General features: G+C 41.9%; 1 protein-coding gene across 2 annotated transcripts; it reads right to left on the bottom strand.

Annotated features, from left to right (window-relative positions):
* Positions 1-26,016: 26,016 nt before the first annotated feature.
* PRH75 (DEAD box RNA helicase (PRH75)) lies at positions 26,017-45,882 on the bottom strand. Of its 2 annotated transcripts, none has more exons than XM_086800104.1 (15): positions 44,988-45,882; positions 43,987-44,121; positions 43,760-43,900; positions 43,566-43,677; positions 28,549-28,619; positions 28,311-28,465; positions 28,088-28,202; positions 27,910-28,011; positions 27,769-27,829; positions 27,412-27,583; positions 27,174-27,270; positions 26,937-27,031; positions 26,673-26,833; positions 26,476-26,581; positions 26,017-26,401 (listed from the first exon to the last, which is right to left on the bottom strand). In XM_086800104.1, exons 1-15 carry the CDS (start codon positions 45,516-45,518, stop codon positions 26,266-26,268), a joined length of 2,190 nt encoding a protein of 729 aa, XP_086656230.1. In that variant the 5' UTR covers positions 45,519-45,882; the 3' UTR covers positions 26,017-26,265. The 2 variants fall into 2 exon arrangements, with proteins under 2 accessions (XP_086656230.1, XP_086656231.1); XM_086800105.1 differs by having other exon boundaries at positions 26,700-26,833.
* Positions 45,883-72,089: the final 26,207 nt, after the last annotated feature.

Here is a 72,089-nt window from a genome sequence, read left to right as displayed (position 1 = left end):
GGGGGGAGATATATGCTAATTACTCCATTGACGACGGGTACTTACTCTACCAGGGTAGAGTATGTGTACCAACTATTGGTGACTTTCGGGCCCACATTCTTAAAGAAAGTCATGATAGTCCAAGTGCGGGTCATCCCGGGATTCAGAAGACCTATGCACTAGTAAAAAGACAGTTTTATTGGCCTAGTTTGTTTAAGGATGTCAGAACTTATGTGCTGAAATGCAATAAGTGCCAGGTCAATAAACATGAACGTCTTAAGGTTGGAGGACTACTCCATCCGCTGGAGATTCCTTAAGGGAAATGGGAAAGCATTTCCATGGATTTCATTACCAGTTTACCCAAGACGAGTCGAGGGAATGACTCGGTGTGGGTGGTAGTGGACAGGTTAACTAAAATGGCAAAGTTTATCGCCACGAAGAAAACTGTTAAAACGCCAGAGTTGGCAAAACTCTTTATTGAACATCTCTACAAGCTATATGGCATGCCCGCAGATATAGTGTCGGATAGAGATAGAAAGTTCAACAGTCATTTTTGGAGGGAAGTTTTCAAAAAGTTGGATACTACTCTGAGTATGAGTACGACGGATCATCCGGAGTCTGATGGTCAAACTGAAAGAGTTAACCAAATTCTAGAGGATATGTTGTGTTCTTATGTTAGTAAGAAGCAATCTAATTGGAAAGAGTACTTGCCCTTATTGGAGTTTGCCTATAACAGCTCCAAACACTCAGCGAGACTAGATTTACACCATTCATGTTAATGTATGGATTCCAGCCGAGATCTCCGATGGTTGTAGGCCTAGAAAAGGAGAAGATTCAATCTGTCAAGGATTTCCTTGAAGATATGAATGATATGCTCAGAGCCGCACGTGAGAGCATGCTCAGGATCGCGCTAAAACTTATGCGGATAAAGGACGTAGAAAGGTGACCTTTGCAGAAGGTGACTTTGTATTCCTCAAGGTTCCTGCGTAGTCAGAAACCCTGAAAACGGGAAAGTGTGATAAACTTTCTCCGAGATATTGTGGTCCTTTTAAAATCCTTAAGAAGATTGGGGACGTAGCATATAAACTTGAGTTACCAGAGAGTTCTCAAGTCCTTAAGAAGATTGGGGACGTAGCATATAAACTTGAGTTACCAGAGAGTTCTCAAGTCCATCCTGTCTTCCATGTCAGTAAACTGAAGAAATCAGTTCACGGGTTAGAGAACGTAGTTTCTCCAGAGATTTTGGTGGACTTGATAGAGCCACCAAAGATACCACATGAACCTGAAAAGATTCTATAGTATCGTGACAGACAAACCCGACATAAAGTGTACCATGAGGTACTTGTTAAATGGACAGATAGGGATGAGGATGTAGCTACCTGGGAATGCCGTAGTGCAATTTCCAAAAGGTTTCCCCAATTTGTTTTCGAGGACGAAAACTCTTCTTAAGGGGGGTAAATGTCACGTAGGCTGTAACGCTTATGAGACCGACGGCAGACCGGACGGCCATGTCTGGGGTTCAGTGGGAGAGGATGCCCATGCGGAGTCATGGGCGGCGGCCAAGCTAGTGTGGACGGTAGGCCACACACTATATAGCCTGGGGGATGAGGGGCAATCCTCATTCTTCCTCTATGGCTGGGTGGTGAGCCAGAGGCCGTCCCCTCCTGTGGTAATGCCCGTAGCGGCGTTACGAGTTTCTAACAGAGATGAAAGCATTGGACCCAAAAACTGGAGAGGAGAAAGCATTCTTCACATGAGGAGGTTGAGAGGAGGACGAGGATGAGGTTGAGGCAGGGGAGGAGGAAGGACATTCACTTGCCACAACTATGGGAAGCCATGACACTTGGCTAGAGGCTGCTTATAGCAAACCAAATGAAGAAGGATCCGCATCGGCAAACTTCATGGGGAGACTCCTAAGACAGAGGAGTCAGAAGCTCTTTTCTGAGAGAAAGAGAGAGAGAAACCCCACAACCCAATGTAACCTGCCCCAAAAGAGTAAAACCACCTCTAAGCCACCAATGATGTAGGCCATGTGGTAGATTTATGTGTATGAGTGAGCACTTTGGTCAAAGTTACGGGCACTTACAGTAGCCTTTGACATCACATAGAGAGAGTGTCAAGGACTATGAGTCAAGGACTTGAGGCACTAGTTGCAGACTCCCAAGTAAGAGGGAAACTTGGTATAGGGTCCAAGTGTACTAAGAAGTATTCACTTGAGGGGAGGTATTGAAATAGGCAAGTAAATAGGGTGTGTGTGGGAACTAGCTCTAAGCTAGAGATTGTAAAAGGGAGTCCGTAATTGAGTAGGTGTAGTAGCACAGTGAAAAGGTGAGAAGAATCTACTGGATGAGAGAATCAAGGGTAGCATGAGTGAATATAGGATTGTGGAGAGATTCTAGGGCCAAATGGAGTAAATCAAGGAAAAGGTGTCTCCCAGATGTAAGGGAGGTGGCACAAATCAAGGAGAAATCAGTGGTGGGGAGAGTGGGTGCTTGGCATCCACAAGGTGCTTGGCACCTTGTGGATGTAAAAGCTATAAATTGAAGCATTGGCCTAATGGTTATTATGCATCCAAGCCTACATTATGCTATTAGCTTAATCTTGCACTAATCTTATTTTAATCACTTGCTAATTACTTGCCTAATCATGATGATTCTTGCATTTGATCCACCGTAACCCATTACTTCTTACAAATTCAAGTATCAGAAGTGGAGAAAGAGGACGAAGAAGAAGAATGGTCTATCACCGTCACTACCTACCGCCAACCCAAATGTAAGCACAAACATTGATCCCACAATAATAGGCATTGAAGTGCATGAGAAAGTACCATAAGCCTCAATAGATGAAGAAAAAGAGCCACAAGGCGAGGTAACCATACAAATAGAACCACACATTCAAGAGTTGAAGATGCCTTAAGTTGAAGCAGCAGAGGCAACTAGAACACAAGAAATAAAGGACATAACAGTAAAACCACTACCACCACAACAAGATAGATAGTTCTTGAAGAGCAACCATTTTAACCTAAAAGTGAAGAAAGAATGGAGGAAGATAAAATAGAAGGATGGATTATAGATAACATTAAGGGTGTAACATCAAGGGAGATAGAGCCACTTCTTGTGCCATCTACCTCTGAAGCCAAAGCCAACACTTCCAGAAAGCATGTCAAGGAAGGAGATAAGGAGGAAGCTAAAAAAGAAAAAAGTGCAAAAGATAGCCTCCACAAGTAAGAAAACCCTCCACACATCATGCCCTATCTACCTCAAGGACTTACCCTCAACAATAGAACTACCTAAAATATGGATGTAATGATAAAGAATTACTAAAGGGTCCCATATGCAAAAAAGAGCAGGTGGCACCACACCGTCATACCCATCTGGCATTCGATGGAGCAAAAACTTGGCAACGGAGTGTTAGGTAACCCCATTGACTCACTTGCCAAGTTTCACCCCCATCCAATGCCATATGGGTGTTATGTCCCACCGAAACTCGCTCTCTTTGGCATATGGGACCCCATTGGCCATATGCAAAAAGGAGCGGGTGGCACCACACCGTCATACCCATTCGACATCCTATGGGGGTGAAACTTGGCAAGAGAGTGTAAAGAAACCACATGGACTCAATTGCCAAGACAAGACCCGATTTATTCAAAGTTTGGAACTTTCAACTAGTGAAAAATACACTGAAGGTTTGTTTTTCATGAACACTACCCTACAGACAAGACCTTGCAAGAAAAAGTCGGTGCCAGGATCTAGAGAGAAATATTGTGCTACACACAACCACTTGGACATTTTAGGGATCACAATGGTATGTTTTGGATCTCCATCATGGCCGCTTATGAAAAAAAAATTCTATTTTGAAATCTCAAAGAAAGAGAAAATCTCGGGAATCCCAATCAAAACTTGTCAAGTGCATTAAAGCAAAAAATATTTTACTTACCTGTATAGGTGGATTAAGTCCACATTACATAGACAATCGCATTATTATCCTGGCTTAGGAAAGGTCCTCTTTTGTTTTAATAAAAACTTTGTGGGCTTTAGGCACGCCCTCCTGCATTTTCCGTCCATCCTCTCAAGACCACTACCTCTACGGTCCCAAGAAATCGTGCAAAAATGGGGGCTAAAGGCTGTTGATATAGGCTGGGTGATTGCTAATAACGACCGAGAAATTGTGGCATGAATGGCCCTCAAATGTCCACTCTAACTACTGTGGACTAGTATACTAAGGGTGTTGGACATGGGCACTCTTTTACATAGAAAACACATGGACTACCTTTGAGATTTTTAATTATATCTCTTCTAGTCTATAGATATAGTTGATCTCTTCTAGTCTATAGAAAACACATGGACTACCTTTGAGATTTTTAATTATATCTCTTCTAGTTTATAGATACAGTTGATCTTATGCCTAGGAATCTTATTAGCTACCTTGGAAAAATGCACTCACTTTCTTCTCATTAAACTATAATTACATTTGGTTCAATGTTTGATTCGATGACATGATTCAATGTAAAGACTCATTTTTTCCAAAAATAAAAATGATTATGTACTTTCTTAATGAAAGTGATATTATTTCTTGATGATGTTCCCACTTTGTTCGCTACATTAACATTTATGCAAAATACAAAGGCTCAATACCTTTCCATGTGGAGCCTCTATCTCTTGAACTAACTTGGTGTTACTTAAGAGATTCTCTTAAAGAATTCTCAAAAACAAAAAGGATCATCTACTTTATTCATGAAAGTGATATTATTAGTAGCTTGATGATCACAAATGTTCCACCTTTTTTACTACATCACAAATTATGTAAACTACAAATGCCCAATACTGTTCCATGGAGCCTCTATCTCTTGAACTTGCTAAGATTGGGAGACTATCTTTGGAATAGTTACAAAAACAACCACAAAGCCTTGGAAGTTTAAAATTTTGCAAGCATGTAGCAATATTAAATTTGAAAACCTTGCATTTTCAAAATCAAAGGTGCATTTTAATGCCTACCTCCAAGCCTTGCTCAAAAAAGCAATGTGACAGCCTTTATTTTGACTCAGCTTCATCCCAATCTCTTTAGCTCTATGCTCACGGCATGTGAGGATTGGTGTTAGTGTGGTTTAAACCCAGTGGCCTCCATTGTCATGCTAATTCTCCTTGCCAATTGAACCAACAGTCATTGGATAGCCCTCCAGGTTGATGATCTAGATCATGTATAGAGAGAGGTTGGTGTGGACGTAAAAGATCATAACTTGCTTTGATGAGTGGTTATCTAACAAGTTATACAAACATTAAGTCCTAATGGTCAAGTGACTCACTTTAAGGAATCATTCAAAACATGGTAAAAAAGGCCAACATTCGGGAAGGGTGAAACATCATGTTCACATAGGCTAGTGGTAGGACCTCGTAAAAATTCAGATGTTCACATGATGTCAAACCTTGGTTCAGGTGAACATCACATTGTTTGGGGTTCTAAAACCTAGGAAATACACCATTTCTTGCACGTATGGATTTTTTGAGAGAGCATTATTGTGCTGTTTCACATGTGTGTGGTGCATATTTCTCTATTTTTGGTGCCACTAGATATAATTTATGGTAGACCATACCTGGTTTTCAAAAACCACACCAACGCAACATACAACTAGGAAGAATGCCAAAAAAAAATTGACGTGAGACCTTTACTTACATTACCTTGGAGATTAGTATGGGTCATGAACATGTAGCCCTCCACCATCTAAAACTGCCATAAGGCCTTGGCCTACCAACAATTTTTGAGAAAAGGAAGAAGAATATAACAAATCTCATGAACTGGTACATGTAAAGGAGTATTTTTATAGGAGGACTTCTCAAGTGATTAACTATTTTACAAAATTTAAAAGTAAGTAGGTACCTATTTCTAGAACCTTGTTCAACATCACAAGTCTGTCAAAATTTCCAAAGGCTCCAACAACCCTTCGAAAGTTGAGAACTGTATGAGCACCTCTTATGATTTTTAATGTTCCAATCGAGGATGATGCTTTTAATGACCTCACATTCCAAGTCTAGCCTTTCAATTTTGTTGTGTGGAGCAGTCACATTTTTTGCTACACATGCAATGCAATTCAAGGGGGGCCCCCTCAATTGACCAGCTTTTACTATGATGTCGTTTCTATCACCTCCCTAAATTGGCTAGACAGCTAGATTAATTAGGGCTAGTCCTCCTACTTCCATAGGTCTTCTTTCTTACATAGATGGTGGGGTAGCCCACCCTCTTGATTAAACACCCTTCCTACTTGTTCCAATCGCTGTAGTATGGCTAGTTTGATTTTTGGTGGTCTGATTTGGGTAGGAAGTATTCTCCTCAGATCTCCTCTAGGATATATGGACAATTGTTCATTCCAATACCTCTTTCATTACAATTATTGTAGCATACATATTCTTGTTTTTGCCCCCTAGTTGGTCTATTTGGTTCCCTTGGAATAGCTTGGCTTTGTCCTAAACCTTGCATCATATGCAGATTCAGATTTTCCAGAATTTGAGTAATCCTCTGAAAAGCAGGTGAGAGTCTATAGCACATCCTTGATTTGTCTAATTAGTAGCTCTCTGATCCTCTTCAAAAATCTAATCCTCTCTGTTATCTAAATTGAACATGCTTCCTTACACAAGAGAGAGAGAAAGGAGGAGAAACAAGACCATGCAAGGGTCATTTTGGGAACTAGTAATTGGCCAACCCTAATGAGGGTTAACTCCCCTATATGTGAGGCCGCTAGGGGCTCACTCCACCACCACTTGTGTCACTCAAGTGGAGCTTCCACAAGCTAGGTAATGAGCAAAGAGAAAGGGAGCCATGGAGAGCTCAACCCTTACTCCATTCCTTCATGTGTGCAAGAGTGAAGACGTGGGAGAAGACAAGAAGAGGGAGAAGAAGAAGCAAGTCAATGCACACACCAACAATCAAGTAATCAAGCATAAACCTACACAAGCTTACCACCATAGCCACACAAGAGAGTAGAGAGAGAGGGGGGGAGGGAGGGAGGGAGGGAACGCTCCAATGTGATAATGGGATTGTCCGTTTTCATATTTCATAAGTCACTTATATACATGAGCTCTGTTTTTACAATGGTCGGCTGCCCATTTAACAATTGGGGGCCCAAAATTAATTTCCTAGCTCTATGTACACCTAGGCTTATTCTTATGTCTGGCATTACACAAGTCGTAAGTTCGGTCATTCCATACATCTTTTACATGAAGCGCTTAGCGTGGTTACATAAAAATGAGTTTACATGAAGCGTAACCACGCTTTAAAAAAATGTTAGCAGTGTGGTCAACATTGCCCCCTCCCTAATTCAGATTTGTCCTCAGAGCTGGCAAGTATAATCAACTATAGTAGATGGAATATGTTCTGATGAGGTCGTACTGCGATTTGGGATGCGGAGGGTTGGTGCAAGAGTTTGTAGTAGCTGATCCAAAATGTTGTCTCCATCATGTCCTCAAAGGTCGGCAATTGCCACCATTAGATGCGCACATAGTATCCGTTAGATGCGCACATAGTATCCGAATAGCTGCTTCAAGGTAGGGCCTTTGTTGAGGTCAAGGCCTTGACTGCCCTCCTAGTAGTGGTCCCATTTTGGAAAGGTTTCCAGGAGCGTGATGATGAGATTGAAAAATCTGATTGTTGCCACAATGGCGGGGTCAGGAACTTGATCATATTGGTCGATGAAAGCATGCATCTTTGTGAGCATGATGGCCTTGGTGCATGGGTTCTAGGAAGTCGATGGGGTGAACCAAGGAAGTTGTATTGGAGTTTAGGGTTCGCTATCTACTCTTGCCGGAATAAGTCTCAGGCCTAACGTCCTGTAGATAGGTAGGTATGCGGGATTAATCCGCACAAGTGGCGGGGTGCCTTGTAGTATTCTGCCCAAATGTAGGGTTTGAGCAAAAAGGGTCAATGTGAAACGGGTTACTTGTCCTTGAGCTCAAAGGTGATGAGCCAAGTGTCAGAGGGGGGCAAATGTCGGCGCTTCCATGCGTTGTGTTTGGCATCGAGGTAAGGCTGGAGGACATGTATGTCCAAATGGTCCGTCAGCTTGGTGATGGGCGCTTATTGGAGTTGTCGACCAAGCTGGGTATTGATGGCCTGTGCGAACTCCGTGCAATCTAGTGGGTCACGCCAGTGAAGGGGGTTGAGGTGTGGGTCACACCAGTTAAGGGGGTTGAGGTGTGGGTCCACCTCTTCGTGTTCATGTGGGGGTGGCAGTGGAATCTCACCTTCCTCAAAGGGTGTGGGGGAAGGGAGGTCCGCAAGGAATCACGATGGAGGTAGCAGAGGGGCAACTGAAGAAGAAGGGTGAGGGCCCTGTTGATGTCGAGGGTAAATCGGTGAGATGCATGGGGAGGCCCAAGTGGAGATGGAGGGTTGGAGCTAGTGATGGAGAGGGAACAAGAGGGGGTGTTAAGGATGGTGAGGGTAAAAGGGGTAGGGTTGCAATGGAAGAGGTGGGGGGTGTCGAGGTACGGTGATGGGTACTAGGGTGGGGTGGGGGTTGAGAACTTGGCCCAAGGTGACATTGGTGATGTGGTGGGGGTGGGGGTGGGGGGTGATGAGGAGGAAACTGGGGGGCAAGGGGATCATTGGGGGGCTTACTGGTGCCTGCCCCACCATCATCATTGTTGTCGTCATTGTCGTCCATGCCACGGGTGGGATATTTGGGATCATTGGGGGGCTTACTGGTGCCTGCCCCACCATCATCATTGTCGTCCATGCCACGGGTGGGATATTTGGAGTAGAAGAAGGCTCGGGCTTCTTCTACCTCTTCGGGGGAGATGTCAAAAGGGTATGCCACATGGGAATCATCGAATTGTATGATACGAGTGGCAATGATGACCTACAGTCAGCTGAAGGTAGCATCAGTGGGGTAAAGAACGAGAAGTCTAGAGGGGGGATAGGGTGGGAGCTCCCATCAGCGGCGGAGAGATTTGTAGGCTCGATAGATGGTCTCCCAACCTTGGTGCTCAAGGACATGGAGGGCTACTAGAGGCGGGGTCAGGATATGGGCAAAGGCCATGGGGAACAGAAAGGTCTATGGTGGCGTCATCATCCATGGCATGCCCATACCGCATAAACTTGGCCCAGTTGATGAGGTTTGTGGGGTAAGTGGATGGATGGAAAGTGTGAAGAGGGATGTAGGGTCAAAGAAGGAGATTGGGTTTGGAATAAAAGGGTGACGAGAATGGACAGGGAGTCGGAGGGAAGTTTGGTGAGGAGGTAAGAGAGCTTGGTGGGGGAGATGGGGTTGTCAAGCAAAATATCATATTGCAGCAAATTGAGGTGGAGGGTGCGGTATTGGAGGTCGAGGAGCTGGTGGGGGTTTGTTGGGAGGGGGGGGGGCAAGGTGCGGCAACTCCATGGCCAAGTCCATGAGGGCATCGACCTTCCTTTCGAGACGGAGCCTAGAGAGTGGGGGTTGAGAGGCTAGAGTGCTTGGGCTTCCACAGCTTGCAGCTCAGCCTCTTTCTAAAGTAGGGTTGTCTCCGCCACCTATTGGTATTTTACTGAAAGAAAGACAAAGGCGGTTGCGGTCAGCCTCGCCATGTGTAGCTCGCCTCCGACGCTCTTGGGTTTCGTTGTGTGGGCGAGGGAAAGGGCTTGGGTGGCCTAGTGGGTAGCCTCTTGAGCAGCCTAGAGTTGTTTGTTGGAGTTCTATTACTATGGTGATGGTGGCTAGGGTGGCTCCTCAGTCTTCCAGGGGGGCGCATGCAATCATTGGTTGATAAGGGTGGCTTCGTGGAGGGTCTCCTAGGTTTGTTGTTGGTCTGCCTTTTCCAGGAGCATCTGCTAGGCAACTGTCACATGTTCATGTGTACGTTGCATGTAATCCATCATTGAGGTGACAAGCTCACACAAGCAGGTGAGGTTAGAAAAGCCTTGGGAAAAATCCGGTATGGCTAGATAAGTGGATCTAACGCCTTTGGAGTAAGCGGCGTGGGAGCTGAAGTGGGCCGCGTGGACCCAACACAGTGTATCCATTGTATGCCTTTGAGAGGAGGAGGGTGATGAGGTTCCTTCTTTTAGAAAAGTGCGGGGCACAGAGGGGAAGTAGTGGCCTCTGGGGCTGGGAGTTTTGATGAGGTTTTCATCGAAGAACTGGGTGGTCTGGCAAATGTCCTCTTCTTCCTTCGCTTTGCGTTGGGCTTCTTCCTCATGTTCAACTTTGAGCTGAGCTTCGACCATAGCAACAGCCTGCTGTCTGCGGGCTTCCTCTTGTTGTTGGGTCTCACGACATGATGACGTTTGGGGGTCGGAGAGGTTGGAGAGGGCCTGGGTTCCGAGACAAGGGGTAGAATGGTAGCCGGGCTTTGAATGCAAACCGGTTGTGATAGCTCCTCCCATCCCGTTGCGTGGTAAATCACCTTCGTTAAGAGAGAGGAGACGGCTAGCTTTCCGTGGGGGTTGGAGTTAACTAAATGAAGCTCCTTAGAGAGATACTCAGTATAATTTACCTACAGACCTGTTAAACCTATAGGTCCAGCGCAGGTGTTAAGGAGGAAGGTCACGGCCCTGGCCAGCATTACGAGATCGGGGTGAGAGACGTATTACCACTCCACTCCGTCCTTTGTGGTTGGCCCCTACTGGTAGGCATCGCGCACATAGTGCATGACATTGTTGAGTTGGACATAGGGTTGTTTGATGTGGGGAAGATGAAGAGCATCCCAAGAATGAGGTCCAAACTAAGGTGAACAATTTGTGTTTGCCCTCGTTATCAATGACCTGCCCTGTAGCTTGGTTGGCATCATATGTCTCCAGGAAATACAAGTAGTTTAGGAGATCAAGCCCCCATGGCTGAAGGGTGGGCAAACCGCCGAGCTAGGTGGGCCACATGGGCTGGGTCCGCAATAGCCTAATAACAAGGTTTGATGTAATAGAGCAGTTTATGCTCAACCTTGTGGGTATTCTTCATGAGGCTGTGTATTGTGTGGCCGTTGACCTATTTCATGAGAGTTTCACCCAGGTGGCATAGCTGAGTGGGATGCTTGCCATACTCCTCAAAGCAGTGTCCAGAAGGTCTCTTCTTCTTCTGCGAGGGTATGAGGAACTCATAGGAGGAGTCTGATGACCGGGTCTAGATTACCATGAGTTTGAGGATAAAAAGCTGGTAAGAAAGTGTAAGAGCTCGGGAGGAAAAATTACAAGAGTTTGGCTAGAGTGAAGGAAGAAAAGTGGGTGAAATGAAAGTGGTGGGCCCTTTATATAGATTTCCCAAGAAGGTACGAGCGTGGGTTCATAGGGAGGTACAACCGTGGCTTTCTAGAGCTACGGGCATGGCTTCTTGGAGTGAACAGCCATGGGTTCTCAAAGTGAACAACCGTGGCATGTAAGGTATGTGGCCGTGGGTAAGGAAAGTGAGAGTGAACGACCGTGGATTAGCAGATTGAAAGTGAATGGCCGTGGTATCTTGGAGGGTGAACAGCCATGGCTTTGGAGAGTGAATGGCCGTGGCTTCAGAGAGTGAACTGCCATGGATTTAGAGAGTGAACGATTGGGGCTTCAAAGAGTGAACGGTTGTGGCATAGCAGATTTAGAGTGAACGACCATGGCTTCTTGGAGTGAATGGTCGTGGCTTCTTGGAGTGAACAGCCGTGGCTCTTTCTTTTCTCTCTTTTTTAAGACAGGTTTTGTACCCTAAGGCTATATAGCCAGCACCCCATTCTGTTTTTACTGACTCCTTGCCCAATTTGTGAGAGTGAGAAGGTAGCTCCAATCAGGTTTGGGCCTTAGGAAGCTTAGATGCTTCATCAGAGGAAGCGACTGGGTGATGGGGGGTTGGAGAAACTAGTGGTTACATCGGCATGCATCGGGGGAGTTGGATGATAAGGGCCGGTGGAGTAGCTGAGGTTGAAGGTATATCACTATTGGAGACATTGGACGAGGGTTGTATAGCCCTAGCTTCCTCCTGAATCTTTGTTTTCCCTTTGTCCCTGCATATAGTAGTATTGGTGGGTGGCGACAACGAAGGCTATCTTGGGCCACCACCATTGGAATTTTTGCGATGCTAGGATTGCGGGAGTAGGAATGCTGCACGGCGGCCTCGTGTGGTAACCGGATGTGCTGATTGTCTTCATAGAGTTGTTGAGCTTTTAGGAGAGCTTTAGGGACCCACTTGGTGTAGGTAGTCACGGTGTGAGGACAAGGTTGGTTGACAGTTTAGCAACATTGAAGGTCTTCGCCTGAGTTTTTCCTATATCCTATGGGCTTGTGGCTGTCTTATTAGAGGGCAGGGCGAGGTACAAGTATTGGGTTTTACCACGGTTTGAGTGGGGGAATTGGATCTTCAGCAAGGAATCCAAAGAGTTGTAGCACCCTCATAATAACCTTGGGCTTTAAGGATCTTTTGGGGCACCTCACAATGAGGATTATTGGGTTGGGTGCAGTGGGTTCAAGTGTGTACTTACGGCCTGTTAGTTGTGTTAGTGAAATTAGACCTGTTAGTTGCCTCTTTGTTTGGTGGTAGAGTTACTTTGGAACTCGGTGCGAATGAGGTTGGATAAGGCGATGGAATATTTAGGTGAGGGAGAGGTCTCTTCTTGGGTGGCATAGTTTTATGTTGGTCGGGAAGCAGGGTGATTGAGGTTGGGGGAAGAGAGTGGTTAACTTTGGGTGGGTGATTGGGTGACAAGGGCTCTTCGTCTGTCATCAGGACTCTAACTTGCCTTGAGGCTAGTTGTTTGCAGGGTTGCAGACCTTGCATCCCAATCAATCTGACACCGGTTGTGTCCAATCCATCCGCATCCCAGAAGGATCTCTTCACACATTGTCCCTGCAAGTATAACATAAAACTTTTCTTCCAAAGGGTTATTTCCAATGTGAAACAAAATTGTAATAGTACCTACACATTGGACCGAATGTGAAGTGACAGTAGTGAGCGTGGTTGAGGTGTTTACCAATGTTGGCCCCCCGAGCGAGTGCCATGTGTCATAGCACGTTAGATTATGATTAGCTCCTATATTGATAATTTTGTGTGAAACTCATCGGGGTGGTCATTCCGAACCACAACTAAGTGGGTTTCACTTCTCCGAGTCCTCTTCTTCGAAGTCCACTACTTGGGCCGTATTTACACGATGTGTTTGCCCCTTAGTTTTGTTTGCCGTTCTTTGGCTTTGTGCTGTGCGCCAATTCCTTCATTTCTTCGTGTTGATCTTTTTGCTATTTTTGAGGGGAATGGCCTTTAAATGTATTTGCATGAGGGGGCCTTTAAATGTATTTGCATGAGGGGGCCGTAGTAGTGTTTCAGTTTGCTACCGATGCGATCTCAACACCATGGAGGGTTTCCATGCGCACTGTGCCTTGTGGGGTTATTTTAGTCAATAGGAAAGGTCCTAGCCCTCTGTATTTGAGTTTATTTTTGTGATTTTTAGTGTTGTAGAGAAGGACCATATCCCCCTCAGCCATTTCTTTGTCCTTAAGTCAGTCATCAAACCACTGTTTACGCCTTAGTTTTTCCACGATCATGCCGTACACAGCTGTGAGACGTGTTTCATCAAGTTTTCCAAGCTCCAAAAGGTGGTTGCTCAAGACATTGCCTGTGAGTTTCTCCTGTAATGTAACTCTTAAGCTAGGCACCAAGAATTCCATAGACATAATAGCCTTGGTACTACCATAGGTTAGACAAAAGGGTGTCGCATTTGTAGCTACTTTATATGCCATGCAATAGGCCCAAAGTGCTACCGGTAACTTTTTCTCCCAATCATTTCGGCTAGCCTCCATTGTTTTGGTCAGGATAGTGTATAGGAATTTATTCATGCTTTCGGCTTGACCGTTGTCTTGGGGGTAGTAGGGAGAGGATTTCCAGTGGTGGGTGACCAAGAATTCTTGTAGAGCAAGAATTGTATAACTTCATTGATGTGAAGTGTGTGCCATTGTTACTCACCAGGTCAAAAGGGCACCGAAAACGAGTGATGATGCACTCATAAAGGAATCTCCCCTAGCATTGCATCAGTTTTTTGGGTGGCCCTAGTTTCGACCCATTTCGTGCAATAGTTTATGGCTGCCATAATGTATCATGCCTGAGTATGTCGGCCAGTTAGACTAATGGGTCCCACAAAATCAATGCCCCACGTCTTAAATGGTTGTAAGGACACGACTGGATTCAAGGGCATTATGTCCCTACTTTGTGGAATTGCCACTCATTGGCATTCATCGCATCGTTTGATGTACTCTGTAGTGGCGTCTCCAAACAAACTGGGCCACCACAGTTCTGCTAGTAGGATTTTTCGAGCAATGATGTCTACTACGAAGTGTCTGCCTACGATCCCAAAGTGTCTCCCTGCAATTCCAGAGTGGGATTGCTCTAGAATAGAGACATATTCGTCCTCTCGGAGACCACAATTTTGCTAGTAGAATTTTTTGACTAATGATGTCTACTACGAAGTGTCCGCCTATTCTAAAGTAGGCTTGCTCTAGAACAGGGACGTATTCATTCTCTCGGACACAGTGTCTCATGATTCTGTCTTTGCCTTACTTGTAAAGTTACCCTACGATCAACTGATAGGGGGGAAACCTTTTTGATGAGGCGTCTCGCTCTCTTTGTTTTGTGATGAGTGGTTTGGTGGGTAGGCCATTAGCGAGGAAGCATGCAATTTCCTCTCCCCATTCAGGAATCAAGCATAGCTAAAACAAGGGGGCATCTGGCAGGTCATCACATCAACACCCACCGGTAGCTCACCATTGGGGATGTGCGACATATGGTTGGCCAAGACACGCTGTGAGCTTTTTTGTACCATGACAGTAAAGTCAAATTCTAGCAAAATTAGCAGTCATTTGGTGATTCTGCTAGTGGTACAGGGTTTATTCACTAGGTAAAAGAGAGCTTGATGGTCCACAAAGAAAATGAACTTGGTCGCCCCAAAAGATAATGGCGAAACTTTTTAACTGTGTAGACCATGGCTAACCCTTCTCTTTCCGTGGTGGTACAGTTTTGTTCTGCCTCGTTTAATTAGCAACTGGCAAAGTTAATAGAGAAATCCCTATTGTGTTTGTCGGGTTGAGCGAGTACGCACCCAATTGCAAAGGCATAGGCATCAATGTGAACATGAAATATGATCTCCCAATCTGGAGATTGCAAGATGGGGGCACTTGCCAAGGCTTTGTTCAGGGTATCACATGCATGTTGGCACTCCTCTGTCCGTTAAAATATTACCAGGAGTCCATAAAGGGGACGCGCAATGTCAGTATACATGAAGATGAAACATTAATAATATCCAACATGTCCCATGAATCGCTAGACTCTTTTAAAATTGGTCCGAGGTGGCAGCTCAAGAATGAGTCACACCTTGCTGTCACATACCGTAATTTGAGACAATGTGTCCCAAGATTACCCCATGCCAAACCCAGAATTGGCATTTGAGAGGGTTGAGAGAGATCCTAAAGAGTCGGCATCTCTCTAGCACTTTTCGTAGACACCACAAATGTACTTTCCACATAGAGTTGACACATAGGTCATCCATGAAGACTTCAAGGAATTTCTGGAGATATTCCTTATAGGCCGTGCACATTAGGCATTGGAAGGTGCCCTAGGGCATTGGTCAACACAAATGGCATGACTCGGTATGCATACGTGCCCCATTCAGTAGCAAAAGTTGTTTTATGTTAATCCTTTGGATCGATCTCAACACTTGATTGTAGCCAGAGAATCTATCAGGGAAATTGTGAGTTTCCTTTCATGTCTCTTTCGAGCACATGCTCTGTGAAAGGCAATGGATAGTGATCTCGTATTGTGGCGGCATTGACCTTTTTGAGGTCCACGTACACTTGCACTTTACTGTTCTTTTGGGGCACTATCACTATGGGTGAAACCCATTCTGTGTGCTCTATCTAGTAGATGAATCCAGTAGCTACTATGAGTCATTCGATTTCCTCCTGGACCATCTTGGAGTATGTGGGGTTCATAGGTGGGGTTCATAGGGTAGGCTCTTTGTTTCACTAGTCTTGCTCTCCCTCTACCATAGGGATGGTATGTTTTACCACTTCGGGAGGCACGCCCTTCATGTCCGTATACTTCCATGCAAATAAATCTTGAAATTCTGCAAGGAGAGCAACTAGGTCTTTTTCTTCTTCAGCCGAGAGCCGAGAGGTCTTCCCCTATGTAGATGGGTCTTGGATCTTCACATGGGCCTACTAGGTTAATTTCCTTGACTTTGGCCGGCGGACCATCATAAGATTTTTCTAGCTTCCTATCGTGGGTTCTTTGGGCCATGTCATATTGTACAAATCTTGCCCCCCCGTCCAGAGGATGGCAGTGATCTGAAGGCCATAAAAAGTTAGGGGTAGTGTTGTGTTGAGTTCGTCTCTTTCAAAGTATTGCCCTAATTTGTTGACTCGGATCATGGAGACACCGGTGATTCCTTGATTCTACGAATCTGTCCTCGTCGGTCTCATCGAAACTTCCTAGTTTTGTAGGCTCTTCCATTCCTGATCCAATCCTTCCAACCAATCTTTCCATAAGCTCGGGCTGCCTTAAAGTAAGGTGCCAATGGGGATTTGGATTTGAGAAGAAAGACCAGCAATGTCTCTTGGAACAGATGTGGTTCCTTGGGTGGGATCACCATTTTGTTAATTAGGCTTTTGCAGTAGGGTATCGGAACATGAGCTTTTGTGTTCGTTATTCTTAGGTGACCATCTCTCAAGTTCTTGAGATATTCCACAACATAATCTTCTTGGTGTGGGGTTGCCATGGCTGCTGGCTCTGTTTTCCAAGGACATCTCTCAGGGGGTACCTAGTCATCTCAAGACCTTTGTTACACCCTTGGGTTTCCTTAGTTGGTCGTATTTCTAGAATAGGGGGACATTCCGCAAGGTGTGCTGCTTGAGGTTCCTTATCTAAGTAAGCTTGACAGTCCTTGACCAATTCCTGAGCAACCTTCAACCTTTCCTTCTCTTCAACGGGGTTTGGGTATTCATCTATCTTTCGGGGTAGGTAATTGGGATCTATTCGCCCTCTGGCTAGAGGTACTGAGTGTAGCATCTTCCCCTCTCATCAGATGAGGAAGACGATGCATTGGTACCACACATCTATCTCCTTTACCTATCTTTGTGGCCTCTTTATTTTGTGAATGCCTTGTTACAAGTGTTTGTTCAGGGACTTCCTTAGGGGATAGAATCCTTGCATGTTATGGGTTTCTCTGGATTTGAGAGGTCGATGCCTCAGTGTGGCGGTACCATGAGCTGTAGCTCTTCTTCTACTTTGCATTTTGGGTAACTGCATTTAGAGGCACCGTATGGATGAAGCCATCTCATACACTCAACAAGTTAATGCTAGTGCTAGTTTTAGCCTCATGTGCCTTCCCCATTGTGCTTGTTCTCAATGGACAGTCCTTGTAAATATGGTCTATTCCACACCGTCGTGCTAGTAGTTTTAAAGGATGCCTCACACGTGCCCTCATGCAATTCTCGAGAATGCGTTCCCTTGAAATTTTCCTCAAAGTCCATGATGGCACTCCTACAACATTGCTTAAAGGATGTGTGGGCTAGGGCGTACAAGGAGTTGTGCAAGGGTACATCTAATAAGGGAACGACCATTTGCTAAGGGGAGGAACAGGCATACACTAGAGTTGGTATGGGTGTGGCTTATGAGGGCATACTCTTAAGAAGGAACAGGCATGCGCTAATAAGGGAACGACCATTCGCTAAGGTAAGGAACATGTGTACGCTAGAGTTGGTATGGGCGTTCACTTTCAAGGTCTGGAAGGTCTCCTGAATGCGCCAGGATGACGTGTCTCTTGATAGGTGCCCTTTGATATTCCCTTGATAGTATAGTTGTATCCTCTTTATACCCTCCCTCAATGCTCTTTATGCTCCTTTTAATGCACTTTATTCCTTTTTAATGCTCCTTGCTCTCATTGATGAGGCAGATTTAAGAGGATGTGGCTAGGAGGAGTGAACACAGTCATGGCTAAGAAGTGTAATGTCGTACGTTTAACAAGTGAACAGTCAGTCATTCACTTCTCAGGGGGAGACTGGCTAAAACGCAATGCGCCCAGTTTTCCTCCTAAAATCTTGTGATTTTCTTAATGGTTTTCTTTTTGTGTATGGCTTGGGCTAGTCCCAAGCCATCTAATGATGCCTAGAATGCTTGACTAAACCTAATATTCTAAGATTAATTATAAGATTAAACTACTTATGTAGTTTTTTTAAGCTAATTTTGAAGGAAACAAGAAATTAATGAACTTCAAGAGCAAGATTAGGCACTTACTTGTAGCTCCTACTTTTGATGAAGATTCATATGTTCCTCATGCTCCATTGAACTCCATTAGTTGAAAGAAAACAAGATCAAATCAAACAAACATGTATATCAAAACATACTCCTACCGGTGTATTTGCATTCCAGTCGAGAAAATCAAGACTCTAGCAAGTGATAGGATGTGGAGGACCCTAAGCTAAATGCATTCCCTAGAAGCGACGCCAAAGATGTTCACCAAATTGAACATGCTTCCTTGTACGAGAGAGAGAGAGAGAGAGAGAGAGAGAGAGAGAGAGAGAGAGAGAGGAGAAGAGAAAGAAGAGCATGTAAGGATCAGTTCGGTAACTAGTAATTAGCCAACCCTAATAAGGGGTGACTCCCCTATTTGAGGCTGCTAGGGGCTCTCTCCACCACCACTTGTGTCACTCAAGTGGGTCTTCCACAAGCTCGGTAATGAGAGAAGAGAAAGGAAGCTATGGAGAGGTCAACCCTTACTCCATGCCTTCATGTGTGCAAGGGTGAAGAAGTGGGAGAAGACAAGAAGAGGGAGAAGAAGAAGCAAGCCAAGAAGCCATCACCTACATGCACACACCAAAAATCAAGTAAGCAAGCATAAACCTACACAAGCTTACCACCATAGCCACACACGAGAGAGAGACAGAGAGAGAGAGAGGGAAAGCTCCAATGTGATAATGGATTGTCCTTTTTCCTATTTCATAAGTCACTTATATACATGAGCTCTCTTTTTACAATGGTCGGCTGCCCATTTAACAATTGGGGACCCAAAACTTATTTCCTAGCTCTATGTACACCTGGGCTTATTCTTATGGCTAGCATTACACACAAGTTGGAAGCTCGGTCATTCCACACATTTTTTACATGAAGCGCTTAGCGCGGTTACATAAAAATGAGTTAGATGAAGTGTAACCAAGCTTAAAAACAAGGTTAACCAGTGTGGTTAACACTCTCCCCCCACCCCTAAGTCATTACCTATCAAATCTCATTTTTCTCTCCCTTTACCTAGCTACAGTATAATACGTTTATCAAAATTCTGAGAAAATTTACCCTTACTTTTCAAAATCAGATGTAGTCCTTTATAAATCTATCTTTTTTCAGAAACTTAGTTGCAACTCCTTGTAGTGATACTTCCCACTTTCCCCATAGGTCCCAAAATGGAGCTTCATTTGTGTAATAGTCTTCTAAAGCCCTTTGTTTGAGTTGTTGGAGATGAGTCCAAATAGCTTCAGAAGTTTTCCCTCTCCCATACTTTGTCATGAAGGCTTCCAAAAACAGAGGCTAGCTATTCCGAGTATGAGCTAGCAAGGCTTTACACCATGCTTGGGCTTCATCCTTCATAAATAAGTGTATAGGCCTCAGCTTCTCTTCAACTGTATCCCTTATTGACTAAAAATAGAAGAGCTCTAGCGCATCCAAAAAGTCCTACACACTCTCACTTGAGCCTCCATGAAAGATTGGTGAAGATCCCATTGTTCTCCTCTTTGTAATAGAAAATATAAGATCAAATGTTAACAGCCTTGGATCAAGATATAAAGTTTTTCCTCAGTGGGGGCACCAAACTAATCGCTGAGTTTTTTCTAGAGATGGCCTATACACCCCTAGTAAACAGCAACCATCAACTAACTAGGCTACTAGCCCAAGCCCTAAACCCAACACCTCCCTAGTTATCAATATCATAGTCACCCAAGCCACTCAAACCACAAGCAAAGTGGTGATAGCTCTCCCAAAGTGGTGATAGCTCTCCCAAAGTGCCAGCAACAAACCCTAGTAGTAATCACTACTAGGTGGCTTGGATCAAAACAAATTGAAAACCATTTTCAAAACTGAAAACTAACTCCTATCTAGGGTGTCTCCTCTCTCTTCATCACTTACGAAGCCCATATAATATCACATGAAAAGGAATGGCCAAATAAGAAACTGATTCAGACACTTAGATCAGAGAGAAATTTAGAAAGCCAGAACAGATGATATACCTATATAATCTGATTTCCAAGATTGAGACTATAGACTCATGAAAACAACTCAAAAGGAAGCTCTATCCCCAACAAAACTCTCCAACTCACATCAGCAGTGTAAATTCTTATTCTAAAACCTAGAAATTCATGAATTATTACACAATCACCTGTATCATCTATTCTCAACATACCAAAAGCTCAATTAGCTTCCTCCAAGGAAGCATTAGGAGAGATTGGATATCTCACACTTCATGGATCATCTTCAGATCAAAGATCAAAATTTTGGAAAAAAAAAAAAAGAGGATACCTCTTCCAATAGTATATATCGATGTGTTCCCCTATCAGGATATGGCTTCCTCTCTTTATTAATTGCCCTATTGCCCTCCTCGACCTGTAAGTACATGCGAATTTGCTATCCACACATGGCTATTGTACACAAGTCAGGTGTTATGCCCATGTTGCCAAAATGATCTGAACTTGTGTTCCCCCCTTCTAGTACTTGTCTTAAGCTATTTCTCTTCAAAAGACTCTCAAAAGGGCAAAAAACGGGTGCCTCCTAGTATCTCTCCTTCTTGCCTCCATGATTTTAGCTACCTGTCTATATGGAATCCAACTCGGCATCTAATGTGGATTTGTAGGTGTCTATGGTCTCGATGTATCAAAGCCAATGATCTTCAGTTCCTCCCTAGGAAGAGATATAAGTCTTTACTTTTTTATCGTTTTTGGGCTCACGCCACTACTCTTGGCTGTGGTGGATATTCCCTTCAAATTTTGGTGTATGTTACATTGTTGCACTGTTCAACATATATACCAAACAATTTCCTTGCCATCCTCCCTATCATGGAATATCTTGTGCATATTCTAGTTGGGAGGATATCTATGGTTACAAGGATATGTATCCGATTCTCAAAGTCTTTTTGTTCTATAAGCAAGGAAAACTCTAAGCTCTCACCTTCCTTGTCCAACATTTTATGACATGTGAGGCACATGTTTAGTTAGTGGTGATATTTGTGGTTATTAAGTCTTTGGCAAAAGGTCCACCACTCATGGGATGTTTTTAAAGTTCGCAGGTTTGCCTTGAGGGTTTCATTCCTTTTTTGGTGTAGTCTATGTCCCAATCACTCATAAACCATTCTAGTTTCTCTCATAAATGTGGTTTACATCCGAGTCACTCACATAAATCATTCTAGTTTCTCTCATGAAGGGTCTGCCAAGGAAGTAATCATAGGAATTAGACTGCTAAGAAAGTTCATAACCACAAAAGAGTGGTAGAAACTTAGTCTAAAGGTCCTAATTCCTAGATTTCGCAAAATCCCCATGGGTTTCACAGTTGCCCCATCAGCAAGCTTGACTATTAGACTAGTAGTGTTCAGTGGAGGTTGCCCCCACTTCTCCTAACACTGCTTTTGGTAATGAAGGTGACTCCAGCCCCTCCATCTAGGATGGTTATGACCTAATTGTCCTTGTATTTACGAGTAGGTTCACTCTCAAAATAGTGACCTAATTTATTCACTGGCACTTTTGAAGAAGCTTGGTAAACTACAGGTTCATTGTCATCACGTCAGACTCATCCAAGGAGTCTTGAGGAGGTTGCTTTTCCATACCCGCTACCCGTAATCTTCCATCCATCCAATCCTTTAGGTCCTTCCATAGGTTTGGGCTTCCTTGTTGTTGCTAGCAAGGAGCCAAGAACCAAAATCTGGACTTGAGAGGAAAGGAAGGAAGTGAGTCCTTCTATGTCTCTTAGGGTATGTCCATCATCACTCACATAGCTATCAGGGCAGATAATGGTATATGGAATGTGTATTACCACTTTTGCTCATTCAAGTGCAATACTCTTTAGTTTAGAGGCAATGGCCTTAAACCCTCATGCTCATCACCTAATCCATGTTCCAAGTTTCTTATGGAATGAACTAGTTTTTTTCTGTGTCTTGTCTTGAGGAAAGTGAAACGAGCATTTGCGTTGACATCTGCTCCGATAATAAGAACCAGTGGAGGTTCAACATCCATTTGCACTTGGCATGCCCTTATTAAACTCTCCTAGCCTGCTTTTTTCGTCGATAGGATTGGGGTACTCTGCTAGCTTTTCAGGCAGGTTGCGAGGTGTATAATAATTGGTTCTTGTTGGTCCATGGTGGGCTGAGTATTCAAATCCTTCTCAAAAGAGGATGAATAGACGTTAGTAGTTGCGCCTAAACCCTCTTGAACTATCACGCATCTTCCCTTGTCCTATCTTCGTGGTCCTTTGTATTCTGGATTTAGGGGTGACTCTAACATTGAGACTTCGTCGGTGGTGGGTAGGACTCGGGCTGGTCTCCACATCATTTGCGTTTGGGGAGTTGAAGCTTGTCCAACTTCGTGAGTGGTGGCTCTCCTCTGACTTTACATTCTAGTCACAGCATTGAGAGAAATCGTTTATATCATCCCATCCCTGACCTGTAATGTTGTCACCAAGAAAATTTAGTTGCTCATGCATTGGTGTTCTAGCAACTACCTCTCCCACTAATTTAAAAGTTGTGGCTAGACTTCGGGCTTTAGATCGTGAGTATGCAAACATGAGCCAGGAGAAATGAGTCTCGAGGTAGGTATACCTAATACGATACTACGAACCAATTGTTACTGCCATAAAGGCTCGTACAAACACGCCTACCCATGTTCTTGGAAGATTTTCTTGTCATAAAATCTGAATGAGCTACAAATTTCAAGAGAAATTCTTGTCCTTCACAATTATTCAAGGAATCAAATAAACCAACCATGCATAGACTGAGTTTCTAGATTTTCATACCCCAACTATTTCATTTAAGGAAAGTAAGTGAGCCAAGTTTATACAAAAAAAATGTAAGCCTCGAGACATGTGAACATGCTGCATACATGAAGCTGGACACATAAGCCGCAATAAGTGAGCCTCGAGACATGAGTCCAAGGATGTAAACTTGGACACCTCAGCCAAGCAATATGAGCCCAAAAACGTGCACGTACATACGTGACCCTAAAGATATGAGTTTAGAGGCGTGAACCTAGAGACGTGAACCTAGCTAGACACATGAGACTAGTAGACCCCCCCAAAAAAAAAACTTTTTAAAAAAAAGACTTATTTGAAACCATTTTCAAATCTAATCTCGAAACATGAAGTACCTTTGAAAATAACAATACACACAACTACAGTGCTTCAAACCACACCTCCTCAAACCCACCTAGCCTTTGATTCTAGCAATGACTAGCACTCAGCAAAAGTGGTCCCCATTTAAGAAAGCTAGACTCTTTCGAATCCACCTCAAAAAAAGAGTTTTGGGAAGAAATGAGCCAACAGAACACGAACGTTGAGTGGAGAAACAAAGGAACCCCTAAAAACAAGAGTAGCCATAGTCCTCTGAGCTCTAAATTCACCAATTGGCTTTGTAAACTAGGTGGATCCTATAGTAGAACAAGCTTTCTATATTAACAACAAACATAAGAGCATTGGGAGAGAAGTTATATTTGTTTAAAACATTTGAGTGCTTCCTCACCATGCCCATGTTTGATATATCCTATAACTGGTGCAATCTATGAGAGAGAGAGTCTAGAACTCAATGACGTCAAAACACTTCTTGCGCTTTCGCAAGTGTGGCACATTTGGAATGCATATTAAGCCAAGTGCTACCAACGTCTCTTTTCAACAAACCCTTTCAATCTAAGCACGTATTTGTTGGCCTTGTTTGTGTCTATTATGCTACCGCAAGCTTTCACGGTGCAAACAAGCGTGAATTTTTGGCGACACACCCTCCAATTTCATATATTCAAATGCTTGAGAGCCTAAACCTCAATGCCACGGTACCTTCCACGCCCAAACAGGAAAGATAAGCGTGAGATGAGGCCAAACAGGAAAGATAAGCGTGAGATGAGGACAGGGTGGGTGTGCAAGGGACCAATACGCCATCAACTTTGAACCTAGCATTCCTATCTGCTAGCAAGCAAAACATTGCGTAGCCACACTAATGTCAATTTAATAGCTCAACCATCTTCTGCAACAACATCCGATCTTCTAACGACATGATTTTGAATGATCAATGTGATCTGGCGATTAATAAAAGCACACTTTCCCCGGTATAAAATAGGGAGGCCACAATTTTTGCCCAAAAAGTAGTAAGGCTATTTTAGACACACACACACACACACACACACACACACACACACACATATATATATATATATATATAAAAGATTCCACAGAATTCCTCTATTCCTCTATACTTTCTAGTTCATATTGCAAAAATATTCGCCAACCTATTCCCAAGTTTACCATGAATTTGACCTCTTATTTTTTACCTTGGTTTTTTGGCTCAATTCACACAAGTGGTCTTTTGTCGACATTGGTCTTGTACACTTGCAAAATGGAGTTGTGATAAATATTGATTGCACGCACAGTAGCTAGCTCCAACTAAGATAGTTCTTGACTAATCCAGTAAACCAAATGGTGCGTTGGACCACAAGATTATTGCAATTACATTTGTCATTGTCATTAAGAGAAGCCAATATATCAACGATAAGCAGCTACGTGCGAAATTTTCATGAACTGGGAGCACTGAGAAAACACGGAGTGTGCATGAACCTCCTCACAAGCAATTCGAGAAGTAGTTCCCTGTGAGGAGCCGCTTTTTTTTGGGGGGGGCGGGGGGAGGGGGGGGGGGAACAAATCCTATGGTTACCCTCTCTTTGGGGGCAAGATTTGTTCTAGCATGGCATGAAGAGAAGCTACTCTCAACTGGCATCAGCCACTAAGCCATAGCCATGGGCGCATAAAATCGAGAAACGTGTACTTTGCTTGTAACCGAAAGATGCACTTCCTAAATGCCAGCCTACAAGTAGAGTAGGCCCTATAAGAACACAAAAACACGCATCCCACATGAAATGGACTTCATGAACTAAAAATTGAAAGCTCTCCATTTCCTAGCGATATTGGTGATGGATAAATCATACAAGTGTGGGAAAAGAAGAAATTTTTATCTCGAGTGGAAACTGGGCTCACACCATTCCGCCCCCAAAATTTCCACCTGTGGAATTGGCATCAGCATCTCTTACAAATCCTATGGCTACACTCTTTTGGGGCAAGACCTGTTCTAGCATGGCATGAAGAGAAGCTACTCTCAATTGTTGGCATCATATCCTAGGAAGCATAAAGTAAACAAACCTGTACTTTGCTTGCAGCCAAAAGATGCACTTCCTAAATGCCAGCCTACTAGTACAGTAGGCCTTATAAGACCATAAAAACACACATCCCAAGTGAAATGGACATCATCATATCATCATGAAGTAAATTGAAAGCTCTCCATTTCCTAGTGATATTGCTGATGGGTAATCATACATACAAGTGTGGGAAAAGAATAAAATCTTATATTACGATCTCGGGGTGGAAAATTGCATGTCACACCAAAAACTAAACCATTTCAGCATGTCCAAAGTAGCACTAAAACTGGGTTCACATCTTTCCACCCCAAAATTTCCACCTGTGGAATTGGCAGCAGCTTATTGGGCATCTCTTATGTCTGGAAGCTTGAGGGCATTCACAAAGAAAGCAATGTGACCCACTAACAGACCACATGATGGAGGGAGTGGATCTAAAACACAGGCTAACACTACAACTGGCTTCACTTCCTTCCTTCAATGATAATTGAAGCGCTTATGTTAACCGGATTTGTACAACATCCACCCCTTCTGAGTGTGAGGCTATGAACATGCCCTGAGGCCTACCGATTGTGCCCACGCCAATAAGCTTTTTGGCCTGTCCTATGAGAGGCTATGGCCTTTGTTCAATTTAATCCTCAGGTCAACAAGCAGCCTCGACTCCTGTCAGACTTGTAGAGGCGTACATGTTTACTATGAACTTCACACTTGAAAAAGAATCAGCATGCGATATATTGGTGATAGATGCATATAACTCGTAAGTTGATTCCCCAAAATTTCAAGCAACCATGTACCAGTGAGCTGCTGCTTTACTGCACTGCATAATAGGTACAAATTTCAAAAAAAAAGGTTTGAATATATTGCATATGGCAAAAGAATAATCAGTATATTCCTTGATTCTTTTTTTGGCAACCCATCCACATTCGCAAACACAGGAGGCCGGCTACAGACGAAATATTAACGACCCCTTCCAGAACCACCTCCACTGAAGCTACCCCTCCTGCTCTGCCTCCCTCGATTATAATTACCGCTACTGCCACCACGGCCAAACCTACTATGAGGACCGTTTCCTCTGCTTCCACCATAACCACCCCTGCAAGATGTACACAAATTCTTAAAACATTCTGGGTTCAAGACAAAAATCGAATTGTGAATCAAAAAAAATACCCTCTTCCAAAGTTGTTGCGCTCCGACCGAGCTTGAAGTTCTGGGAGGCTATCAAGCTGAGTTATACTGAGGCTGTCCTGAGGCCCAAAGCCCTCATGTGCTTGTGCTGGAGGGACGAGAAATAAACAGCACTAAGTTAACTCAATGCAGCCTGATTAGTGGAGTCCACAACACAAGTAAAGTTGTTCAAACTATACATGAAGTGCCGAGATTCGGGAATGCACCAGTGAGAAATGTCTTCAACAAGTTGGATGGAACATCGAACACAGCACCCAATCCATCCACTGTTATAGACATGCCTTTAACCTTCTCGGCAGTGTCCTCTGGTACAAGCCTTTTCAGGCAACTCAAGGCATAGCTGCGGTTACAAACAACAGCTGTTATGAAGACTTTACCATACAACAACTTCGCTCAAATAAACTTATCATCCCAACTCCAAATAACATGGGAGTGAAACATACGTTGGTGTATAGAAGGGTTTGCCAGACTTAAGTTCCACAGTGACATAATCAGTATGACTCGTTAACAGTGACCGTCTCTTCACATCGGTATGACCCTGCCCATGGGTCAAAAAGGAGTAAAAGCATCAGTATCGGCCCTTATGTACATTGCACTGTTACGAACATCCTGAGATAATGATCGAAACCACCATCCGTCCCCAAAGGACAGGAGAGATCACTGTTCTGCAATGTACTCACTGCAATCCTGGCAAGAGCTTTGGCCAGAAGATCGGCAGGGGAGAGATCACTCTTCTGCAAAAGCTCATCTGCTGCTGGTCTGAAGATGGGGAGCACACTGAAGCCAAGGAAGTAGCATTAGCCCGTTAATCATTCATGAAAATGCATAGTGCAACATGGTTCATGTCATGCTAACTAAATAAGCCCTGCACTAGCTTGGAATGCTAGAAAGGCTGAAGAGATTCACTGCAGAACACACCTGTCTGACACCTCAACAACTTTCTCTAAAGCACTTGCACAGGATGATTTTGCAAGTTCAGCAGGGTGTGGTGCAGAAATCCTCTCAAATTTAAATCCAGCCTTGCGCTCAATGTTGGGTATCATATATTCCTTCATGCGATCATTGAAGAGCACAGATATGCCAGTCTTACCTGTGAAAGAGTATTAAATCATCATAAGAAACTTCATAGGGCTATGCCCACCCTGCCATCAGGATGGACAAGCAATCTTGCTTGCCATCCAACTAGCCACCGCAGGCAGGGACTATTCTATATCCAGACTAGCCTAATTCATTGTGCTAACCCATTTGATTGACAAGGGGAGCCAAGAATGTTACCAGCTCTTCCCGTTCGCCCAGAGCGATGTATGTAGGTCTCAACATCCCTTGGAGGCTCACACTGTGGATAGACCAAAGGGTTTATACAGCATACCAGCAAAGGGTCAGGCTTGACTTCTAGCTAATCCAAACAGCATTTACCTGAATGATAAGTTGCACATCATTTATATCCAGACCTCGAGCAGCTACGTCAGTTGCCACAAGCACTGAAAACTTCCCGGAGCGAAAACCAGCAAGAGTGACCTAAAAGGAGCAGTGATCAGAATGGATTTTTGAAAACAAGAAAAAAATGATGGAATACGTTGAAAACAGGCTTTACCTCGCGTTTTGCCTGTGCTATGTCTCCGTGCAAAACACGAGAAGATCCAGGCAATAAACTGGCCAGCTCAGATGCATCATTCTTTGTCTCTGTAAAAATGATGGTGCGACCACCACTGCAAATGCAAATCATGTGTAAACCCTCCGATATATTGTTGGAAAAACTTAAACAAGGTCACCATCCCATACAAAGTTAGGCCTCATTTCAACCAACTAGAACAAACCTGCTGTAGCATGATATTACATCTGGAATAAGCTGAGACCGTGCTGATTTCACACATGGAAGGAGGAGGTGCTGGACACTTGCGCTGGCCTTCATTTTCTCCTCACCTACCAGATCCACAGTTTCTTTCCCTTCTTTTAAGAACCTTGATGCAATCTGCAAAATCATCCATACCACAGTTACAGAAATAACAGGCAAAACTGTGCAGCCCAAGCATTCTTGTGTCTTATAGAGCTTGCCTTTTTCACCCAATCAGGCATCGTTGCACTAAACAATAGAGTTTGAACAGTTGAAGCATCTTCCACATGGCCTGTTAAGCAGCACAATTATTTTTAAGAAACAAATAGACTATACAAAAACATACTCCCACAAAATAAACCACATGGGAGCTTACAAATTAAGAGAGATCAACCCAGCACGTAATAGCATAGACCCTTTTTCAACTATATTTCTATTATTGAATGCTTTATTGTTCTACTGTCTCCTAATGTCTCCATGAATCTAAGATCTAAACTTAAACGTTTGAACCCAAGACTTGCATGTTCATAGCTAGAAATGTTGCACCTCATTTTATTTTCATGATACACTTCTTATTATGGTAAAGTTGACCAATATATGTTCTGGAGACATTGCATTAATGAGTGATCTTTTTGAGGATGAAGTAAGTAGAATCAAATAAAGTAGTGTACACAAGAGTAGTAAATCTTTTGAAAAGGAATAACTTTGATTTGTAGGTATATGATCACTTATAGTAGTGCTACGTGTGAACAAGGCTTAACCAAGGGCACTTTTTCCCATGTGGTTTTTCCCCTTGGATATCAAAAGGACACTCTATCCATATAACTTTTGTACTTCTATATCATATCAATGTGTCTCACACGCAAGGGTTGACTTGCATTTGTGATCACCACTCTCTCTCTCTCTCTCTCTCTCTCACCTTGTTTCTGCAGCTAACCCTAATCTGAAGGAAACCCTGATCTGTGAGTGAGTCCCAACAGTGGTATCAGAACACGGTTCATATTCCCAGAGGTTCCATCCGTTGACTAGTTCTACAGATCCGAGCCCCTACTCAATCTCGCCCCTGCAGCCTCGTCATCCGACTCTGACACCTTCTGTACCTGATTGCCCTGCACCTCTGATGCCTTCTGTACCTGGTCGCCCGTCAGCACCTGCAGCTTCCCCTCTGCTCCTAGCAGCAGTACAGCTCCACCTCCAAGTGACTTGCAGGTGAATTTTAAAAAAAAATCTTTTGATTTTACAATTCAGACACTTGTAGGTGCAAGCGTTTGGGGATTTCTGTGAGCTGCCCTATGGAATTTGGGGGATTCCTCAATTTGATGCAAAATTGAACATATTGCCTTGCTTGGAATTTGGGGTTTTTCAAATTGAGGCCAAAATCAGTCAATTGAGCCTCTTTCGGTTGCAAAAATTTGAGGCTTTTGTGTAAACTGGACAATTGACTGCACATTGAAGCAATTGCAGTGCATAAAAATTGGGGATTTTCAGTTTGGAGCATGTAACAGGGGATTAGCATTTATTTATCGCATACGTATACACATTGAGTGTACTTGGACAATTTGGTGCTGTTTTATACTTGCTTGAAGTTGCAGGCAAAAGTTTGCACAGGACATTTGGTTGCTTGGTAGTGCACATTAGTGCTTGGTTTCCTTGCAGGTGTATTTTGTCTACATGGCTCAAAATGCAACAGATGTATTTGGTGTCCTCACCCAAGAGGACAAGTTGGATGGATCAAACTACTCCCTATGAAGTTTCATGATCCGTAATTTGCTGGTAGCCAAAAGACTTTGGGGTATCGTGTGTGGTGACGACACATGCCCACTTACCATACAGCCAGCAACACCTCAAAGGGAAGGTTCTCAAAGAGCTCCTCAAGTAGAACCTGCTCCCACACAAGGGCAGAAGAGATGGGACTCCAAGCATGCACAGACCATGTCCTTGATAGCCATTTCAGTGAAAAGGTCTGTTATTCCACACATTCAGTCCTGCAAGACATCGAAGCTTGCATGGGACACATTGGAAGCAATGTATCAAGTACGCAATGAGGCAAGAGTTGCCTACTTGAAGAGGCAATTGGATCTTCTTTCTATGGATGAGGGTTTTACTCCATGTCAAATCATCTCACCGAATTGAAAGATTTGCACGAACAATTGCTCAACACTGATGAGGTTATAAAACAGACAGACAGCTGGTCACCAACACTCTTAATTCTTTCCCTCCTATTTGGGCTTTCACACCTCTCTCAACCTCTCTATGAGAGGAGGTGCTAATCCTGTCTTATTGAAGAGCTGATGGGTTTATCTAGCAACCGTGGTGGAGACAAGGCATTTACAACCAAGTATAAGGGTAAATCAAAGAACTTTAAGCATGGGGGACACCAGTCTAGTAAGGCTGGTCATGGACAACCCTCTTCTGGTGGAGAAAAATCTGACAAAGGGGATGCAAACAAGCCTAAAAAGAAGGGCAAATATCACTACAGCCATAAGCTTGGCCACTACATCAATGAATGTAGAAAAAGGATTGCAAAAGAGAAGAAGAAAGATGCAATAATGCAGTAGCAGACTCTTCTAATGACAAAGCCGAGTAATCGGCTAATGTAATTCAAGAAGCGTACACTTTTTGGGTCACATGCACTAGTGGCACACCAAGTGCTTCAGACAATGATATGTCTTGCATTGCATCTAACAGACAAGATGTATCATGGTATTTTGATAGTGGTGCTTCAAGCCACATCACTTCATACAAAGATGTATTTTAGGACTTGGTTTATGCTTCTAATGGCCGCATTGTATCATGTGCAGATCATACCACTTATCTAGTAAAGGGAATTGGCAATGTCATACTTGTTGCAACCAATGGTGCCAATATAAGTATGACAAAAGTGTTGTATGTTCCAGGGATAAAGCAAAATATGCTCTCTGTCTCAGCCATAAACGACCAAGGTTTAAAGGTTGAATTTGAATATGGGAAGTGTTTGGTGAAAGACCCATCAAAGGGTTATGAAGAAGTCACTTCCGGAACACGATACAAAGGCTTGTATAAGCTAGACAGCTATGACAAGCTTACTTATAATGCACATACAGTGGCTGCCCACACTCCTTCTATGCATGATGCAAAGCTTTGGCATGCTCATTTTGGGCATGTAAATTTTTGAAGTTTGATGCTTTTGCAAAAGCATCATATGGTTGATAATATGCCGCCTCTTGAGTCACCAACAAGACATGTATGTGAGGGGTGTATTTTGGGAAAGATACATCGAAAACCATTCCCTAGGGATGGAGCTGTTAGAGCTGAAAGTAAATTATAGCTCATACACAATGATGTATGTGGTCCAATGCGAACACCATTCATAGGGGACATCTTTATTTCGTCACATTGATTGATGACTACTCCGGGTCTGCTTGGGTTTACTCCTTGAAAGCGAAAGCAGAGGTGTTTACATGCTTTCGACACTTTGTAGCAATGGCTGAAAATATGTGTGGATGTAGAGTCCAAACACTCCACTCAAATAGAGATGGAGAATGTGTCAAATGCATTCATGGATTATATGCTTCAAAAGGGCATCAAACGCCAATGTATTGTGCCTTATAAACCATAGCAAAATAGTGTAGCTAAGAGGAAAAACAGATCTCTCATGGAGATGGCAAGATGCATGGTGAAAGCACAGAAGTTCCCTCACAATTTTTGGATGGAAGCTATAATGTGTGCAACTCGTGTGTTGAACAAGTGTCCAACAAAAGCTTTGAAAACCATAACACCATTTGAGGCTTGGTATAGCCGAAAGCCAAAAGTGTATTATATACATACATTTGGGTGTTTGGCATATGCACATGTGCCAAAACAACTCCGAACAAAGCTAGATGATAAAGCAATAAAATGCATTTTTGTGGGATACAGCAATGAGAGCAAAGGATACCGTCTTTATAATCTAGCAACACACCAGATTTTTGTCAGTAGAGATGTGGTATTTGCTGAAAATTCAATTCAGCCCAGCTTGTATAAAAGTAATGATACAAGCATTCAGGACATGTTTGATGGGCTATTACCCAGGGGGGATTCAGATCAACCAGCCCCCTACCCAAGAAAATCCTCATGTAGAACACGTATAACAGCCAGCAATTCAGCCCCCTTCTATGGAAGAGATTGAAGATCTTGTCAAGGAAGAGCAAACAGCCATAGACACAGCCAAGTCAGTACCAAGATCGTTACTGAAAACTTCGCAAGATAGCAAACTTGCAGCTCCATTGACAAGTAGAACAAGGGCTAGTTCCAACCATGCATTGAATATGCATCATGGGGAGTCTGCATTAGCCATGGGTGGTCTCTTTGATTCAGAAGAGCCTTCTTCTTATGAAGAAGCACAAGAGAATGAGCACTGGGTGCAAGCCATGCAGGATGAAATCTCTTCTATCATGAAGAACAATACTTGGGATCTTGTGGACTTGCCGAAAGGCAAGAATGTCATTCACTGTCGAGTCATCACCAACCACATGGCATCTATAGAACACTTGTGCCTATGTGCTAGGCCCACGCTGCCTAAGATCTCCTATGCTGGAGAGAGAGAGAGAGAGAGTCTAAAGGCTCTAATCGTTGAGTAATGCATATGTAAGTGTGTATATTACCAACCTATGCTGGAGAGAGATTAGAGTCTAAAGGCTCTAATCGTTGAGTAATGCATATGTAAGTGTGTGTGTGTGTGTGTGTATATATATATATGTGTGTGTGTGTGTGTGTGTATGTGTGTGTGTGTATGTGTGTGTGTGTGTGTGCAATGATTAGAGCCTTTAGACTTACTCTCTCTCTCCAACATATATATAATATAACTATTGTTGGTCAACCAACATAATCAGCTTGTCACATCGTCACCCACCACATCGCATGTGCGTCTACATTTACAACCGTCGCCGCTTGGCTCCTACGGATAAGGTGTGTCATATTTTAAGCAAATGTATCACACAAATTTTATGTGTCCAACTTTTAAGACAAGTTTTGGAGGGCCCAACGATGGAATTTTATTTCAAGCTGTCTCTCAAAGCATGTCACAAATCTAGGCATGCTCCTATGTGAAAGGGCTTTGGGATTCTAGGGCGCCCAAAAAGTACAAGTACTGAGAACAAGGGATTTCCATCCTGCATGCATATGCATAAATCTTGGATGCATGTGAATGCATTATTGGATTTTTGCTAGAGAATGATCTGTTTTCCTGTCCTACCTGCATGGATGTGATGGGATAGGTAGTGTCGGGTGTTGGAGGATGCACACGCAGAAGCGAAGACAAACAAGAGAGAAGAGGGCACAATGGAGAGAGAGCTTGTGAACAAGATCGCCTTTTATAATAGCTTGAAGCTTTACAGTGGCAATAGCCAATAAGAGGTGTTGTTGCACAAAGTGCTTGGAATGGATTGACTAAAGTGAACAATGAGAGGCCCCCTTTTATAGTGCAGTGTGGGAGCTAGCTGACTGCTCATAGAGCTGGCCGACTGCTCCACGACCTACTAAAATAGGAGAAATAGGATAAAAGCCCATAAATAGGCACAGCCCACATTAAACTGAGACGCACAATTCTAACACCCCTCTGCAGCTCAGTGTGTGCAAGGGTCTGAAGAAGATAAGTTGATGAAGATGCAACCATGGACCCTCCAATACTGCAAATACCGGAATCACCTCGAAAAGAGCACCCGCCAACCTGTTTCCTCGAAACAAAAATGCCACCACAAACAGCAAGAAACTTTGCTTTAACTCCAAATTCCCATACAAGTGTGCAGTGAACCCCAAGAATAAGATGATGAGCTGTTGGACACACCGCGTCCATAATCCCCAACATTGGACTGTGAACACATCACATCCCAAAAGCCTCGAATAATAAACTCAGAACAGATCCCATCCATAATCTCTGCTACACCAAAGATGACCATGTCCTATCAGATTTTTAATGCTTGGAACTCCGATCCACGGTTCCCATGCATCAGATAATGGAGCTACTACCAACCCCCTCTCCCACCCACAAGCCTCCTCTGGCTGGAAGCACATGGGGGAAACTGCATGTATACTAGAGAAGTACACCATCGTGATCCTTCCAAGCCAGACGTGCCCTAGGAGCCCTAGATGTGTTACTAGAAGTAGTTGTATCAATGTCGTGTGTCCTCTCTTCCCACATGAGAAGCAATGACTCTGACCTTTCTTTTGAACTGAAGTGTGTACCTAATCAAAACTGTTAAGAGGCACCTTTATCTTACCCTGAGAAACGAGGATGGACTCTTCTCCCAAGAGAAGGGAGCTAAGGTCATCAAAATCAAACTCAGTGGTTGTGACCTAGCACCTCAAACCTCAAGAAACCACATCATACTCCCGAGGAAGCTTGGTGAGGATAAGTGCAGCAATCTGCTACAAAGGACAAAGCAACACCCATTGCCAGTAACTCGTCATGGATAACTTTGGCCATCATGAGAAACGGTTGCATAGAACTGCCAGCAGGAAATAACAAACCTTGTTGCCCTTGCAAAGTAACTAACCTCATCGACGAATCTCAAGCAAAGGGTCCTCCAATTTGGACCATACTTGATTAGCACTGGTAAGAGTTTGCATGGCCGATGAGACCCCCTTTGTGATGGTCCGCACAAGCACTGAATGCACCTTCGAATCATGATTCTCCCACTCTTGTAATTCCGCAAGAAATTCATCCTCTTGATCCTGGGTCCACCTCCTCGAGTTCTGAGGACACTCGGGCTTCTTCGCAGTGCCCTGAACAATCTCCCACAAACCCTTGTGGATGAACCAGATCCGCCTATTCAGCTTCCAATGGGCATAGTTGGTTCCGTCCAACTTGTCATCCTTGTTCATATAGGGGGGAGCCATATCCATAGCAACAAAGTACACAAATCTCAGCACTCCAAGACTCCTCTCGATCACTTTCCAACAAAGCGAGGCACCAGGACCAATTAACCCCCTCTCAAATCTGAGAGAGAGAAGAGGCTGGACAGCAACAAAACAGTCCACCAAAACTCACCGGAAACCCCAACCAGAGGGAGGGAAGCCGTGGAAGAAGCAGAGATGTCAATGCCACTTGTCGGGATGCACCACACGGGAAGAAACACCTTGCACAGCAGTCCACACTGTAAAAACAGCCTTTAGATCTCACACAACTGCTGTAAATGCATGTAGAAGCAAAAACGCAGCCAACAGAAGCTTGTAAATGATAGCACAAGAGCAGGGCAGCCTGAAGAGGAAAACGCAGATGGGAGAAGCCTTCGGGAGGAAGAAAACACAGCTATGATGAGGAATCTCAGCCATTGTTTGATCCCCAGAAAAAACGCTGCCACAGTTTTGAACTCCAGAAAACTTGGTGTGAGCTCCAGAAAACGCAGCTACTGTTGTGAAATCCAAGAAACGCGGCAGTTGGAAGGGGAAGATACAATCGCCTTCAGAATGCAGCCGTGTACCTAAGCGATTGATACCATGTTGGAGTATGCACAGGCAGAAGCGAAGACAAAACAAGAGAGCGAAGAGGGCGCAAAGGAGAGAGAGAGCTTGTGGACAAGATCACCTTTTATAATAGCATGAAGCTTTACAATGGCAACAGCCAACAAGAGGTGTTGCACAAAGTGCTTGGAATGGATTGAGTAAAGTGAACAATGGGAGGCCCCCTTTTATGGTGCAGTGTGGGAGCTAGCCGACAGCTCATAGAGATGGCTGACAACTCCACGACCTACTAAATAGGAGAAATAGGATAAAAGCCGAAAAATTGGCACAGCCCAAATTACATTGAGATGCACAATTCTACCACCGAGGATGCCTGGCAATGCATATGTCTATTCCCAGTGGAGTTCTATTGTTTGCTGAGTTCTATTGTTTGCTGACGAATTTATGGTTAGCGAATCTCCAAAGGATGTAACAGTTCTCCAATCCTAAGACGCTCGACCTTATTCACCTGACCTAACGACACTTTACTACATAGTCCTAGACTTTTGCCCTCATACTGGGCAAATAAAACATGTGTTTTACCAAGTCGTATGTTTGTTGTACCCTCGGATGCTTGTTGTATAGGAGAGTCATGACAGTCATAAAGGATCCTCCTCCTAATCTCGGCACTATCTAACATAAAGGAACATCTTCCTGGCAATCATAAAGGATCCTCCTCGAAATCTCAAAACTATCTGGCACACAAACCCTATCATTTGGAATATGATAGGGACCTCTAGCCAAATTGACAAGTGGAATGATCCCTAAGCTCTGGTCTGTAATATGGAGCTCTCTTGTCTCAACCTACTACCAAAACCAACCAAAACATCTATCAATCTCATATAGCCCTCTCAAGAAATCATAAAGGTCAACTTGAATCTCAATGAAAAGGATTCACCTTCCAAATCTTACTCAATGCATACGCGGGATTTACACACCAATAATGCGTGGGACACGCAGGCGTTGCATGGAAAAACCAATGGCGACACACTATCGCACATCATCGCTTATATTAATAAGTGTGAACGGGTAACGTTCGTGGGTGAGGGTGGCAAGCCAAAGACCCAGTGATGTGTAGCATGGGGCTACCAGCGAGGACACAAGGAGCGCCTATGTATGGTGTGTGGCCAATAAGGTACACACTAGATGCCCAGGGTCACTTGCATATATAATGGTTCGGTGGTTAAACACAGTATGCCAAGCTAGGTTCGTTTGAGCTATTTTCTAAGTCCTTCTCCTCTCTCATGTTTTTGCATGAAGCTAGTTTTCCACAGAGATAGGTTGCCTTGCATGGAGGCCCAAAAGCCGTAGGTCAGCCCTCCTAAAATAAGGCACCCCTTTTCACATAATCGTCATTGGCATCAATCTCAACCATGAATGGTTTGCCAGAATCTACTATGGACAAAACTGGTGTATCTCTCACCATAAACTTGATCTTATTAAAAGCTTGATCAAGCCTCTCATTCTAAGTAATATAAGCATTGGACTTTCGTTCTCGTCCTCTAAGCAGATCAAAAAGGAAAACGATCGCATCAGAATACTCTCTCACTATTTCTTAAGAAAGACATTGAATCCTAAAAACGAACAAACCTATCTGCAATCCGAGGTACCAACCAATCTAAAACCTTCTGGATCCGCTTAAGATCTATGCTCTTCCCATCTCTGGAAATCCGCAAACCTAGGTATGTAATTTCTTTATGAAAGAATTCACACTTAGAGATTTTTCCATACAATTGTTTATGTCTTAGAATCCCCAAGACGAATCTAAGATGCTCTACATGCTCCTCCAAAGAACAACTATATATCAATAAGAATACCACAACAAATTTCCCTAAACAATCCCAAAAGAGATTGTTCGTCATCTACTCGAAAGCAGCAAGAACATTCATGAGCCCAAAAGGTAATACAAGAAACTCATAAAGACCATACGTGGTTTAAAAACTTGTCATAAAGACATCTTCCTCAACTATCCTGATCGCATGATAACATATATGAAGATTAGTCTTCGTAAAATACTTGGCTTCTTGGAGCCTATCTATCAAATCGTCTGTTGTAGGCAGGGGATATCTATTCTTGATTGTAGCTTTATTCAACTTTTTATGGTTGACGCACATCCTCCAACTGCTGTCTTTTTTATGCTTCAAAAGAACAACTCCCCAAGGGGATTTACTCGATCAAAATCTATCCCATCCTAAGATATTCCGACAAGTATCGCACAATCTCATCCTCTTTGAAATGGCTCATCCTCTGAAGTGCAATACTCATTTGCTAAGACCATGGAATCAAATCAATCCTATGGTCAGCCGACCGGTTGGGCGGTAAACCATGAGGTAACTCTACCAAAAAAACATCAACAAACTCTACCCTGATGTTTTCTAACTCACATGTCTCCCAAACATCTAACTTACTAGATTTAAAATTAGAAGTAATATCAAATGAAAAGGAATCAAGAACGCATTGAAACACTTCGTAATCAAAAATGCACTCTAATTTAATATTATGAAGTTCCACAAAGTTTACAAAGAGGAGAGGATGGGACTCCAAAATCACCCTTAGACAAACTGGAGCATCTTCCTGTAAAAAAGACAATGTATGATCCTTCCAATTTACATGGATGTCATGGTTCTTTACCTACAATAATACCTTATCTAGATTCATCAACAAAAAATCTAGATTATCTGAATGAATAACTCTAGATAGATATAGGAAACTAGGTCACACATCTATACGTGCTTCACTCCCAAGTTCACATAGAAGACATGATCACTTAGTCGGGTCTCCACTATCAATTTCTGCACAAAATCAGCATTAATAAAATTGTGAGTGCTACTTGGATCAAATTGGATGTGTATAATTTTCTCCAAAATTGATCCATATATACGTATAAGATCATTGGGTCCGAAAACTGTCATGCTAAAGTTACAATCCATGCAAGAACTATGATCAAAAGCTGTGGCAAGAACGTAAGTAATCTTAGGGTTACCTATAATCTTCGTCAGGTAAGCTCCCTTAGGCTTCTGCTTTTTCTACACTTGAGGTCAATTCCCTTTCCAATGGCCCATTTGGCCACAAATAAAGTATCGACCCTCCCAATGTTTTGGAGACTCTACTCAGTCCTCGAAATCTTCTTGAAATCGGGTTGACCTAAATCGCAGTCTGATTATGAGCCGTGGAAGCCTTCACAAACCTAAACTTTTGTTTATGTCTGAAATCTAGTTTGGAGTCAAAGACTCTTTCGCTTCTAAAAACCTTGTTTTTACTCTCTCTCTTCATAAATCTCTGCAAAATGGATAGCATCCTCAAGTGTTTTGCAATTATTGTTCCTCACCAGAAGCTTATGATCTAGGGAACAATCCCCACGTTAAAAAATCCAAGCATGGATGCAATAACCTTTGCCTGCAACTCTTTAAACTTTTGCAAATATGTATCGAAAGACATGGTCTTCATATCCAACACTGTAAACTTGGATCCCACATACTCATTCTTCGCCTAGAGGAACTCATCCTTGAACATATGCTCGAAACTAACCCATGCAGTAGGCTTGTTTCGAAGCTCTCCAGCATGTCAAGGCTTTTCCTTCGAGGAGACCATGCACCACCTAAATCTTCCGAGCATCTTCGAGAGGATAGAATTCACAATGAGCATTCCGCCTGCTAAGCCATGCATCAGCCACTTTATGAGTTCTCTCCTTTCTTTCCCCCAGCAAAACCTCTGAGACGAAGAATGGAGCTGGTGAAATTTATCAGGTGCAAGTGCAAGAGTACTTGCATACCTTCTACAGTACAGTGATCTATTGATGTAAAAGAGTGGCTTCTCTGATGCATCTATGGTGTGGTTTCTCTGATGCATCTATGGTGTGGTGCCCATGAGCAATAGTATCATGGCTAGGTTCCCCAAAATTTGTCCCTATCTCTTCTCGTCCTCACTCATGATCTGATAAATCATCGATAGGAGAGGGACTGGGGTGAGGCCATGGATAAGAGAGATGGAAGAGAGAAGAAAAGCGAGGGTGTATCTCTCTTACTCCAACAACCACCCACCAAAAAAAGTTTGATATGTGCAAATTCTAAATTTCTAAAAAAGCGAGGAAAAATACATGAAACAGTAGGGGAAATCTAAGATCATCATGTGAACCACTTACCAAAGCCTTCCCTGAGCTACGAGTACAAGAAAAGGTGCAAAATCTCCTCCCTGTTGTTTTCCCAAGTGTTGAACATTGGAAAGAGCTTCGGTTGATGACTAGATATCAAAGATGTGTTGTGCTTTATTATATAGGCCACCATTGCTTTTTTCCACACACACACACACACACACCAAAAAAAAAAAAAACATGCACACTGCTTTATCTTTTTTTTTTTTTAGGTGTCCCCCTATAGAACCCCCCAAGTAGCAAATCAGCTTACTTTAGAAAGTCTCTTTAAAAAAACAATAGGCATGCTTGATTTATCATTAAAAATACTTGCACTTTTTCTTTCCTTGACGGCCTTTGCAAGCAACGCCCATCGATACCCGAACACACACATATCCATCTAGATACATTGACTGCTCGCACCTCTGCTGACCGCCCTAGTTCACTCTCTCCCACTTATCTGCTATGCATCTCGGCCTGTTGTTACCTTGTAGGAAGCCGACATGTTATGCTTTTCTTCACATCAAACACATTTATTGCCCACACAAGCCACTATACGCATGTTGTCTCAATTTTCAGGCCATCAACTCACTCCTTGCCCACACGTAGACAATACATCAAGGGTAGACTCTTGAGTATAAATCACTATCACTAGAAGGGGGACCCGGAACAATAAACCAACACTTCAAATACCAGACACGACATGAAAACACAGTGGAAGAACCAAAACAATAGAATCATACCGCACTAAGCCAAAACGACCAACCCCCCGTAGGAACTTCTTTATTTAGATAGAAGCTTTTAGAAGAAACCAAGGTGCAGGTGCATATAGCACCGGATTTTCCACAAAGCATCATCAAATCTCTTGCCCCGCTATCCATCTGGTGCCAAGATAAAAACACAGCACCAAAAACCATCCGAAAACCGTCTCACAACAATCCCATGAATCAACTCATAAACAGTCCATAAAACGGTCCGATACGGAGTCAAACACAACCTCGAACTCCGCACCCAATAGCCCCAAAACTGAGCCTCAAATCAGCCCCAAGAAAGCTATCAAAACTGTTCCAAAAACAGCCCCAAATCTGCCCATATCAAAGCCACAACTATGAGCGAAGAACACCAAAAGAAAACCACACGTGTGGCAGATTGTATGGTTGTTGTACAGCTACAAGTACAACCGGCAATCGACCAATTTTGGAGGCGGCCAACAAAACGAAATTGAGCTATTGATCACCCTGTAAGTGACCAGCTCCAAAATAGAGAAAAGAAAGAGAAGAAGCTACACGGCCAACGCTGAGAGATGGGGGGAGAGAGAGAGAGAGAGAGAGCTGCACTCGGCTAGTAGAGGCATGCGCTTCATGCTCCAGAAAAGAAGCCCCCATCCCTTTTTAATGAAGTCGACCAGCTATGCCCAAAATAGGTTAACTTGCCCAAAAATATCAACTTCATGTTTTTCCCAAGCTTGTAGCCCAAGTTTCAAGTAGGCGCCTCCTTTTGTCCACCCGTCCCATGCCCAAAATAATAATATCTCCAGCCCATCTTTAATGATATGTGAACACACCGACTTATAAACATTACAAGTCACTTTGATGAAAAAATCCCATGCTACTCATGCTATGTGGCCATCTTTCACGCCAAACTTTGCCGATAGATGCTTTAGCTTTCTACTATGAAAAATCCATGTTCACACCTTGGTTCCACTCAGTGTGTGAAACACTGGTCAAGACTGGTGAAGGGACCAAATGGTGACAATCGCAACCCATTTGCTCGGAGTTGAATCTGAGAAGTACTAAGATTTCGTGAGGGTTCTTCTGCACATCTCCAACAACAACGCACATGATGACTATTCCCCCTCGGAATCCACATACAAGGTATTTCTCTCAGCAACCCTAGAAAACATACCTCTTACGAGACAAAAAACAAGCTATGGTGTTGAGAGAAATACCTATGAATCTCGACATGAAAAAGCCCATGAAAGACACGCAATCCTTTGTAGACTCCGCATTAAGGTCACTTTCATACCAAGTGTAAGAAGCCTCCCAAGCCTATCTAACAAAGATCTCCTAAACACAGTCCAAACAAGATTAGAGAAAAAGGTGCATGCAAGCTCACCACCCAACCGTATGATCAACATTACAATCCTCCCCTGAGCCAAGGACTAAGGCTCCACACATACATGCCACTTAGCAATGGCGTCCCATACCCACCAGTGCCTAACCACAAGACCCTCGATAAGACTATATGTGATCTGCCATGTCCACAACAAGAGTAAAAACTCTAGTCCAAGGACAGACCCATCAAAGTGCATCACGCAACTAACAACACAATAATAACCCAAGGGATAACTTATATACTGTGAATTACCGCTATAGGTAGCTAGCCTGCTAGCCAATAGGGTAGTTTTATTAATTCTGAACCTTAGCCCGCTGCATCTACCTAGTATCTCCTAATCCCAGGGCCCCTAACCCTACTAGATTAGGCCCGATAATCCGAGGATTAGCTCCAATTACATAGCACCCAGGTTGAAAGATTTCAAAGAGTTATTCAAGAGTGGTCTCATGGAAAAATTCAATTTTACAAAGTTTGGAAAATATGAGCCCTCGAATATAATAGAATTGATCCCAACTCTAAGAAAAACAAAATAAGATAAGCTTTTATCTCAACTCTTTTATCAAATCAACGGGCATTCGTGGGAGTACTATAATGGCGTTATCAACTAAAAGTGGTGTGACATGCTTTTCCACGCATGGGATACAAGAACCCAAAAGAACTTCATGCAAAAAGAAGATTTTCATGACTACAAACGCATAAAAAGCAAACCAAAGATCTACAAAACACATGAAAAATAGGTAGACCAACATGCACCATAAGTGCTCTTAAAGCTGCATAGAGTCCACACTACTGTGGCACTTTTTTTTTTAGGTCCTGAAAAAAACTTGTATAAAACCTTCCAAACGTTTTGTGCAGGTACGCTTCCCATGAAACACGTATTTTCGCAACTATGGTGGGGTCAACCCTTCTAGAATGAAATAGGAGCTTCTCCCTCCTTTGCAGCTCTCAAGTCTGAACCCTGTAACAAGAGCTTTAGTGGCTTTGCAACCCCACAAGTAATAGAAGCCACTAGCAACCTCTAGGACTTCTTTAAAAAATAGCAAGATGGATGTGGCATGATATCATGGTTTTGGGATACCCATCCTCTATGTCCATGTTTAGTTTTTATCTTCTTAAGTCACTTTGGCATTAATGTTTATGTCAAGCAATTACAACATCTCTACTCCTAATCAATCTATCCGGACTATTAACGACTATGACAAAGGCATGCCTATGCAATGCAAGCTTAGCTAGCGTTATCTCAAGAAAATTATCTTTTCATGCCACTTTAAATCATGGATCACATTGTGATCTACTCATAAAAACAAACATCATGTAACATCATATGTTATCAATTCAAACCAATTGAAATCATACATCACATGCTTACGAGCCTCACTACTTTAAACCAAATTAAAACATTGCTTATTCAAGCACCCTTGAACTCATAAATATTTCAAATCAAGTGTCTAATTTACTATACTTAATACAATGTCACAACACGCCATTGCAGTCACATTAGTAATTCTCTCACAAAAGCAACAACAGCAAGCTTACCAAGAATGGTCTCGACATCATCCACAAAGCCCATGTTAAGCATCTCATCAGCCTCGTCAAGGACACGGAATTTCAATGTTTTAAAATTCAAACTCCCTCTTTCCAAGTGATCCTGCCAAAACAGCAAAAGTGTTCACTACAGTCCTCCCAAAAAAACAGTGAAACTTCACCCTAAAACAGCAAACAAGTATCACCTTGATACGACCTGGAGTTCCTACGACAACATCCACTCCTCTGCGCAATGCACTCTGTTGCGGCCCATATGGTGCTCCACCATAGATACAAACTGTGCTGAAACCTACGGCACCCCCAAAATATTCAAAATCTGCATGCACCTGCAATGCCAAGTTATGGCATCAACTCTCATGTCTGACCCCAAGGGGTTGAAAATAAATCAGCACAACAAAACATAAATTCAAACCTGTTTGGCAAGCTCTCTAGTTGGGGCGAGAACAAGGACACTAGCTGCTCTTCCGTACTGTCTGTTGGCGCCCTTCAAATTCTCACGTAAGCTCAGGGATTCCAGGATAGGAAGCACAAAAGCAAGAGTTTTGCCCTGCAAAAAACACGAATCAGCTTTCCAAAACAGATAAAATGGAAATGCAGGGTCTGGCCTCTCATAAAACAAGCTCTTCTGAGAGATGTTTCAGCGTCAATACTGCAGTAGCTTGCTCAAGCAAACACTTACTAGCAAATATGCCCATTTCATATTAGCGGGACTTCAGACGAGTCCGTGAACAAACTACGTTTAAAAAAAAGACAACTATCCAGATGTCACCACAGAAACCATTACAAGTAGGTTGAATAATATAAAATAGCAGCTTTGTGTCCAAGAAAGAAGCCAAGTGGTTTAAAACAAGGAGTTGCATGATGCAGGTGTTGGGTTCAATACCCGTCAACTGCTGAATTGGAGACCTACTCACCAAACAATTCAGCTTTAAATTGCCCTTCCCTTCAAGTGTCAGCCGACCATGTGAAGCAAATAATGAGCGGACGCTCTTTTTCCTCAAATAGGATACCCATGTCAACATCAGATGCCGTCTGCCGGAAGGTCTGAAGCTACTTTAACTGCAGTAGTAGGTACCATTGCACATATAACTAAGAATATTTATTGTACCCCTACAGTAGCACAGGAAATCTCCATGGGGTTGGTTGTGACGGGGCAGGCAGCTCTGTTCTGTGAACAACCTGCTGAGAATGTTTATAGATACACGCGACCGGTCCTTGTTATCAGATGACCTGACAAAGGGGCCGGTGGGCACAGCTATTCATGGGCAGGCAATCAAGCCCGTCGATAGCCCAACCCCTTTGTGTAAAGGCTCTAAAAGACCCAAAACCTCTACAGTCAATCGATTCAAAGGCACGTTTTTCACTCCCTGTCAAAACAGAGTTTTAAGGTTAAGTATGGGTCAAAGGGTTCACCTGCCCAGTACGGGCACGTCCCACGAGATCGTTTCCTTCGAAGATGGCGTTGAAGGTGAGTGCTTGGATGGGGAAAAGGGTCTCTATTCCTTTGGACTTGAGTTTCTTCCTCAATGCGTCCGATATTCTGAAGTTGCTGACCGCGCACGGGTTGAGAATCTCGCTCCCCTCTTCGCTCTCGCTCTGCTCAACTCTTGAAACCTTCAATCCACGCTCGGAACCAAGCGACTCTTCGGCTCTTCTCTTCAGGCTCTTATCCTTCTTCGTCTTCTTTGCGGCATCATCAGACTCCGTGCTCGTCTCGGGCGAAACGGCCTTGTCCTTCTTCTTCTTCTTCTTCTTTTTGCTTCTAAACTCATCCGACTGGATGTTAGAATCAGGCGATTCTGCAGCAAGATCGTCATCAAAGCTTTTGCGGCTCTTCTCCTTCTTCTTCTTACGCTCATCAGACATAATGTCAATGTTAGGAGAGCCGGGGACATCACCTGATAGCTTAGATTTCTTCATGTGCAAAGTCTCCGGCCCTGGCATTGTCTCCCCCTGTGAAATCCTAGCCCTAGATTCGATCCTGCAACCCTAAACGCTGGCTTCACTTGTCAAACCCTACTCTCGCTCGTTTCGTTACTGCAACCCTAAACTCTAACTTCACCTGTAATAACCCTGGCTTCGCGTCTTAAACCCTAGCCCTCGCTTCGTTTCTGCGCCCTTACCCTGGTTTTGGCAGCAACACCTCTTGCAAAGTCGGCGTGAAAATGGACGCAGTCTCTAGCCTAGTGAAATTGGCTGATCATCGCCGCGGGGGAGCTCACAGCCCTGGAGGTAGAGATCGTAAGAGGAATGTAAAGTCGTGGGCCGGGTATTTAGACACGGACCATTGAAACCCTAGAACAAAAACTTTTTTAAAAAAATTATTATAAGTTTAAATTGGAGTACCTTTAATATAATGTACTTATTAAAATTTTAAAAAAAATATCGGAGAGGTGTTAGGGAGAATTCTTCTTTTTTTTTTAATCTTTAGTGCTGAGAGACAGCCTAGTGGGGTAAGGTGATGATGTCCCCATTATGGTGCTGGGTTCAAAACCTTCTGCCAGCTGTTGACAGCGCACCGCATGAAAAAGGCAATGGAGAATTCTGATGGGAGGTAGTTGCCACTATGGCATTGTTTTTGGTTCTGCTAAACAAGACTAAGCATTCAATGTGGACTTTTTGGTGATCAAACCCCATTCGGTCAATGTGTAAGAGTGTATATTAGAGTTTATAAGGTTGAAAGCTTAGTTATATTTACTTTGAGTGAATTGTGCATTTATGATAAGTGTGTGGCATGGCTTGGTGCACTTCAGTGTTTGGTGGCTTAACTCATGGTATGTGTGTTAGTTTCACGTTTATCTTACTCCAAGTGGTATGTTGGTTAGGGTTTTCGTTTTAGTGCTCTTATATATCTCACATTAGTTGCATGGGTCGACTCTTTTCTCATTTGGCATCCTCCCTTGTGCTCGATGCATGGGGTGGGGTGGTGCTACTCCGCTTCTCTTTCCAATCAAGGTGGAGCAGTGTTGGTCCGCCCTTCTTTACAATCATCATTGTTGGTGCTTTTGTGTGGGGTGAGGCATTGCTACGATACTGTATGTTGCTCGCATTCTCTCTGTGGCCTATGGGGCCTCACACCATGTATGCGATCGTGTTCTCTCTAGCCCGTGGAATGTGGCATCGTAATCATTTTGCTCTACTTCTCGCTAATGTTTATTCAATAGCATGGAGCCCTTCGATATCTTGCTAGCCTTTAGCAGCCTGAGGTATCATTATTAATTTGGTTTCCTTCTTCTGTGGGTTATGGTTTTGTTTATTTAGCATGGCGAGACCGCAAATTATGCCAGAGGGATAGTTTAGTCAAGTAGGTTAATTTTTTCTTCTCTTATGGGTTATGTAGTGTGTGTGCTCCTTTGTGGGGGTGCATTACCTTCTCTTGTTGCATTGTATGGGTCTTTGTGTGTCTGCTCTCTACATATCTCCAAGTGGTATGTTAGTTAGGGTTTTCGTTTTAGTGCTCTCGTATATCTCACTTTAGTCGCATGGGTCAACTCTTTTCTCATTTGGCATCCCCCCTTACACTCTATGCATGGGGTGGGGTGGTGCTACTCCGCTTCTCTCTCCAATCAGGGTGGAGCAGTGTTGGTCCACACTTCTTTACAATCATCATTGTCGATGCCTTTGTGTGGGGTGAGGCATTGATGCGGTACTATATGTTGCTCGCATTCTCTCTGTGGCCTATGGGGCCTCACACCATGTATGCGATCGTGTTCTCTCTATAGCCCGTGGGATGTGGCATCGTATTATCATTTTGCTCTACTTCTCGCTAATGTTTATTCAATAGCATGGAGCCCTTCGATATCTTGCTAACCTTTAACAGCTTGAGGTATCATTATTAATTTGGTTTCCTTCTTCTGTGTGTTATGGTTTTGTTTATTTAGCATGGCGAGACCGCAAATTATGCCAGAGGATAGTTTAGTCGAGTAGGTTAATTTTTTCTTCTCTTATGGGTTATGTAGCGTGTGTGCTCCTTTGTGGGGGTGCATTACCTTCTCTTGTTGCATTGTATGGGTCTTCGTGTGTGTGCTCTCTCCATAAAGACATAATTGCAGTTTATAAAGTTAAAAGCTTAGGTAAATTTACTATGACACTTATGTATTAATGACATGTGTGTTGCGTGTCTTGGTGCACTTTAGTGGATGGTGGCTTACTCGTGGTGCATGTTGGTTTCATGCGTCTTTTTTACTTAGGGTTTTCATTGTTGTTTCTTCTATCTCTCATGGGTCCACTCCCTTGTGCCTTCACCACTAGATGCTATCCACCTTTCTCAACACATATGTGTAGTGTTAATGGTAATGAGTAGTTGCTTCTATCTCGTGTATTTAGTGATGAGATTCTATCTTGTGCTCAATTTGAGTGCATCCATCTATGAGCATGTTTGTGCATTTTGCAAGAATTCCAATTTGAAGCGAGAGAATGTTGCCTTATATTACAAAGATTATCAAATGAATGTGCCAGTAGTGAATACCCTAAAGTGAAGGTAATCGTTGAAACCAGAACACAAGTTTGTTGGTGTACTAGTCAGTGGTAGTATGTTAGACAAGCTTCTTAACATTAATGTTATTAATTACATCAACACCAACTATGTGTAAAGGAGTTGCTCTTTGATGTAATTAATGTTATTAATTACATCAACAGCAAGTATGTGTAAAGGAGTTGCTCTTTGATTTTGAATTGTTTGCTACTTATGTTGTAAACTTTGTAACCTTGGTTTATAACATTGGCGCAATGGAATGAATGTAGTTTTCTCCATTTGCTATTATACAATTATTCAAACAACGTATATATGTGGTTTTATTCTTTAATGCTAATTGAGATATAGTTTAAGGTAGGCTTTCAGTGCTTCATAGTTTCATGTAAATTAGTTGGCTAGGAAATAAGTAACAAGTAATTTTCCATGGATCAAAGTTTATTCATTTCATTAGTCATGAATTTCATAATGCAACTAAGTTAAATAGATGTTTTTTTTTATAATGCCTCGTGCTTTTGGATATCACTTCACCCCATTGTCATTGTGGCATATTGCGACATATAGTTGTAACATATCTATAGTTATTTAATATAAAAAACTTGACCATGACATTATTTAAGATTGTATGGAATCCTCTTTAAACATGCAAGATAATAAGGCTTTAAAATCTGATGTAGACTTAATTAATGCTTCACTAAATGATAAGCATCTTGTTTTTTAAGTACATGATTTGTTTGTGTATTATTTAAGTAAGCAACTTGGTATTTCCATAAGTATTTTTTTCACTTAAATAATGCAATTATTTATTCTGCACTAGAAATGAAATCATCTCTTAGCTCCAACCAAAATTAATCTTCTATATAACCAAGCTATGCCTACCATTAAGTAATACCATGGGAATTGAACAAGTAACATCTAAAAAATGAGGGGGGGATGTACATCATTTCTTGATTTTAAAGATTAAAAGCTGAAATCCATTGTTGAGACATAAAGAGATACATTCTATACTAGAAAGCCAGTTTTATGATGAAAATATATAATTTCAAACACTATCAAAATAAAAGCACATAAGTATGAAAGAAAACCCAAGTATTATGAGAAGAAAGCCTAAGTATTGTGAGAAAAAGCTAGTAAGAGCCACATAAAACACTTGACTTTAAGTGAATTTAAACCAATCATCACCACATATCCAACAATACTTAAAGAAAGCCAATGGCACAAAACCATCATGTGTTTCTTGTTGCGATCTTGTTTCAATTATCAAAAGCACCAAATAAAAGTCTTCAATTTATGGAGCAAATATCTTAGATAACACAAGTAACTATCTCTCTAAACATGCACATCAATACACCTATCCCATATATTGTGAGAAAGTAATACAAAAGAATCAACCATCATCTCTTTTTTGCCCTTTAAATATGCACAACAATACACCTATCCCATATATTACAAAAGTAAATGACATTAAAGAAAGTCCATATATTGCAAAAGTAAAGGACATTAAAGAAAGGCTAATATCTCTATGTATTGGATTTGCACAAATCTGAGAGCTAGGTTTGCAAGGCCAATTTGGATTAGAAGAAGGTAGTATTGTTAATGTAATTGCTTATGTGTCTAAAATACAGACTATATTGCTAAGATTTTTAGATGATGAAGCAAGGTTGTTGACACCTTATCTTGTTGGTTGTGTAAGGCCAACATATGTTATGCAAGCCATAAAGGATTTGATACCACACCTTTAGATGTGACTCATAATGTAATTGTTAATCCACAATCTCAAGCGGATGAAAATGGAAACGAACCAAATGAAGACCACGTTGCTACTTCTACACAACATTACTAGTGCAAATAGATAATGAGCTACAGTGTTTAATGGTAGCCCCTTGCCAAGGGAAAAGACATCTTTAGCTTATTCAAAAATACTTTTAGTGAGATTATAATTTCCATCTCTTTTCTTTGGTGCACCTCGATATAAAAAAGCACAAAAGAGATTCAATATCACATGTTGCAAAATGGGAGATACTTTATTATGAGCACAAATTCACAAATAATATATCAAACTTATTTTCAAATCTATAATGGTAATTATCCTTCATTCTAAGGAAAGGCGCTTTGGAAACATTAATAGTAAAAGATGATGTAAAAAATGCTAATGTGGAAAACATAGTGTGATCAAACATTGGCTATAAAGATTTTTAATAGCTGTGCACATTATCGATCAAAATGAAGAAGACATAGCAAAATACCTTAATCAAACTAGTACTTATGAGGAAACCCACCCCTATATATAATAAAATGCATCTTCCCAAAGTATGGTAATGATGTCTACACGTTATTAGGTAGAGAGTCTTGTATCATACACAATGGCCTAGTGTCTGGCTAACTAAATCATGTGTCTCACATGTGCTAAAATCCTTACACCAGGAAATGCATCTAATTCCTGCACATGTCCCTTCATGATTCCTCACATGGCTACGTCAGCTACACATCAACGTCTTACTCTCCTGATCATGGTCCCTTTACGATTCTTAGAAGTAAGAGGCGATTAGCGGCTACATATAGCTACACACTGTCTTACTCCTCGATCAGACTCTACACATTTGGATTGACTCCATCATTTCCTGGAGTCTAATTTCCCTGTTTAGCCATTTTTATAAATTTTCAGACAAATTTGGTTCCATTTCGAAAGCACCCGCTTATTCGGGTCCATCCTACCACTCGCTTTCCATGGTGTTTTTTTAAAATATTTTGACTAAATCTATAGGCACGACCTATACCCTATCTAATCCCTTGGATCTAGCCTACCACCCCACCGTTTGACCTATGGAGCCGGCGCGGGAACCCCCATACCCAAAATTTTTATTCTTGGTTTGTTACTTACACTCAACTGAAGTAAAGAAAATAGTTTATGCACACACTCCATAGCATACATTCTTGGCTCATTACTCACACACCCAAAATTTAAATTCCTGGTTCATTACTCGCACACCCAACTGAAGCAATGAAAATATATCGTACATACACTCTATAGTATACATTTAAAAAAAAACTAGCATTTAAATTAAAAGCTTTAATGCATCAAAATGTACTAAAAAACATACATATTGAAAATCATACTGAAACTCTAGAATACCATCCAACTATTAGATAAAACAATGTCACATATATCCAAAATATCTCCTCACACCATGCCTCTACTCCTCAGAGCAGGAAGATATGCACCACTGAGCTCGAGTACTCCAACTTGTGCTATTATTCAATGATGATGAAAATCTCACATCCTAGATCAACAAGAGTCTCTTCTATTGGCTATACCATTCCCAAGGCATAAACATTCCAGGAGTCGCTTTGTTGGCTATACCATTCCCAAGGCATCAACACTCCAGGTCACAATCGTACTAGAGTCTTGAGACCGGGTGTACATCTACCTCAGACCATGCTCAACCCAATAACACTCACGAGTCACCTCTTGTCCTCACACCAGGCATGTCAATGTTAAAAGAACTCTCATGTTGTAATAAGATAAGAGATAAGAAGGATGTGGATACATGTATGTAAAAACCCTATATATGGGTGGTGCCCTGTTACACGGGAATATATTTTATCATATTTTTGATGAATTAATAATCATAAAAAAATATGCTTAATTTATTTTGTGCAGGATTCAGCTTAATGGAATGTGCGAATGTGCACAAGATTATTATATGTACAAATGTGCACAAAGTTATTTTATGTAATAAGGCCCATTCTAATTATATTTGGGCAAAGGTTTTTATATGTACAAACCTTAGGAGACTTCATATGGTTATTAATATGTAAAGCAATACCCAAAAGTGGGAAAAGCAAGCCCAATTTGTACGCACATCTATTATTAGCTCCTTGGGCTATTTTTATGAGTAAAATTCTTTAAATACTCATGTCGTGGAAGCGGAGCTACACAGCATGGGGGGGAGATTGCACCCAATCTTGTCTTGATGGTGATGTTTTTCTATTTATCTTGTCTTATGTTATGCTATGCTCTTTGATTTTAATTCAATTCAAGTTTTTGTTTTAATTTTTGATGTATTTTATGAGTTTTTAATTATTTCTTCAAGAAATACAAAAGGGTCCCTTGACAGTGGTATCAGAGCTTTGGTTTAATTCAATCTTCTTGAAGCCGATCAAAGACTTGTGGACAAAGAGGTGAAAGAGACAAAGGCACTGGTGATTTTAGTAAAATTTTAATTTAATTGGTGCTTTTTCCACTTTAATTTGAAGAAGAATATGTCTATGGTTATATATGGTTAAAAGAAGGCTTGTTTTTAACCATTGGACAAGAAATTCCCATCAATCTTTTACCTAAAGGGTAAATCAAGGTGGAAAACCATTAGTGGGTTTGTGAAAATCACAAAACCACCTTTAATCTCACTAATCCTCTTCATAATCCGTATGTATCGATCAAATCAGCAAGGGAAGGAGCATAGAGAGCCATAGCAAGATTGCTAAGCTAGTGGAAGTGTCTGATTTCTATAACGGATAGATCTGAGAGCCTCTCAAGTCAAATTATGATTTAAAAATCAGATAGCTTTTCTTCTTTCACAATAAGTAATTGAAGAATTAATTTGGGTGAATTTCATTTCTTCCCACCAATTCTACAGCCAAAAGGCAGTGAGAATTTTCCCCTCTCTCTATTCTCTTCTATTCGGCGATGACGAAAACAAAAAGCAGTGATTTTTGCATTACGCGTTGTTTGTAAAATAAGATAACTTTTAAGCTTTGATTAAAACAAGCTTTATTTTCATTTGAGGGCTACACGATCAGTCGTGTTGTTGGGTGGGCTTATTTTAACAAGCTTTGTTATAAGCTTTGAATTTTGGGGATCAAACAACCCCCCCCAAAAAAATAATAATAAAATTTGCTACATCCAGTGCTACTAGTGGCCTACTTTGATTTTCTTCTCAATTATGCATAGAATTTCAATTCATACTACTATAAGTTTTATTTCTTATAAAGTCAATTTAATATAACCTAGTATCCATTCACATTGCTTTCTCATTTTTCTCAATGTAGAACATCATTCTAGTCAAAAGGTACGACTCTCTTACACTTAACTCAACCTTATTCATTGCTAAATTCATATTTATTATTCAAGTTTATTTCAACTTCAAACGCAAATTAAGCTTTCATCATCTAGACTTGTTTACTTAATCAAGATTGTTAGAATTGTTACTAGTCATTCATATTTAATTTTTGCTTAAACTCTAACCTCGGAGACTGACTCGGTCCTTCGTTCCCCCCTCCAGTGTCATAGAAGAGTCTAAGATCCTTCGTACCCTGCAAACAGATAGTGCAAGATCCAGTACAAAAGGATCCTTACACCACTCGCATGGTTGGTGAGATTATAGGTGATATGCGGCCAATGGGATGACAGGCTGTGTGAGCCATTTTGGATTACTAGAGACTGGCATAGTTATAGCGCCAGCTCATTTAGTCGAGTTCACATTATGGACCGACCCTTGTATGATGTAGTAGTTGAGTATTAACCCATATAGTGTGTACTCTTATCTTTATGTTATGTTGGTTGAGTAGAGAAGAAGAAGATAGAAGAAAATTCAGCTATCCATCTCTCTCTTGTGTCTTGCTCTCTCTCTCGTGTGTGTGTGTGTGTGTGTGTTTGTGTTTGCTTGTTGCTAGGGTTTGAAGCTCTCCCTCTCCTCCACATTCTCTTTATGGTATCAGAGCCTGGTTCGTGTGAGAGATAAGGAGGTAAGCAAGAGGCAAGAACAAGCAAGGAAGGAAGCGGTACTACACGGGTAAGAGCACCCTCATCTCTTTCCCCTTCTTGGTTTAGGTACAACACCCCCTTAGTAGCTCTGGGAACTACACAGCTCCAATTGAGGAGCTGTCTCACGGGAGCGAAGCTACAGGGCAAGTATAATGTCTTATTGGACTTCTTTTTTTATAGCCAGACTCACATTTCGGGCACGTTATTACGGGCCTCGTTTTGTCACTATAGGGTATTTTCGTCAGTAGAAGTTCTAGTAGAGAACTGTTTCTACTCGAAATTTGGTTATTGTATTGCAGCAATGCATTTTGGAAGTGCAAACATGGTTTGCACATGTATTGTTGTGGGTGTATGTACATGTACTCTGGTCACATTTAGTGACACACAGGCTGTCCTAAAGTATCGCTGCACTGCAGCAGTTTATAGGAGACATTGTTGTATTACAGGTTGCATATAGAAGTTGTCTATTTGTAGGTTATTTGATTGCTACAGGAAAACATGTCTGATGAAATTAATCAGATTGTTAGTGAGAAGCTGCTGAAGCACCACTGCTGCAGCAGTTACAAGAGATACTGTTTAATTAGAGGTTGCATACAGAAGTTGTCTGTTTGTAGGTTATTTGATTGCTGCAAGAAAACATGTCTGAATGAATTAATGAGATTGTTAGTGAGAAGCTGGATAAGAATAACTTCCATGCCTAGAAGTTTAGAATAACCAATTTCCTAATGGGTAAAGGATTTTGGGATTATGTAGAAGGAGACAATGAGGAGCCTCTAGAGTTATATGAGGAGAATGCCACTCCTACAGATATAAAGACATTCAAGGATTGGAATTAGGGTGCAAGAAAAGTTATGTACTGGCTTTCAATTAGTGTCATAGATACTATGAGAGGACACATACAGGATGTAAACACTCGAATAGTTGCATGGCAGAATCTAGTTCAGATGTTCCAGACTAACACAAAGGCAAGGAAGTTGCACTTAAAGCAAGAGTTGCATACTGTGGAAAAGAAAAGCATGTCCATCAATGAATATTCCTTAAAGGCAAGGAAGTTGCACTTAAAGCAAGAGTTGCATATTGTGGAAAAGAAAAGCATTGTTGAATTCCTTGGGTCTATCAATGTATCAGTGGAGGATAATGATTTGTTGAGTGTTTGTCTGAAAATGCTCATCCCATTGCGCATGTTAGTAAAGTGCCATAATCTATGCAAGATGGCAAAATGAAGTACTTGGCTGATGTACTTTATGTTTCGAATATTACAAAGAACCTGGTTTCTATTAGACAGATGGTTGAGTAGGGTCTGTAAATGAGGTTCAATCCTCAAGGATGTTTTGTGGAGGAAGACTTCAAAAATAAGTGTCACTTGGTTGCAAAGGGTAACAGAAATGGTAGGATGTTTACTTTGGATGTGAACATACTTGAGATAAAGGCAGCCATGTTCCATGTTTGCACATGGAACATGTGTCATTGTAGATATTGATTTATGGCACAAGCGCATTGGTCATATGAATGTACAACGATTGAAGTCTATGCAGGCCCAAAATATTGTTGTAGGTTTGCAAAGTTTTAGGTTGACGGTATACATAAGGTATGTGAAGCATGCCAAACATGCTTTCCCACGTGAAAAGCATGTCAGTGCAAGGCCATTGGATGTCATACATTCAGATGTATGGGGACCGACCAAGACTATAATAATTGTAGGTTGCAGGTACTACGTTACATTCATTGATGACCACACTAGGAAAGTGTGGGTTTATTTCATGAAGGAGAAAAGTGAGGTGTTTGCTCACTTTCAGAGATTTAAAGCCTTGGTCGAGAAGGAAACAGGCATGCAAATAAAATGCCTAAGATCAGATGGTGGGGGAGAATATTTCTCCATTGAGTTCAGCGATTTCCTGAGAAAGCATGGAATCAAGAGGCAGTTTACGTGCAGGTACACTCCGCAATAATAGAATGGTGTTGCAGAAAGGAAAAACAGGCACATTGCAGAAGTGGCACGTGTCTTGATGAATATGCCACATTACTTTACGTGCAGGTACACTCCGCAATAATAGAATGGTGTTGCAGAAAGGAAAAACATGCACATTGCAGAAGTGGCACGTGTCTTGATGAATATGCCACATTACTTTTGGGCAGAAGCAGTAGCAACTGTTGTGTACGTTATGAACAAGACACTCACTGCAGTTGTTCATGGTATGACTCCTGAACAGAAGTTTACAGGCATAAGACTGGATGTGTCTCACTTGAAAGTGTTTGGGTGTATTGCATATGTACATGTTCCTGATGAAGTGAGAACAAAGTTGGATCCAAAGGCAGAGAAATGCATCTTCATTGGTTATGCTATGGAGCAAAAAGGTTATAGATGCTATAACCTTACCACTCGTGAGATGTGAGTAAGCAGAGATGTGGTCTTCGATGAGATGAGTAGCTCATATGCACCAGTAGTGAAAGCAACAGAAGATGTAGATGTAAGATATGCTGATGTTGCACACATGTAGAGCAACAATCACAGGTGCTAAGTGGACATGGGGAGTCCTCGAGCAGTGGATCCAATGTTAGCCCATGGTCAGAGCCCATGGTCAGGCAAGTTGAGAAATGATGTAGGTACACATGTATCACGGAAAGGGAAGGAAAAGGTAGATCAACCTTTTGTGCCTAATTTATTAGCAGGTCACTCATATGTGGATAGTGGCTCTATGCAGAGCCTTGATGAGGAGCTTGGCATTCCATATGTGGTTACTCCTGGTGTAAGGAGAACCAGGGCTATTTTGAGGACACCTGGCAATAATCCAGGTGTACGCAGGTGTACGAGGAATAGATACCCTATTGTTGACAGGTTGAGATATGATGGATATACAACCCATCATTATGCTTACATGGTAAAAGCAATACAGGAGGTTGAGCCCACTTGCTTTGAGCAAGCAATTGGAAATAAGAAATGGGAAGATGCCATGGATGAGGAGATGGTAGCATTGGATGCAAATGCAACATGGGAGTTAGTGCCTTTGCCTAAGGAAAAGAAGGCAATTGGATGTAAGTGGGTGTATAAAGTCAAGCACAATGCTGATGGTTCAGTGAGCAAGTACAAAGCAAGATTGGTTGCCAAGGGCTATGCGCAGACTTATGGCATAGAGTATGAGGAGACATTCAACCCGGTTGCAAGAATGGCAACTGTGAGAGCTGTTATTGCTATGGTTGCAACAACAAAGGGTTGGTCTTTACATCAAATGGATATAAAGAATGCTTTCTTGCATGATGATTTGCAAGAAGAAGTGTACATGATGCAGCCACCAAGTTATGAGAGTGATGCATATCCAGATTTTGTGTGCAAGTTACGCAAAGCCTTGTATGGCTTGAAGGAGGCACCCAGAGCTTGCAACCGCTATGCATAGGTTTTTTGCAAGCTCTATGCAAGAGATTTATGCATTCCTTATGCATAGTTTCTTGCTAGCTCTATGCATAGTCTTGCATAAAACTTATGTTTAATCTACTAATTATTTTGTTGCCTCTTTTTTTTATAAAAAAGCTCTTGCACTAATTCTCTCTTGAATTAGGGGACCTCTTCTTGATTAACATGGAAGGATTCATGTCCTTCTGGACACTTTTCATATAAAAAAATTTATCATAGTCTTTGGCCATAATTATGGCTTCTGAAATGGAGGATGGCTTTTTAGTTCTTGACTAGGTTATTCAAAGGCAGATTAAGCTTCCGAATGAATCGATAGAGAAGAGTTACCTCATCCATCTCTGGAGTAAATCGCAGAAGTTTAACAAAAGTTTGGTGGTATTCTTCTAGGGTCTTCCCTTCTTGGGTTAGCTCCAAAAATTCATTCAGTTTATCCTCCTGAAATCCTGGAGGACAAAACCTTTCACGCATTTGTATTCATAGCCTTTCCTCTAGATTGTTTCCTCTACTTCTATTCACAATAATACAGAGTGGTTGGGATCCTAGCCATTTTTTGTTGTATCATCTTCCTTGACTTAAGTAAAGCCAATGCATTATAGGACATGCCTTCTTGTCTCCCTTTGGAGCATTCATGCTCTAAGCTGATGAACCATAGTTATCTCATTATTAGTATGTGAATTGAAAAGCTCTAAAAATGGTCCTAGATTTGGCTCTTCATCATTGTCATCTTCTTTTTTTGAGAAATGATGCTCTTAGATTTGCTTTTAACTTCATCCAAGTTTTTCTGTCTTTTTGTCCTCTTTGACTTAATGTTTCTTTTTTTTCCCCCCCCCGCGAGATCGACTATCATTCGTTTCTCACCCCTAGCATCTAGTTTAATTCTTCATCCTATTTAACAAGATCGGGGAGTATCTTATTACCATTGGATTTCAGATATCCAATGCAGATTTTCACTATATGTGAAAAAGATAGATAGAGGGATCATGCTATCAGTCATCTATGTGGATGACTTGATTATCACTGGTGATAGTGATGTAGACATACATGGTGTCAGGATGCTTTTGAAGTAGAAGTTTGAGATGAAGGATTTGGGTGAGCTATGGAATTTCTTCGGCATAGAGGTGGTAAGATCACCTCATGGCATTTTGCTATTGCAGAGGCAGTATGGCTTGGACATGTTGTCCAAGTATGGTATGACATGCTGTAGGCCTATTTCAGTGCCATTGGAGCAGAACACAAAGCTTTTCATCACAGATATAGGTGAGCTTTTAGAGGACCCCACTACATACATGCGCATAGTGGGTAGTTTGATCTACATGACCATTACAAGGCCAGACTTGAGCTATGTTGTTAGACTTGTGAGTCGGTTTATGTAGGCCCCTAGGAAGCCACACTTGGATGCGGCTAGATGGATCCTCAGGTACATAAAGTCCACAGTTGATTATGGACTTTTCTATGAGGCTAGTACAGAGATACAGTTGCATGGGTACACATATGCTGATTGGGCTGGTAGTATTGTAGATATAGGAGATCTACCAGTGGTTTCATGTTCTCATTTGGGAGTGCTGCTGTGAGTTGGAGCAGTAAGAAGCAGCCAACAGTTGCCTTGAGTATAGAGGCAGTGTACAGGGGTGTCGTTATGGCAGCTTGTGAGGTAGCTTGGTTTCAGAAGCTACTTGGTGACATGGAAGAGCTTGTGGATAGGGCAGTTGTAATATATTGTGACAACATGAGCAACATACAGTTGGCCAGTAACCCAGTATATCATGCTAGAACGAAGCACATTGAGGTGCATTATCACTTTGTGAGGGAGAAGGTTCTAGCAGAAGATGTAGATCTAGTATATGTCAGCACAGAGGATCAGGTGGTTGACATCTTCACGAAGACATTGGGCACAGAGAAGCTCCACAGGTTTAGGACCTTACTTGGAGTGCAGTGTGTGGAGTTGAGCTCAAGGGGGAGTGTTGAGATATTGAGCTCAACTAGTGCTACGACGGACATTGATGACCCACCTGGGTGATAGCTTCCACATCTACACCACTATCATGGTTGGTGAGATTATGGGTGATATGCGGCCAGTGGGATGACAGGCTGTGTGACAGCCATTTTGGACTACTAGATACTGGCATAGTTATAGCGCCAGCTCATTTAGTCGGGTTCACATTATGGGGTGGGGACCGACCCTTGTATGTTGTAGTAGTTGAGTACTAACCCATATAGTGTGTACTCTTATCTTTATGTTATGTTGGTTGAGTAGAGAAGAATAAGATAGAAGAAAAATCAGCTATCCATCTCTCTTGTGTCTTGCTCTCTCTTGTGTGTGTGTGTTTGCTTGCTAGGGTTTGAAGCTCTCCCTCTCCCCCACATTCTCTTTACCCATGCCCTTTAGTTCATTTCATATGAGCTAGAGGGAGCTTTCATAAGCTGAAAATCAAGGAACCTAATCTTTGGTTATATTTGTAGTCTCACCTCACTCTTGTGGTTCTCCCTCATTCTCTGATCCTTACCTTGTGGTCTTGCATAAGCTCACACACATACACTCCATCTCTCTCTCTCTCTCTCTCTCTCTTACACACACACACACCCATAGTTTCCAATTTGCTTCACTCTTGCTACTTTACAAGTCTTCACTCGGTATCAGAGTGTCCATGGGTGGTCCTCCCTCTTCTCCCTCACAAGAAGCTTTGGCATGAAGGTGTGAAGGTTGAGAAGAAGACGAGTGTGGTGGTGTTATTGTGTCTCAAGAAGAGAAGAGCTCATGTGTGGAGCATAAGCAAGCCATTTCAAGAGCAAGAGGAGACGACTTTAAGAGAAGAAAAGAATAAGGTCACGGCAAGCTAGTTTTTTGAGTCTCCTGTAAACATCAAGTATTCTTCAACATCAAAATGACTTGCAAATCAAGAGCATAAGTCCAAACTCTCACTCATCTAAGCTTATCGTACACCATTGAAGGCTCTAGAGGCACACACAATAGAGTGAGAAAGACAAATATCCAATTGTGCTTCCTAGCATAAGCAAGTTGTAGATCTATAAGAAGGATGGAGTAGGGGAACTTATCTCAAGTGGCAATAAAATTTACCCCTAACTGCTTGGACGAGTACTCTAAGAAGTTGTGTTCCAAGCTGTACATCGTGTCATGTTCCAAGCTTGTCATGGTTCCATGGTGAGCCCACTCATTTTACCACTATGTATCAGCGAATGCTGCAACATTGAACTCGACAGCCTGCCTTCATTATGAGCACACGTGGTTTAGGAAAACTTTATCTAATATAAGGTTATTAACCACACAAAACCTTATCTCCTTTTTGTTTTTTCTAAAATTGTTTGCATTCCTTGGCTCCCATGTATTAAATCTATCTTTGCCATCATCAACCCAAATCATAGTGTCATCATCAACTTGATATCTACAACCTTACCATGTGTCGTCAATAACCCGTCACCCTAGCCTCATCGTCGACATGATGTCTCTAATCAAAGACCGAGGAAGTTGGAGAGCCTAGTTCCTCATATAGAGGATCTTGAGTTGGCTCCTGGTCTGCTGATACCACTGGAAGAAAGGGGCTACGCATGGAGTAAGCATGGGTGTAGGTCATCATCCTTGAGCAAAGGGAGTCCAAGAAAGCCATGGAAGCTTGAAAAGCTATAATTGTGATTAGTAATGATTAATGGTGATTAGAAAACGTACAAAGTTATCCTTTATACCAAGCCCCATGTTCATACTCACTTAAGCCTTTGGCCCTCGCACTTGGCCTTGGCCCAAGCCCATTACCCAATGGTCTTGTCCTCTTTATTTGGCCCATGGTATGGCCTATGATTATTATATTTACATGTGTTTGGGCTCCCACATCATTACACCACCCTACGAAAATGTGATTCTATAGTTTGTTGAATCACAGCACGTTTTCCACATCATCCATCATGGGCGACACATCATCAATCATGCCCAACAAATCACGGCATGATTTACACGTCATCAATCATGGTAAAGAAAAAAGCATGCCATTAATGCCGTGTCACCAATCACATCCGTGATTTTGCCAGGTCATGAATCACACCAGAGAATCCAACATGATTGCCACATCATCTTTGCAGCATACTCAAGTCCAGTGTTGCCTGCATAATCACGGAGGGTAGTGCTTCCAACCAGCCAGCACTTTAATCTTCACAATCACACCTTCTCCAATGTTTTTACACCTCTCTCCCATAGAAAGAATGGTGCTTGACACATTGTGATTATGTAGTCTGCAGAATCACGACTATGAATGGAAAACCAGAGAACTACGTTTTCATCCAAAATTTGTCGCCATTGCCATGCTAACATATCATTCTAACTGCTAACATCTATCAAGGTACCATGATACTCCTAACTAGTCGATCGACTGATTCAAGTTCTCTTTTTCAGTATAATGGCAGAGCTTGCTCTTGATCCCATTTTCCCCAAATTTTACCCAAAATTTTTGCATTGCACATTTCATGGAATTTCTAGCTCTTCTTTTATGCTTGGAAACCCTATAAATCTACCAACTTATGCCTCCATATTCACATATATGCTAATTAGAGCAACCAATGTTTGATCTAGTGGATTATTAGTATCAGTTGAACTTAATAAACCCTATGAATGTAGGTGGCAAATTTTAGACAGGTTGGTAGTGATTTTCAAAATCTTCCATGCTCTAGCTACTCTAAGCAAGTTAATAATGGCTTCTCTTAAGTGCTTGAAGGTGTTTTTTACATTTCTTGGTGGTTTACCTTGCATTTTATGTGAATGGAGGGCTACAAAGCATGCAAATGAGGCATCACATTTTCATCATAAGAGGTTTGAATCTTCACCTTCTTCAGCATTTGAACTCTCCAAGTACCATTGGTGAGTTGCTCTTCCTCATTGGGGCATTAATGAATGATTTCTTGCAAGTTCTCATGGGGATTTAGGGTTTTACTCATAAAACCCTAATTTCCTACCATTGGAGAATATTGATCTGAAATGGAGTGATAGTAAAGCTGAGAGTTGGGATAGTCACCATGGATTAATACAAGATTAAGGAGATAATCTCATGCAAATGACTATGATGCCTAAGTGATTTAGCATTTAACGAAAGGATGAAAATAGCCTTCCATAAGCCAAGGTATGAACGCCATGAGGCTCCAAGAGTCAAGACGACCAAATATCATAATATGTCAAAAAATACAAGAGTGGTCCATGAGCCCCCTTCTATACTTGAGCCCATGAACATTATCCTAGACCTAATCTAAAGTTTTTGTTTCATTACAAACCATCCCCTCCTATAATGATTTTGTCCTCTAAATCAAATGGTGATCATGTAAGCATATACAAAAGGCTATGTATGGATTCCAAAAATCATGACATAAGCACCAACACCATGATCTCATTAAGACTCGTCATCAATTTGCACAATAATTTGAGATACTTGCATGAAGTCTTTGTCTAATCTTTGCACAAAACCCTATATACTTCCCTTCTCTTTGTTTTCAGGATGAAAAAGGAAAGGTACCAATATCTCTCTATATAGCTAGATTGAGAGTCCTCATCTGAGAATACCATTCACCGATCTCTAAATCACTTTTGCTCTTGGGTGGTCACAAAGTGTTGCACAACATCATATGCCAAATTTGACCAATCCCAATCATATTTGTGCATTTTCTTCATCCATCAAGATCTAGCTCTTCCCTTGAAATGAGAAGTCACTTTCGTCACTTTGTTAAGCTCACCAACAAGGAAAGGCATGTAAATAAAGTCTCTAGTTGGCCTTGCTTGAGAGAAGCCTTGTCCTTGTATACATTACATGCTTGAAGAAGGTTACTTAGTACAAACATTGCTTCTTGCTTACATAGCTTCAAAATCCTCTTCATCATTATCCTCGGTCGTCAATTGAGTCTGTAAGATCACTCTCAAGGGTGTTGCGTTGAGATTCAACTCCACTTTCTTGGTTCCAATCACCATTGCTATGAGTGACTTCATAGGAAGAATTGCAAGGCCACCTTGATTGAGTTGAGATTCAACTTCACTTTCATGGATCCAATCATCTTTGCTATGAGTGACCTTGTCTTTGACTGTTAACAGGACCATGGTACAAGGAGATTTGAATATTCCACAAATTGAATAATAGAAGAAATAAACCATAGATAACATACCATAACTCAAGAGCATAAAAATCAAACAACACAAGATTGGGTGCAATCTCTCTCTCTCTCTCTCTCTCTCTCTCTCTCTCTCTCTCTCCCCCGGTGACGTGTGTGGATCCACTCCCACATGCGGTATTTAAATCAGATTATCATAAATTTAGCCCTTGGAGCCATAAATAGCATAGCTTCTCCAAAATTGGGCTTTTATAAAATTGAAGCATAATCCAATGCTTTTAAAGTGTCTCATAAAAAATAAACCTTGCTCGACTCTAGCATTATATGGTAGTGATATGTGTGAACACACTTAGGACCGCCGGGGCACTTTTTCCCTCACTAGGAGGTTTTTTCCCCCGTGCGTATGTACACCCTCTTATCTACTCATTTTGGGATGTGTACTTATCTTTTGTATCTAGCACACATTTGTTCATTCTTATCTAGTGAGTTTGTGTACTCTCAAGCTTCTCTATCTTGTGTGTGTGCATTGTTGCAACCTTAACCCTAATTCTAACAACAATTGGTATCAGAAAAGAGCTAACTTCCTTGACACTTGATCTAGTAGTCTGCCTCCCTCCTCATAACCCTATTTTTTTGTCTACGATTGAGATACCCTCTTAGGAGAAGGTATATACTGTAATGTGTTGTATACGGGCACCGTAAGGTTTTTGCATGTTCTAGAGAGGTGTCATTTTGGATTGTTTTTGCTCAATTTTGGGTGTTTGGGCTTTGTAGTGGCAAATATTTGGTGTGCAACAGCATCTAGAGTGTCTTCAACAACATCGACCATCATACTTTTGCTAGTAACGCTCTATTCTCTACTCTGTGTTATTTTTCATACACTTTGCAGATGATTCATTGAATACAACCCTAGCCAGTTGACCGATACTTACAGTGTGTTGAAAGATTTTACATTTGGTAGAAAGTCATGGTTGGTAGTAGTGATGTATTCAACATGTTATCTGCTGTTGAGGATAAACTTGATGGGACTAACTACCCATTGTGGTCCTATATGATGAGGCATGTATTGGTTGCTAAAGGTCTTTGAAATGTGGTCAGTGGTAGTGAAACTTGTCATGTTTCCTAACTACCAGTGCAACTAGGTGCTACAGGTACATTTGAAGTATAATCTGATATAGATGTGGCTCCTCCACATGCACCACCAGTACCTCCCACTACTACTTAAACGAGATGGGATGGAAGAGATGCACAGGCGCATGCATTACTTGCACTTTATGTGAAGCGAAGCATTATTCCTCATATTCGGTCATGTAAGACTTAAAAATAGGCATGGGATGAACTTGCTGCATTATAGTAGGTACGTAATGAAGCACGTGTTGCATATGTGCGCAAACAGTTGGATTTTGAGCACATGAATGAGAAAGACTCAATGGACAGCTTCTTGACCAAGATCAAAGATTTTAAGGAGTAGCTTGTTAGTGTGGATGAGATATATCCTGAGAGTACATTAGTGTCCATAGTTCTCAATGCATTGCCGGATTCTTATCAGAGTTTTGCCTCTACCCTTAGACTCGTGTGATGAAGGGAAATCCAAATTCCCGTACATTTGATGAGCTCCACAGTTCTCGATGCATTGCCGGATTCTTATTAGAGTTTTACCTCTGCCCTTAGACTCATGAGATGAAGGGAAATCCAAATTTCCTTACATATGATGAGCTGGTTTCAGTACTCTTGCAAGAAGAGCAGTCTAGGCAAAACAGATCTATTATGCGAGTTGGTGACCAAGCTTTTGTTGCCAATCAGAAAGGCAAAGGTAAAGCTTCTTCGCATGGTGGCTATAAGCCAAAATCAGAATCCTCGGGTAAGGATGCAGAGAAAGAAGGTGGTAAGCCTAAAAAGAAGGGTAAGTGTCACTATTGCAGGAAACCAGGGCACTACATACATGAGTGCAAGAAAAGGCTAGAGAAGGAGAAAAAGAAAGAATCGGGAATGGTTGTGTGGCTAATGCATCTGCACCACGTGTAGAGAAGAAGGAATCTACAAGTTTTGCTCAAGATGATTGGGATGGACCGTACATTATAGTTATGACCCTTCTGTTCTTCATGATGTATGCATATCAGTGGCAGAATCGGATGCTTGGTTCTTTGACAGTGGTGCTAGCAAGCACATTACTTCACAAAAAAAATTTTTCTCATCTCTGGAATCTGTCCCAAGTGTAGGAACTGTCACATGTGCAAATGGTTTCTCATATCCTGTCTCAAAGGAGTTGGTAGAGTTGTGCTCACTGCTGCAAATGGGGGTGCATTTACTCTTTCTAAAGTTTTATATATGCCAGGCATTAAGAAGAACTTGCTTTCAGTTTCAGCCTTAACCTTGTCAGGCTTGACGGTGAAATTTGTGGATGACAGATGTACAGTTCAGAATAGAAATGATGGTTATTCTATCGTTACCTCAGGTACCTTGTTTTATGGCCTATACAAGATGGATGCGTTTGAGAAGTTGTAGCATGATGCTTGCTCAGTCTCTACGACTCGTGCTATTAGTGATGCAAAATTATGGCATGCACAATTTGGCCATTTGAATTATGGCAGTTTGTTATGCCTTCAAAGGCATGATATGGTGTGTCTGAATTACCAACTCTTATGACCCCTACTAGTAGACGTATGTGAGGGGTGTATTCTTGGTAAAAATGCATCGGGTGTCATTTTTAAAGGATGGATGTGTGAGAGCTCTTAAGAAATTATAGCTTATACATAGTGATGTATGTGGTCCTATGAGGACACCATCTATGGGTTTGGGGGATATCTCTACTTTGTCACTTTTATTGATGATTACTCCAGATATAGCTGAGTGTATCCATTAAAGAAGAAGTCAGAGGTTTTTATGTGCTTTAGGCACGTTGTATCCATGGTTGAAAATGCATGTGAATGTAAAGTTGGCACCCTTTGTTTAGATCGAGGGGGGGAGTATATGTCCAAGGAATTTCATGCATATATGTGGCTGAAAAAGGCATAAGGCATCAATGTACAGTGCCATACACACCTCAGTAAAATGGTGTGGCTGAGAGGAAGAATAGGTCTCTCATGGAGATGGCACGATGTATGGTGAAAGCCCAAGATTTACCTCATGGTTTTTGGTAAGAGGCAACTATGTGCGCAAACTATGTGTTGAATAAATGCCCTACCAAGGCATTGCAGTTTAAAACTCCTTATGAAGCTTGGCATGACAGGAAGCCTTCTGTGGCTCATTTGCATGTTTTTGGTTGTCTTGCTTATGCTCTTGTGCTTGAGCAACAATGCAATAAGCTTGATGATGATAAGGTAGTTAAATGCATATTTGTGGGATACAATTCAAAAAGCAAGGGATATAGACTCTACCATCCGGCCTCAAAGCGGATTTTGGTAAGTAGAGATGTTGTTTTTGTCAAAAACTCATTTCAACCCATGCTTTCATGCAAAAAACAACATAATATATGCTCACAGGACATGTTCGATTCGTTCCTACCTTTATTTAATGGAGGACAGCCATATGTAGAGTAATTGAATGCTCAACCAAGTGCTGAAATTCAGCCTTTGCAGGTGCAAAATTAGCCTTTTGATGAGGCAATTATTGAGGATGTAGTGGATGAGAAGAGAGCAACCATAAAAGAATCTAGGCATATGCTAAAATGGCTTGTGTAGACATTGAGGGATCGCAAGTTGGCAGCTCCTTTACCTAGCAGAACTCGTGCAGGTTCTCATCATGCAGATTATTCTCATGTGGATCATGTTCTCATTTCTACTTTATATAATGAGGAGGAACCTATTTCCTTTGAGGAAGCACAGGATTATGATCATTGGATTCATGTTATGTAGGATGAGTATAACTCTATACTCAAGAATGACACCTGGTATTTGACAGATCTACCTCATGGTGGCAAGAAGGCCATTGTTGGTACTAAGTGGATTTACAAGTTAAAACGCAAGCAGATGTGGCAAAGGATTTACAAGTTAAAACACAAGCAGATGGTAGCATTGATTCGCTACAAGGCCACACTTATTGGCAAAGGGGTATGCCCAGCAAAAGGGCATTGATTATGATGAGATCTTTGCACCCACATCTTGTATGACTACCATTAGGTGTCTCATTTCTTTGGCAGCACATCATGGGTGGAATGTACATCAGTTGGACATTAAGACTGTATTCTTGAATGGTGATTTACACGAGAAAGTGTATGTATCGCAGCCTCCTGGTTTTGATGTGAAAGGAGAAGAGTCTAAAGTATGTAGGTTGAAAAAGGCTCTTTATGGCCTTAAGTAGGCTCCTAGAGCATGGTATGAGAAGATTCATACATACTTGGCTGCAAATAATTTTTGCAACATTCCAATAGAGAGTACCCTCTATGTGAAGCTCTATGTGAAGAGGAGTAAGGACACATTTTTGGTCATCGTTCTATACATTGAAGTATGATCTATATACGGGACCCGTATAGATCATATTTCAGCCTTTCAGGAGGCTAATTTCAATCATCATTTGAGATGTCAAATTTGGGGCCGTTGCATTACTATTTGGGGATTCAGTTTATGCAGCGCAATGATGGCATTGTTATGCTGTAGTCTAAATATATACAGAAGCTATTGAAGAGATTTAATCTTGAAGACTATAAACCTGTGGCTACATCTATGGAGATAGGTGCTCGACTTAGTCTTCAAGATGCAGGAGACTCTTTTGATGTTAGTTTGTATCAGCAAGCTGTTGGATCCCTTCTTTATGTATGCAACACAAGGCCAGATATAAAGTATGCAGTCTCACAGTTGAGCATATTTATGCATAGTCCAGGTACGAAGCATTGGCAGGCTGTTAAGCAGGTTATTCGCTATTTATAGAGCACTCAGTATTTTAGATTATTTTATCCAAAAGGAGGTGAGTCACAACACCTGCATGCTTTTAGTGATTCAGATAAGGCTGGATGTTATGACACACGAGTGTCCACTAGTGGATTTTGCTTTCGCCTTGGTGATTCATGTATATCATGGCTCAACAAGAAGCAGCCTATAGTGGCCACTTCCAACAGTGAAGCTGAGTACAGGGCAGATTTTACAGCTACAGTTGAGTGTGGGTGGCTCAGATGTCTTATGGGCTGATTTGGGTTTTGAACAGTTGTCTATAGCACTACGATTTTCACTGATAGCCAGAGCGCATTAGCAGTTGCGATGAGGAACCTAGTGTTTCATGCTCGTACTAAGCACATTGAAGTGTATTACCACTATGTCAGGGAAAGACTCTCTGCCAGGCAGAGATCAACTTGGTCTATGTGCCTACACATGACAACATGACAGATTTATTTACAAAGGCTCTTCCTCGTGAAAGTTAGAAGCTTTTCGTAAAGCTTTGGGCTTACTGCCTTTTTAGGATTGATCGGCCATACCTTATACATGTTCACATCATCACTCCAGGGGGGATTTGTAGCATTATATGGCAGTGATGTGTGTGAACACACTTAGGACCGCCAGAGCACTTTTTCCCTCACTAGGAGGTTTTTTCCCCCGTGCGTATGTACACCCTCTTATCTACTCATTTTGGGGTGTGTACTTATCTTTTGTATCTGGCACACATTTTTTCATTCTTATCTAGTGAGTTTGTGTGCTCTCAAGCTTCTCTATCTTATGTGTGTGTGCATTGTTGTAACCCTAACCCTAATTCCAACACCAACATATGTACAATTGGCCAAACCATACAAAATTAAATATTTAGCAAACATGTGCTCGGCTAGATAATCTCATCCAATGTCCACCTTGGTTGTTCCAAACTCGTGATCTATACTCAACATAGTCCACAATGTTAGATCACCATTACTTTGGAATCACTCATAGTCCACAATGTTAGATCACCATTACTTTGGAATCACTCATAAAAATAATTTTGACAAATGGAAATCATTCACTACCATGTTTCACACATAAACCATGCATCGAACATAATTAAGTGGATTCACTCCACAGTGGATTCACACGCGTCGCATGTGTCACATAGTTGATTGGATTCACACGCGTCGCATGTGTCACATAGTTGATTGGATTCACTCACAATCAAACTCACACATTTCTTACATGCGTCACACATCATAGAGTTGATCGGATTTACTCACAAATCAAACTCACATTTCTTACATGCATCACACGTCACAGTTGGTTGGATTCACTCACACATGGGTCACCCAAGATAAATAGTCAATATTATTATTCGTAACATTCGCTCTTTCTTGGGTTGCAAATGACCTCAATTACATATTTAATTAGCAAGTGAAGAGAGTCAGGATATAATATCCATCATAGATAGAATCCCTCTCAACACTAGATTATGATAAGTTATCCGTTATTATAGATAAATATCACTTAGATTGTCCGTTTGATTCATTTTTGTCCAGGTATATAATACTACCATGGTTTATAAAAGATATTTTTCATAACATTTCTTGAGGCGTGATTCTACAGGTGTGGGAATCATGGTCGTGATTCTCGGAGGATCATGATGACAAGACAATTAGGTGTTGGCCATTAGGGGGTTTGATTTGGGTCCTTATGAAATTGGTGATGTGACTGATTTTGGTCCTCCAAGATGATGATAGGAAGGTCATTAGGTGTGATTCTCCAAGATGATGATAGGAAGAAGTCATTTGATGTGATTCTACAGAATCACGACCATGATTCCGTGAGTGTGAGATAGCTAGTCCTTTGGGGCGTGCTGTGTTAAATCATAGGGTATTAAGCTTGTTAGTCCTTTGAGGCCTATTGTGTTAAATCATAGGGTATTAAGCTTGTTAGTCCTTTGAGGCCTATTATGTTAAATCATAGGGTGTTCCTGGCTAGATGCTTCATGGAGTGGGCCCAAGAATATCTATATAAAGTTCTTGATGTAGATGGAGAATGTTGGTGTAATTTTTGTATCTCCTCGATTGAACATATTAGCTCTTGCTCCATCCAGTGAATTACCGAATCCATCAAATCTATTGCAGGTTCTTCTAGGAACCTGTCTATGGATATGTGTTCAGGTTTGTTGACTAGAGAAACTCCTTGATGGAACATAGTATCTCTTGCTCCATCCATTGAATTAGCCAATCCATCAAATCTATAGCAAGTTCTTGTGGGAACCTATCCGTGTGGATATGTGTTCAAATTTGTTGATTAGAACAGCTCCTCGATGGAACATAGTAGCTCTTGCTCCATCCACTAAATTAGCCAATCCATCGAATCTATAGCACGTTCTTGTGGGAACCTGTCCGTGGACATGTGTTCAGGTTTGTTGACTAGAGCAGCTTTTCCCTTTGAGGTAGGGAATTGGGAAATTCACATGTTTTACCTCAGTTGGATTGGCATATTTTGCGACGTCAAGTTTGGAAGGCTCTTGTGGCCTTTGTTTAGGTTCTTGTTGCTTCTGAGTTGTATGTTCAGTGAGTATTGACTTTTGTCTCCATTTCCACCGAGGCTTGGTCTCACTAACTTTAGTGAGCATAGGCCTTAAATTGGGTCTTTTCTTAGGCATCCATACCTACTTTGTCACTTTAATGTGGTAGAGTGGTGTGCTTGGTTGGGGCATTCGGCCTTATAATTCTATTACCACCATTCGTGGTTGGATTAGTCGTGGGTGGTGATTGGTGGTTGCTAATGATGTTTGTGGTGGATAGAAGGCTTTGCCACAGGATTTTGTGGTGTGATAGGTAGCCATATTTTTGTGCTCCCTTCATAGTATCCTTATGCTTTCAATAGCCTTTTGGGAACCCCATAGTGTTGGACATGAGGCAATCCTAGTTCTGAGACTTTCACTATGGAGTGGGATTCATACCTCTATCTATCACAGTTGTTGCTTCATTCTAGAATACTTGTGGTGCCTCAGGTTGTGCCGAAAGACATAATAGCCTTGTGGATGACTCTAGTTGCTCATAATTCTGAGATCGTGGGTAGTGGCTATGGTGCTCCATAGCGGCAATGTGTATTTACAGTTTCCTAATGACAAGTGAGCAGTCCTTTGCCCCCAATTGACTTCACAATTCACGGCAGAGATCCATCTTCATTTGAGCATCATTTCCTCTTCTAAGGTACTTGCAAGCATGACAAAAATCTTATACAACCTTATGGCTCCTTCATGCACACTCTTAACTCTAGCGGATGTGTGTTCCAACTCTGGTTTTTTTAGCTTCTCCTCCCAGGTCTCATATGAGAGCAAGTTGTGACTTGCCGCCCCAATCATTGCGAGGAGACTAGTAGTGGTCCCTCCCACAACGAGTCTTAATTTGAGCCTATAGGCTCTATCTCAAGGTCCTCTTCCTTGATTAGGGTTAGATTAGCCATGTTTATGTGGAGTGTCAATCCACTTTGTTTTACCTTGGCTTGGGCTGCCCTCATCTTGTGCTTCTTTTTTGAGCCTTTCTTCTTCTCGCAAAATTTCTTGCTGTTTTTTGCATGCTTATTCCAACATGTCTTGGGTAAAGGGGGCCAATGTATTTCTTAAGTTTTCTACCATTTATGTGCCCTTGTATCTCAATGCCATCAATTGTCTCAATGCGGCCTGCACCCTTGGGGTGAATTTCGTAACTCTAAATGGCCCCAACCCTTAGTATTTTAGTTTTTTCCGTTTGGAAGAACTAACCCTGTACATAAGTACTAAGTCACCTTCCTGTAGCTCTTTAGATTTTAAATTATGGTTAAACCATTGTTTTCTCTATGCTTTTCTACTAGCATGCCATGTAGAGCGATTACTTTAGTCTCATCGAGCTTTTCGAATTTAACCAATCTTTCCACT

The sequence above is a fragment of the Cibotium barometz genome, chromosome 7 (genome assembly GCF_041138505.1).
Source record: "Cibotium barometz isolate CiBa-2024 chromosome 7, ASM4113850v1, whole genome shotgun sequence".
In the NCBI taxonomy this organism is placed as follows: Eukaryota; Viridiplantae; Streptophyta; class Polypodiopsida; order Cyatheales; family Cibotiaceae; genus Cibotium; species Cibotium barometz.
This window is presented reverse-complemented; position numbering and strand designations above follow the sequence as displayed.

Bases quoted from the DNA above. Each gene is read 5' to 3' on its own strand.
- PRH75 (XM_086800104.1), bottom strand. From the start codon at position 45,518: ATGCCAGGGCCGGAGACTTTGCACATGAAGAAATCTAAGCTATCAGGT. The intron at 28,012-28,087 runs GTAAAGCCTGTT...TGCTCCTTTTAG, and splicing joins TAGCACAGGCAAAACGCGAG to GTCACTCTTGCTGGTTTTCG. The intron at 26,402-26,475 runs GTATTTTTTTTG...TACATCTTGCAG, and splicing joins CGCAACAACTTTGGAAGAGG to GGGTGGTTATGGTGGAAGCA.